The sequence below is a fragment of the Pinus tabuliformis genome, chromosome 1_1 (assembly GCF_031772625.1).
Source record: "Pinus tabuliformis cultivar Carrire ecotype Pingquan chromosome 1_1, CPIR1, whole genome shotgun sequence".
Classification (NCBI taxonomy): domain Eukaryota; kingdom Viridiplantae; phylum Streptophyta; class Pinopsida; order Pinales; family Pinaceae; genus Pinus; species Pinus tabuliformis.
This window is the reverse complement of record NC_142297.1, coordinates 172,488,698-172,560,786: the sequence shown is the minus strand read 5'-3', so window position 1 is coordinate 172,560,786 and position 72,089 is coordinate 172,488,698.

Sequence of the window (72,089 nt, the reverse complement as noted above, 5' to 3'; positions counted from 1 at the left end):
TCCTAACAACCACACTCGCTGGTTCTAAACACGTCGACGCGAATTTTTCTTATGTGATTTTTGCTGAAAGATGATAGTACAATTATTATGGATCACAAAAGTCTTAATTCAAAAATTATATATATAATTTTCCCTCTCTAGTCAAATATAGTCATTTTCATCTAATAGTTAGGTTGAACTATATTCTTATTTATCCTTCCTCTAAGATCGGTCTCTTCATCTTGTCCTGAAGATGAACCACACTGGCTGGTTCGAAACGGGTAGACCAAATATTCTCTATGTGATTTTTTCCAAAAATTTTCATGAATTAAAAAATATTAATTAATTCTTTTTATATAATTTATATTTGATAATTAATTTTAATTTTCAAAATTCTAATTTCAAATTTAAAATAATATTTTGAGATTCATTTTCCTATTTATTTTTATTTTTTTAGTGTTAATGTTTCTAACCATATTTTTGTTATGATGAATAATCATATTTGATGGTTCAAAACATTGGCACATAAATTTCTAAATATGATAGATTTGCAAGATGAAACTTAGACTAATTCTCATCATAGAAGTATCAATTCTGAAATTAAAATAATATTTTTTAAAAATTTTAATTACTTTTCTTAATTATGTTATTTATTTCAATAATATATTTTTATGATCAACATATTTATTTTGGAATAGGATTTTAAATATTTTAATTTAATTATCAATAATTAGTAGGTGGATGATAGGGATTCAATCTCCACAAAATATTCTAGAATATTCTTAGTAGTCTCAAAAGCAGTTATGTACCTTTTACCCTTGTAATGAAATGAATTAATTAAAAAAGTGTTACATATGAACATATTTCATATAAACATGAATTATGGTTTTTTGGCCATGTGTTATTAGCAAACTATGGCATTGTATGAAAAAATATTTACCAATTAAATATCTTCATCAAAAATAGTGTGAATCTTCGTGATTAGAATTGGGAATATATATATATATATAAAGAGAGAGAGAGAGAGAGAGTGTGTGTGTGTCTGTGGGGTATATTATGGAACAAATAATTTTATATTTATTAAAATTTATGGACAATTGAATTATATAACTATATTTTTTTGTGTAAGTTTGGTAGTACTTCCTTTTTCTATTAATTATCTATAAGGAGGTGATCAAGTGCCCAAGTTTATGCTTGAAAATCAAAGTGTCAGAATTTTGTCAAACTGACTTGAGATCGAATAGCTCGTCATTATGAATCCAATGGTGTGAACGACACTCCAATATGAGCTCATATGCAGAAGTTAGAACAAATCAAAGTCCACGTTTGACTTGTCACATGGCAGGATTGGATGACATGGCAAAGGTCCCAGCAAATAGGGAAGTGCCAAGTGGCAGGTTACCACTGGGTCCTGCATGTTGCATATTGGGGAAAAAAAGAGGACGTGGGTTAAGAATCAGCCGCTGGAAGGTTGGGTTGCGATTTTCCATAATCACAATCGCATATCGCACCAAAACCTTGTGAATATTTATGTTAGCCCCAGTACTCTTACGAAAGGTCTCCAGACGCGATATGTTATACACTATATTTCATAGCCCGATGGGTCCGCTGATATCGTAGTTATATGGACTTTAATATCTGCCGACAGAGAACACCGATTGCGATTTGCAATGGGGTTCTGGATTCAATATTTTATGGACTAGGTTTGATAATCCCAGTGGGTCCAGAGTGGTATGGGTTTTGGTATTTGCAGATGGAAAACATCGATTGCAATTTGCGATATGTCTGACACGTTATGGCTTGCGGCATGGCCAAATTATCGCTCATTTAGTGGATTTTGGAACGAATTTGTGGGATTATGTCGGTTTTAGAGCATTTTGTGGAACAAATAGTGGGAGAACTAGGAGAACTCATAACTTCTTCAATTCTTATCCAAATTGGATGAAAAAAGGGGCTAGATAGCAATTTTTGAGGTTTCTGAACTCATTGAGACAAGTTTCAGAGGCATATGAATATTGAAAACACACTTTTATTGTAATTTGAGCATAATAGATAGGCCTAAGTCATTGGAAGCTGGACCAAGGAGACATAGCCTAGAAGGGGTGAACTCCTTTATCATGTGTTTGTTGTGTGTTGTATTTTGATGTTCCTTGCTATTATTTTGCTGATGTTCAACATATGCTTTATGTTAAATTGTTTCTAACATTTACATAAGAAACTTTCATGGGAATCAGTTAATTAAGAAAAAAATATTGAATCCTTAAGCACTTGATAAGAAAATGATAAGCATCTTGGGTTTTATTCTGAATGGGGAATTAGCACAACATTATTAATATGCTCCATTTCAGATCAAGTTGGTATCAGAGCACTGGTTTCTTCTTACTAGATTTTCTTTGTGAGAGAAGGATTTAATTGTTTGCAAGTTTATGTCATGCTTACAAGGTTAAAGCTCAAAAGAGGAGAAGGAAATTTGGTTGGAAGCCCTGAAGTTGGGTCAAGTGGAAGAAGAGAAGGGTTGCCAAAGTCTTCTACACTAGTACATCCTCAAGTTACAGAAGGTCCAGTTGAGTCTTCATAGATTATGTCTCATGAAAGAGAACCTACCATGATAGAAGATGAGAAGACCTTCAGAAAGGATTTCTTTGATATGACAAAGATGGTGAAGGTCCTTTATGAAGAGAGGAATATAAGATTGCAAGGAGAAAGTTCCAAAACTCCCAAAGGAGTGGATCTTTAGGAAGAGGTGATGGAAAATGGGGTAATGGGAATGGAGACAAGCCTCCACCATCTCCACCATCTTCTTCATCTTCTACTTCACAAGCATCTTTACACTCTTGCACTAATACAACCCTTACTAATACTCATCATCATTCTTCAAAAGGAACTGGTAAATCACCTTTTCTAAAAGTTGATGTTAAATTTGAGTTGCCTATGTACAATGGTGAAGTGAATGCAGAGAAGCTGGATAACTGGATTCATCAGTTAGAGGTGTATTGTAGAATTTAGAACCTTCAAGAGGATGATATAAAGATTCAGTTGGCTTCCTTAAGAATGGAGGGTACAACACTTGTATGGTGGGAATCAAGGATGCAAGACGAGGTCAAAAAACATGGTAACATCTCTATTACTTGGTCTGATTTCATTACTGTTATAAAAAGGAAATTATACCTTTAGCCCATATAAAAAAACTATCATGAATTGGAAAAATTTCAAACAGTTAAAAGGTCAAAATGTGTAAGAGTATACTCAAGAGTTTAGGAGAAGAGCTCTTATGCTAGAAGTAGACTTACAATCAGAAGATACTTTGTTGAAATATATAGGAGGTTTGCATAGCTCTCTTCGACATACCATTCTTATGTTTAATCCCATGAAGAGGGTAAAATGTACAAGAAGAAGGTAAGAAGAAGTCATTCTAGAGTGGTGCAAAAGGAAAGACTTTCAAAGGAAAGTAAAAGAAAAATTATTTTGTTAAGAGAGAAGGGGAGAAACGTGTGTGGAAGAATTGTTCCAAAGAGGGCCATGATGAAGCGCATTGCTGGAAGCTTCATCCCAAATTAAGATCGAAGAAATCTAACAATAAAGGGAAAAAGAAGACAAACATCATTGTACAACAAGACTTCGGTTCTGACTTAGGTGATGAATCAAACATTGTAGCCACAGTCATTAAGGCAAAAGCCGTGTCAAAAGAAAGTATAGAGGAATTCATGGCAAGTGCCAGCATAGAAAATAACCCCAATAACGCTTCAAATGAGGAAAACAGAATTGAGATGTTCCATATCCAAGTTGTTTCCAAACACACCAATATTGATATGTTGTTTGATAGTGGATCTCAGGAAAATTTAATTTCTACAGAATTGGTCAAGAAATTGAATTTGGAAACCATGCCTCATCATAGACTGTATCCTTTGGGTTGGATAACCAAGGATGAAAATATTCATGTCACAAGGAAATGCGTTTTCAAGTTTGCAATTACTGTCAATCACGTTGATGAAGTCGAATTAGATGTAGTGCCACTGGATATTTCTAGAATTGTGTTGGGAAGCCCTTATCTATATGACAGGAAAGTTGTTTTCCATAGATTTGAGAATAATTATCATTTGTTCATAGATGGAGTGGAGTATATTGTGAGAGCTCATTGTAGGAATCTTAATATGTCTTTGGAAAGTGCATGGAAAATGAAATGACTAATTAATTTGAGCAAGGGTCTTGTGCTCCTTATGATCAAGCAGAAGAATGACACAGAGCATGAGTCCTTTGCAGGATGTGACTTGAAGTTGAAAGATGAATTGGTTGATGTGGTGAATCAATATGGATATATGTTTCAAGAACTAAATGGATTGCCACTAAAAAGGGGAAATCAACATGAAATTCAGCTACATCAAGACTTTCCACTCCCAAACATCAGTATGTATCGAATTTCAATTCTAGAAAGTTTAGAAATTAAGAAACAATTCCAGGAATTGTTAGATAAAGGTGTAATTCATTCCTCTACTCTGCCATGTGGTTCACCAATTGTTTTGGTACCAAAGAAATATGGAACCTCTCGCATGTGTGTATATTATCGAGCTATGAATAAAATTACCATAAAGAATCGATATCCACTTCCCAGAAATGATGATTTTTTAAATCAGTTGAAGAATGAAAAATATTTCACTAAATTACACTTGAGAAGTGTATATCATCAAGTTAGAATAGCTGAGGAGGATATTTGGAAAATTGCTTTTAAAACCAAATAGGGATTTTTTGAGTGGTTGGTTATGCATATCGGTCTTTACAACGCTCTAGCTACATTCATGAGAGTTATGAATTATGTTTTAAGATCCTTTATTGATGAGTTTATAATTGTCTATTTAGATGATATTTTGATATTTAGAAAATCACCAGAAGAGCATGTCAAACATGTGAGGAAAGTGTTGGATGTCTTGAGAAAAAAACAGTTATTTTTGAAGATGTCTAAATGTGAATTTAGGAAAACTTCCTTAGTGTATTTGGGCCATATAGTTGGAGGAGGTGAGTTGAAGATTGACCCATCTAAAGTTTCAGTCATTGTGAATTGGTCAATACCCAAATCAATCATAGAAGTAAGGAGTTTTATGGGAGAAGTGGAGTACTAGAGGAAGATTATTTCCAATTTCTCTTCCATAGAAGCTACACTACATGCTTTGACCAGCGTGAAGGTTTCCTTCCAATGGGGAGGAAAACAACTAAAACCATTTGATGTTTTAAAACAAAAGATCAGTTCAGCTGCAGTTTTAGCATTGTTGGATTTGAAACAACCATTTGAAATACAAATATATGCAAGCAACTACGCCACGGGTGCAGTTCTTTTACAACATAGTAAGCCCATTTCATTTCATTCAGAGATTTTTAATGGTGTTGTTATTAACTATCCTACATATGATAAAGAGATTTACGCATTGGTGCAAAGTGTGAAGAATGGAAGCATTACTTGATGGGTAAAGAAACCATTATTCACACCAATCATCAGCCTTTGCAATATCTACAATCTCAAACAAAATTGCAGTAATCAAGACACTTTCGTTGGATGGGATTTTTACAACAATTCCACTTGGTAATTAGGTACAAGAAAGGTATTTATAACATAGTTGATGATATGCTTTCTAGACCGGTTGTTAATGTATCCATTTTACTCAAGAATAATTTTGTTTTTCCTAAAAGTTATGTTGAACAATACGCACATGATGTTGACTTTCAAGAGGTATATTCAAACTTGAGTCAAGGCCACCAAGTTGAGGAATTAGACTACCATGTACATGATAATTTGTTGTATGATTTGGGAAAACTTTGTTGTCCATAGGGAAAGAGAGTAAAAATCACAAAGGAAGCACACACTTCTCTTATTGCTGGACATTTCGGTGTAAGTAAAACAATGGCAAATCTTTAGAGGTATTTTTACTGGCCTCATATGCTTGAAAGTGTGTCACGTTTTATCAAAGGTTGTTCATTGTGTGTAGTCAGTAAGCCTAGTAATAGGAAACTAGGATTGTACACACCACTTCTAGTCTCTTGACGTCCATGGGAAAGTGTTTCTATGGATTTGGTAGGAGGTATTCCTTTATCAAGAAAAGGTCATGATTATGTATGTAGTTGTGGATAGGTTCAAAAAGATGTGCATATTAATGCCTTGTAAAAACAAATTACAACTGAAAAAACAACTCAACTTTTCTTTCAAAATGTATGGGTTCATTTTGGATTACCTACTTCTATTGTAAGTGATCGTGATTCCCGATTTGTTGGGTATTTTTGGTCAAGTTTATAGAACTTAATGGACACCCAGTTGAAGAAAAGTATAGCCTTCCATCCGCAAATAGATGGTCAAACTGAAGTGGTAAATAGGAAAGTTATTCATTTGTTAAGAGGATATTGCAGCAAAAATCCTAAGTTGTGGGATGAAGAATTGCATTATATTTAGCATGCTTACAAATGAGCAAAACACTCTTCTACTCTAACTTCACCCTTTGAGGCCTATCTTGGTTTTTTACCTAAACCGCCTTTGGATTTAATCTTTGATAAAGATGTAGTTGTATATGGACATAGCAACATAGATAGAGCAAAAGAATTCATTGAGAAAATTTAGTTGATTCACCAAATAGTTCAAGAACTATAAAAGAGTCAAGGCAAGTATAAGGCAAGACATGATAAGCATCATGTGGATCATCAGTTTCAAGTAGGTGATGAAGTTTGGCTTTACATTAGCAAGGAATAGCTTCAAGGTGAAGGTAAAAAGATGAAACCAATCCGTTATGGTGCATTTAAAATTCTCGAAAAGATTGGTAATAATGCTTTTAAGCTAGATTTTCCTTCACATATGCAAATTTATTCCATTGTTAATGTTGAAAATTTTAGATTGTATGAGCCTCCTTTGATAAAATATCAAGGAGAAAGTTTACAGATTCCATTAATTGAAGATTATTCTCCAAAATCTCTTGATGAGGTTCAACAAGACACCATACTTGATAGAAGAATGAGGTCATCAAAGAGGGGAAATTTTGATTACCTTTGAGTGGGTCTCAAAGATACAAATCCATCAGAGGCCAAATGGATTGAAGAGGTGAAGGTGAGGGAACAATACCCTCATCTGTTCAATAACTGAATATAATCTTTTGGGGTCCAAAATGCTTCCAGTGGGGAGGAGTGATCAGGTGCTCAAGTTTATGCTCAAAAGCTAAAGTGTCAATTTCTTTTCAACCTCAGCTTCAGATTGAAGAGCTTGTCATTCTGAATCCAATGGTGCAAATGTCACTCAAATCTGAGCTCATATGCAGACGTTAGAACAAGTCAAAGTTTAGGTGTGACTTAGAGACATGGCAGGATTGGATGACATGGAAAATGTCCCAATGAATGGAGAAGCGCAAAGGGGCAGGTTGTCACTGGGTCCTGGATGTCACATATTGGGGAAAAACAGAGGACGCAGGTTAAGAATCGGCCCCTGGCAAGTTGGGTCGCGATTTTTGATAATCGCAATCGCATATCTCACCAAAACCCTATTGATATTTATGTTACCCTTGGTACTCCGCTGATTGCGAAAGGTCCCCAGACACGATATGTTATACACTATATTTGATAGCTTGATGGGTCCACTGATATCGCAGTTGTATGGACTTTAATATTTGCTGAGGGAAAACACTCACTGCAATTTGCGATGGGGTTCCGGACCCGATATTTTATGGACTAGGCTTGATAATCCCGGTGGGTCTGCAGTGGTATGAGTTTTTGTATCCACTGATAGAAAACGCCAACTATGATTTTTGATATGGATGACAGGTTATGGCACGCAGCGTGGCCAAATTCTTGCTCAGTTAGCAGATTTTGGAGTGAATTTGTGGGATTATGTCGGTTTTGGAGCATTTTGTGGAAAAATAGTGGGAGAATGAAGAGAATCATAAATTCTTACGTTCTTATCAATATTGGATGAAAAAATAGGCTAGATAGCCATTTTTGAGGTTTTGAATTCATTGAGACAGGTTTTAGAGGCTTATAAGCATTGAAAACACACTTTTATTGTAATTTTAGCATAGTAGAGAGGTCAAAGCCATTCGAAGCTAGACCAAGGAGACATAGCCCAGGAGGGGTGAACTCCTTTATCATGTGCTTGTTGTGTGTTGTATTTTGGTGTTATTTGATGTTATTTTGTTGTTGTTTATCATATGTTTTATGTTAAATTGTTTCTAACATTTATATAAGAAACTCTCATGTGAAACAATTAATTAAGCCAAAATATTGAATCCTTAAACACTTGATAACAAAATGATAAGCATCTTGGGTTTTATTTTGAATGGGGAATTAGCACAGAATTACTAAATTTCTCCATTTGAAATGAACAGGTAACAGAGATATCTCTTGTGGCCTCAAGCTGCCTGAGGGAAACAAAGTCTGTTGGCCACCGATCAGCATCATAAGTTGTCTAAAATTTAAACAATCTGATCATTATCATCCATGCTAAGTTTTCTACTGTATATACTATATTCTTAATCCTTCGACATGTAAAGTAAATTCTATCTGTCATAAAAACAAAATTTACTTTCTACTACTCTAGATCAGTCATCAGATGACTCAATAGGTGTCGAGTCCTTAGCACTTGAACCAGGCACTTCGTTTTGCAACAACATTTGGATTTGTTTTTCCATTCACCCAAAATGAAGGTTCGGGTGATATTGTTGTACCTACACCACCTAGATTTCCTTTTGAATGTCCTTTAGACTTAGTTCTTCCTGACATGCTTGCATTAGTTCTTCTCTTTCCCTCTATCTTGCCATGGCTATGGCCATCACGTTCTTCATGACCCAGTACTACTGGATTGTCAGTCCAAACAGTGTTTGAGGGCCTTTAGTATGCCCCGAGTCGATGATCAATGGCTCCCAGTCCTCCATTGGAAGTTCTTCATTTACAACCTTAGCATTTAATTCTACCTCCCAGGTTGATATTACATCTTTTACCTATGTTGGTGTTCCTACATGGTATGCATGCATTAGGTTCTGCATGCTTTCCTCCCCTATTTTCCTTCCCCTTTTTCACTAGGTTTCGCTCGCTAAAGCCACCGAATCCTTCATTTTATTTTCTTCTTTTTTACCTGCCCGTTGACCTCCTTTTCTTACCTTCATCGCTTCTACCTTCACCATATTTTCCTTCTTCAATTATTTCAGTCCCCACCCCTCTCATGTTCTTTCCTTCTCCTGATGACGGAGTGTAGGAGTCTAAATGGTAGAGGAGTTAAATAAGCTTGTAATGTTAACATAAGTGCAAACATTAAAACTGATTTGAATTTCATTCATGGCTTTCTACCTTTCCTTATAATTCTTATTTACAAAAGACTAACTACGAATTTCCTCTCGGCAACCCAGTTGCCCCCAATTCCCTTCCCATCTTTCCTTGGTCCTTGTTGTGCACAATAGTAAGGGTATCGCTTCCTCTTGCACTCAAATCCCCCCTTAGAGTCCTCAAACTGAGATCCACGATGTGGTCCAGCTCCACCCCTAGGAGCTGGAAGACAAGGTTTTGAGTGAACGATGTAAGGAATGCAAGGTGTTGGCTCTATTTCCGCCACAAGGGCAGACCCACTAGACTTGAGATGCCCTGACACCTCCCTCTTATCATTACAAGTTCTATCTTACCCCTCTATTCCATCTCGACTTAGGATGACAAAGAATTGATTTAGGTGCCTACGCGTTATTCCCCCCCCCACCGGCCATACATTTTTCTCTCAACCCACTCATGCCCCAATTTCCTCCAGGTAATTCTTACCTTGGAGGCCCTAGATGCATTGGGGTTCCATGCCCTCTCCTCCCTACTGATATTCAGCTGCCCCTCAAGATTAATCAGATGCCATGCTGAGACTTGTTGATTAAGCTTCCCCTGATTACTATTCCACGGTATTTATTTCCTTCCCCTTGGGGTTTGAATGCCCCCCATTAATCGATTAGCCAAGCTGGGCCTATCTGTAGGTTTTAACCTCGTATAGAAATTATCTGCATACGAATTATAAAACATAGAAAATAAACAATGTGAGAGCATAACACATAAAACACATATACATAGAGATTTTCCCTTGGAGCCCAAAATCGGGACTACTAGCTTGATTTATACATGCCGAAGCATCCAATACCATGGACCAAAAACCATCGCATCCAAAACCATGGACCGAAAACCATCGCATCCAAAAACATGTGCAAAAATCATGCACAAAACCATAGGTGGGTCCGCCCCATTGTAACCCCCCCACTGTGCAATCAACGCAATGAAGGGGGGTTTTGCCCCCACTCTAACCCCCTGGTTAACTACGTGGGATAGTCGTGGAAAGAATATAACACAACCCAACACTATTTTCCATTTCCCATTCCCCCTTCGCTCCCCACACTAGTTTTGGAAGCTACTAGACCCCCGCAGGCTACTAGAGGAGCCATGGCCTCTTCGCAATCCCGGGCTACTGATTTTCACTATAGAAATTGCCAATTTCTTTCCCAAAGATCCGAGAGTCCCTCCTAACCATCCACAGATTCCTTCTTCCCCCCAACCTTCCATAAAATGAAGCCAATACATATCCATACATTAACAATAGACGACTGAGCCAAAATTTTCATATTCTTTCATTTATTATAGTAATTAAGAAACCAGACATCAACAACTCAAGACAGGACCAACATTTTCTGAAAACTTTCGACACCACCCTCATTCTATGCTAGACTCTCTTCTAGTTTTGCAGCATTGATGCCAAATCTAGACTTAGGAGAGCTCGATTTACATACCAGTCTCTTTCCAGGTTAATGAAGGTAGAATCCAAGTGTCGGCGACAACCCCTTCTCCTATTGGTCTTGTTCTCCTCTAGACTACCAACCTTGTATCCTAGCTCCCATTCTCTTTTCCCACCTTGCATGCATTCACTAATATCTCTCACCACCTTTCTGCCTTGAATGTTCACCCACCTACCCATTTGGTTTCTCGAGGCTTCCTCAAGTTGCCTCATTCTCCCTGTTCCTTCTACCTCATTTGTGTGGGATCCTTGGATGGGCTGCCCACGTACCCTCCTCCTTCATCCTTCAATCATGAGATTGATCCCCGTCTGGATCCAGGCTCCCTTCCCACCACGATCGGGGGTAATTATATAACTATATTAGTTAAAATGTAATTAAGAGAAAAAACTTATAAAAGACTTTTTTTAAGTTTTTTTGTTTTCTTTTAATTGCATTTTAACTAATATAACTAGCCTAGATCCATCTTACCCCCAATCTGTCAAGAGCCGAAGGGGGATCAAATCTCTCAAAGTGCAAACCTCTTTTTGATTGCAAAACTTGAGGAAAGGTTTGCACCAAGAAAGTTTTGATCCCCTCGGTGCTTGATAGATTTGATGTTAAGATGGATCTAGTATCGTTATATAATACTATATAATATCTATATTTGTATCTATGTGTCTCTTTCTTATTCCCTCTCTCTATCTTACACACCAAAACTACAAACACTCTCTCCATATCTATCTATCTCTCTCTCCCTCCCTTTCCCTCTCCCTCTCTCTCTCATCCCATTCTCTCTCTCTCTTCCACTTCTCTCACCCACCTCTCTCTCCCCTTCTCCCTCTCTTCCCTCCCTCTCTCCTCTCTCCCTCACTCTCTCTCTATCTCTCCCTCGTCACTCCCTCTCTCTCTCTCCACCTATATCTCTATATGTATTTATTCTCCCCTCCCCATCTCTCCCCCTCCAAATCCATCTCTCTCTCCTTCTCTCTCTTTAGTCCTCTCTTTCTTTCTTCCATTCTCTTCCTTTCTCTCCCAGCTCCCTCTGTCTCTGCCCCCATCACTGTCTCTCCTCCTCTTACCTCTAACTTTTTCACTATATCCCTTCCTCTCTCATTGTCTCTCTCCCCTCCATCCTTGTGTCTCCCTCTCTCTCCCTTCCCCTTCTCTCACTATCTCTCTCCTCTCCTATTCTCTCTCTTCCCTCATCACTCTCTCTCTATCTCCCTCACTGTCTCTCATCTCTCCCTTGTCATTCCCTATATGTCCACCTTTATCTTCCTATGTATTTCTTCTTCCCTGCCTCTCTCCCCCTCCAAATCCCTCTCTCTCTCTCTCCCTCTATCCTCCTCTCTCTCTGCTCTTATCTCTTCATTCTTCTCTCTCCCACCTCCCTCTCTCTCTCTGCCCATCACTCTCTCTCTCTCTATCTCCCTCCCTCTCCCTCTCCCCCGACTCACCTCCATCCCTTTTCCTCTCCCTTAAATTTGATCCCATTGCATTCTGTGTAAGAAATTATCTAAATTAAAAATGCTCAATCATTTGTAAAATATTAAAACTATATTTTGGACCAATCATGTCAACGAAAACACAATAATGAAAAACTTAAAAGAATCATGCATTATCTTTCCTCTATTAGTGTTAGACACTTTGTTTTATATAAATTTCACATCTTTATATATAAAAGTATTCTCATTTTTAATTTTATTTAAATCTTGACTTAATTTCTATGGGAATATTTAGTAATTATGAGGATAGACGATAGATATTGATATATCTCGGAAGTAATAATAACATTTACCTCCTAGATTAATTAAAATAAAATAAAATATTTTTATGGTGGAATATGTTATGGGTTTTGGGCATATGGTATTGATAAGCCATGGTATTGGCCCATGGTATTATAACAAAGCATATTTACAAGTCAATCATATCCATGGTAAAGTGGGGGTGGATATCTATTGTTAAGAATCTTTTCATATTGTTATACAATATTCTGATTGTGAAATAAGTTATGATTTTTGGGCATGTGGTATTGGCCCATGGTATTGTAACAAAGTCTATTCACAAGTTCATAATATCAATGACAACATGGGGCTGAATATCCATGGCTAAAAATCTTGTCATATTGTTATAAAATATTTTGATTGTCAAATATGTTATGTTTTTTGAGCATGTGGTATTGATAAGACATGGTATTGGCCCATGCTATTGTCACAAAGCCTATTTATAAGTAATATCCATGGTAAGGTGGGGGTGAATATCCATGATTAATAATCTTGCCATATTGTCATAAAATATTTTGATTGTGAAATAGGTTAATCTTTTTGGCATGTGGTATTATTAAGCCATGGTATATGCCCATGATATTGTAACAAAGCATATTCACGAGTTAATAACAAAATCAAAATATAACAAATTGAATTTTATTTTTTTATTACTTAAACTTTTTATTATGAATTCAGCCAACTTTTAAATGTTTACATTCATTCTAGGTTGATATTACTTTTAACTTTTAATTTATAGCTTTTAGTTTTTTTATTATTTTAACTTTTTATTATTTTTTAATTGAGTCGACATTTATAATTGTTTACACCTACACATCTACACTATATTAGGTTGTAAAGTGGACAATTATGTAAATTAAATTTTCCATAAATATTAATAAATATAAAACAATTTGTTCCATAATACAACACACATTATTTCATTGCACTGAGAGGTGCTCTACACCCGAGTACATACTTGAGGGAGATGTTGTCACGTAAGGTTGCATTAAATATGTGTGTGTGTGTGTGCGCTTTAACATATGTATATGCAACAGATGGTGTGTGTAACCTTACTTTAAATATCTTTAATAAGGTTACTTTAAAAACTTTATTAAAAGGTAAAACTTTTTTATGGATATGTTGGCACTAGGCTGCAGATGTTCAACAAATTTTGTATGACCGCAGCCTAGATGCATATTAACACGGGATCTATCAAGAAACGAGAGGGATCAAAACTCTCAAGGTGAAAACCTATTTTTTGAGTGCAAAACTTGAGGAAAGGTTTGCACCTTGATCTATCAAGCACCGAGAGGGATCAAATCTCTCAAGGTGCAAACCAATTTTTGAGTGAAAAACCTAAGGAAAGGTTTGCACCTCAAGAGATTTGATCCCTCTTAGTGCTTGATAAATCTAGTGTTAAAATGTCAATAAATGCCTCTTTGCCTTTGCCAACTTCCATAGCCATTAATTAATCACCAGTGATCCCCATTACTATCTTTTTCCCAACATTCAACTTGGAATACGTGTCCCATCACCTTGGTCTTATTTTTGTCTTTATTAACTTTGTTACATGGATTTTTAACTGGGATTGATACAGAACCCTACTCCTTAGGGAAACATCGTCCTCGCTGTTTAATGACACTTATAAACTAGAAAAACACATGTTGCCCATGGAGATTTATAACATAGCTTGATGTAACATTTACATCATATCATAGTGTTGAAAAAAAAACCACAATATCAAAACATACACCCAAATACATCCGCTCAACCAGTGAATAGATAAGGATCCATAACCCAGATCTAATTAGTTATCTCCCATGTAGTCTCATCGGGCCTAAAGTGTTGCCACTACACTTTAACTTGTTCGATTGCTCGATTCCGGAGCATCAACATATTTCGTGGCAAAATGAATTGAGGTTCTGGATGGAATTCTCCTTTTGGCTCCACCTACAATACAAACCATTCAATCACATGATCAACATATTTCACATACTTCTTAAGCGATGACACATGGAGAACATCATGGACTTTCATTGTCGAAGGGATTGCAAGTCGATAGGCTATTGGTCCAATCCTTTCAAGAATCTTTGAAGGTTTGCAATAATGAGCTGCCATCTTGGCACATGGTACAATCCTCAAGGAGCTCTTCTTGGGATTGATGCGCAAGTATACATGTTCTCTAACATGAAACTCCTTAAATTCCCTCTGATGATATGCATAACTCTTTTGTCAGTCCTGTGCTACCTTTAGACTCTTCTTGATAACCTGCATTTCTTCTTCCATCTCTACCAACACTTATGGTCCAATCAATACCATGTTAACTAGATCACTCTAACTAATAAGAGTATTAAAACTTTGCCCATACAGTGTCACAGGTAAACTCATCCTCGCTGACTCTTGATACCCATTATTGTACAAAAACTCCACCAGTGGAAGATACTCTTCCCACTTCCACTGCTGATGCATGGCATATATCCTCAACCTGTCCTCCAAGATCATGTTGACCCTCTCTATCTTTCCAAATGTATGAATATGATAAGTTGTACTAAAGGCCAACTCTTTACCCAACCAGACAAATAACTCTTTCCAGAACCTGGAAGTGAACTTGGCATCTCTGTCGAATATAATATTCTTTGGAACACCATGCAACCTCACTATATCTCTAATGAGGACCTATTCTACCTCACTAGATGAATTCATAGACTTTATTGGAATGAAGTGAGCTACCTTAGTCAACCTATCAACCACCAACATAATAGAATCATGTTGTCTAGATGTCCTCAACAACCCTATAATAAAGTCCATGGAGATGACCTCCCATCTCAACTCTGGAATTAGAATCAAATGTAACAAACCACCTGGATGCTTACACTCTGATTTTACGTGTTGACAATATAAACATCTTTCCATAAACTCTACCAACTCTTTCTTCAAGTGCGGCCAATGGTAGAAATCCTTAACCACTGTCAATGCCGTCTGATATCCTGGGTGACTTGAATACAACTTCGCATGAAATTCCATCTATATAAGCTTATTGAGCTCACTATTGTCTAGCACATAGATCTTGTCCCTAAATCTGATCAAACCATCTGTCGTGTGATGATAGTCGACATCTTGTTCACCTATACCCTATTGTTGTAACCCGTGCTTAAGCTACTGGTACATGTCATCCTATTGTCCTTCCTAAAAGATCCAATCCTATCAATATATCCCATATGAACTCATAACTACTATGTGACTTACATTTACTCTTCTTCTAAGATCATATGCAACCATGTTCTCTTTACCCTTATTATATTTGATCTCAAAGTCAAATTCGCAAATCATAGCGCGCCACCTAGATGTCCTAGCATTCAGATTAGGTTGGTCAAAAAAATATCTCAATCCACTGTGATCACTCATTAGGATGAGCCTCCTACCAATAAGATAGTGCCTCCACATCTTCAATGCATGGATGATTGTTGACAACTCAAGATCATTCGTCACATAGTTCTGCTCATTCTCATTTAATTTCCTTGACTCATAACATACTGCATGTCCTTCCTGCATCGAAACTTCACCAAGTCCTCTCTTACAAGGATTTGTACATACGAGATACTTGGGTATTTGTAAGTAATTGTTTCAATTGTTCAACACTTGTTGTGCATTCCTTTGTTCATTCAAATTTATTTCCTTTGCTATGCAACGATGTAATAGGATAGTCAATCTATGAAAAGTTTATGATGAACTGCCTATAATAACATGTTAACCGCATGAATGACCTTACCTCGTCCACATTCCTAGGAGTTTCCCATTCCATGATAGATCTTATCTTTTTCGGATCCACTGTTATACCTTCCTTGGAAACCACATGCCCCAAATAATGGACATTTGTCTGAAAGAAGTTGCATTTACTAATATTTGCATACAACCGATCTCTTTGAGCAATCTTAACACTACTGTTAAGTGTTCGACATGCTCTTCCTCATTCTTAAAATATATCAATATATCATCAATGAATATAATCACAAACTTGTCCAGATAAGGACGCAACACACTATTCATTAAGCACATGAAAGTAGCTTGAGAATTAGTTAAACCAAAATGAACTACAACAAACTCATAATTCCAATACCTGGTCTGGAAATAAGTCTAATAGATGTCCTCTCCTTTGAGGTGTATCTAATGATATCCTACTCTTAGATCAATCTTGAGAACACTGTTTCTCCTTTCAACTGGTCAAACAAATCATCAATCCTCGGATCAGATACTTGTTCTTAATCATCACCTTATTTATTTGCATGTAATCAATACATAACTTGAGAGTACCATCCTTCTTCTTCACAAACAATACTGGTTCACCCCAAGGTGAGACACTTGGTCTAAGGTATCCCTTGTCAAGCATTTCCTTCAACTCCAGCTTCAATTCCACTAACTTTGGAGTGCTCATCCTGTGTGGTGCCTTTGATTCTACGTTGCTCCTAGTAACAACTCCATAGAAAATTCCACTTCTGTGTGAAGGGAAAAATCTGAAATATCTACTGGAAACACATCATCAAACTTTTATAAAATTGGATACCTCTTCAAGACCTCAAAATCCTCGACATCCTTACCTTTATCAATGGAAATATGAACTGCAAATAATACACACCCTTTTATGTGACTACGCATTGGTTGCATAGTTGTGACCATTATAACTAATGTAGCCTTATTCTTACCCTGCAAGATTCTTTGTTTTTCCATTCTCATCCAAGAACTCAATTTCCTTTTCATAACAATCCACCTTAGTCCTTTGAAGATACAACGAATCCATACCCAACAACATATTGTATGATCCCAAGGGAAGAACATTTAAATGTGCTAACATAGACATACCATTCAACTCAAATGCACAATATCTTACCCAATGATGAAATCTCTTCTTAGTACCTATAGCCAAATGTACTAACCAAGACTCTGCATGCACTTATTTATTCAAACCACACTTATCAGCCAGGTTAGGATTAACATAACTATAATTAGATCCAAGGTGAATCACAATAGAAACAACTTGATTAGAAAGCTTACCATCCATCGTGATAATGGATTCCTGTTGATCCTCCCGCCTACTATCTAATGTTGCATAGATCCAAGGAATGCTTTTCCCAACATCCCCAACTGTTTATGCCTACTAAGCACTGTAGATCTACCGTTTGACACCCTAATGCTAAGGGAAATCTCACCTGTGATGGTCCTTGCGACAAGTCCATCATTGTAAAATTTTCCTACCAGCACTCACGTTCTTCTCCTTCAACTGAAATTCATGTCCTTTGTTAGTTGTATTGAACTTCTTGTGCGGCTGCATTCTCTTTATTACCTGTGTCCTGTAATCTACCCCATTTCTTATCGCATTGTCGTTTAGTCTTGTCATAGCCTTTCCAATCCTGTTTAGATTTAGACCTGTGCTTCGATTGCTCATAACAATTCTTCAACTTTCTCCTCAAACAACCAAGGCTCATGAAACTCCATCTTGTCCCTAAATTCTACGAGAAACCCACTGATGAATCTGTAAATATTTGATTTGTCCTCCTTCAGAAAAAGGCACATCTAATTTTTGAGATATCTATGAGAGATTCGACTTCCATGATGCACTTACGGAAGATGGGGTCCACATGTCCATAATTGACTCCAAATAATCAGTGACACATTATCACATTGTTATCATCCTAACTTGACCCAACACTATTCTTTTCAATTTTGTTTCCTTAAAATTAACACAAGTTTATATTTTTGGTAGTTTTTGAGGTTCTAAGATTTCGAGGTCATTTTGAGGGCCTAAACGAAGTTTTCAATTTAAGAGTGAGGTTTTTTTTGTTTTTTTTTGTTTTGTTTTGTTTTTTTGTTTTGTTTTGTTTTGTTTTGTTTTTTTTTGTTTTTGTTTTGTTTTGTTTTTTTTTTGTTTTGTTTTTTTTTTTTTGTTTGTTTTTTGTTTTTTGTTTGTTTGTTTGTTTGTTTGTTTTTTTGTTTGTTTGTTTGTTTCTTTGTTTCTTTGTTTTTGTTTTTGTTTTTGTTTTGTTTTGTTTTGTTTTTGTTGTTGTTGTTGTTGTTGTTTTTTTTTTTTTTTTTTTTTCAGTCTCCTTATGGAGATCTTCTAAATGAGGTATTATGATAGTCAAATAGAGATCTTATGCCAAATTTATGACCCCGAGAAGTTGGAGGTCCAAATTACTCATTTATACAAACACTTTGTGTACATAGTACTTTACATGTCATAAATGCATATCTAAACATAGGGGTTTAAACCTTATCTTAAAATAATCAGGAAGGTCTAATGCCCTCTCATAATAGTTGTCATAACATTTATTAGATCATGTATGTCAATGTGTCAACCACCACCATAACAGAATCACGTTGTCTAGATGTCCTCGACAAATCTTTAATGAAGTCCTTGGCGATGAACTCCCATCTCCACTTTGGAATCAAAATCATAGGTAACAAACCACCTGGATGCTTACACTCTGCTTTTACATGTTGACAATATAAAAATCTTGCCACAAAATCTACCACCTCTTTCTTCAAGTGCGGCCAATGGTAGAACTTCTTAACCACTACCAATGTCATCTAAAATCCTGGGTGACCTAAACACAACTTGTCATTAAATTCCATCTACATAAGATTCTTGATCTCACTGCTGTCTACCACATAGATCTTGTCCCTAAATTTGATCAAACCATCTGTCGTGAGATGATAGTCCACATCTTGTTCACCTATACCCTATTGTTGTAACCTATGCTTAAGCTACTGGTTCATGTCATCCTATTGTCCTTCCTAAAAGATCTGATCCTATCAATATATCCCATATGAACTCATAACTACTATGTGACTTATGTTTACTCTTCTGCTAAGATAATATGCAACCATGTTCTATTTACCCTTAATATATTTGATCTCGAAGTCAAATTCACAAATCGTAGCCAACCACCTAGCTTTCCTAGAATTCAGATTAGGTTGGTCAAACAAATATCTCAATCCAATGTGATCACTCATTAGGATGAACCTCCTACCAATAATATAGTGTCTCCACATCTTTAATGTATGGATGATTGCTGCCAACTCAAGAACATTTTGTCACGTAGTTCTGCTCATGCTCATTTAGTTTCCTTGACTCATAACATACTACATGTCCTTCCTGTGTCAAAACTCCACCAAGTCCTCTCTTTCTATCATTTGTACATACTACAAAATATTTATCTTGATCTGTAATCTTTATAACTTGAGTATTTGTAAGTAATTGTTTCAATTGTTCAAAACTTGTTGTGCATTCCTCTATTCATTCAAATTTATTTCCTTTTCTTTGCAATGATGTAATAGGATAGGCAATATATGAAAATTTTATGATGAACTACCTATAATAACATGCTAACCCCATGAATGACCTTACCTCATCCACATTCCTAGGAGTTTCTCATTCCATGATAGCTCTTATCTTTTTCAGATCCACTGCTATACCTTCCTTGGAAACCACATACCCCAAATAATGGACCTCTCTCTTAAATAAGTTGCATTTACTAAGCTTTTCATACAACCGATCTCTCTGAGTAGTCTTAACACTACTGGTAAGTGTTTGACATGATCTTCCTCATTCATAAAATATATCAATATATCATTAATGAATACAATCACAAACTTGTCCACATAAGGACGTAACGCATTATTCATTAAGCACATGAAAGTAGCTTGAGCATTAGTTAAACCAAAACAAACTACAACAAACTCATAATTCCAATACCTGGTCTAGAAAGAAGTCTCATAGATGTCCTCTCCTTTGAGGTGTACCTAATGATATCCTACTCTTAGATCAATCTTTGAGAACATTGTTTCTCCCTTCAACTGGTCAAACAGATCATCAATCCTCAATAACAGATACTTGTTCTTAATTGTCACCTTATTTAGTTTCTTGTAATCAATACATAACCTGAGAGTACCATCCTTCTTCTTCACAAAAAATATTGGTGCACCCCAAGGTGACACACTTGGTCTAATGTATCCCTTGTCAAGCATTTCCTTCAACTCCAACTTCAATTCCACTAACTTTGGAGTGCTCATCTTGTGTGGTGCCTTTGATTCTATGTTGCTCCTAGTACCAACTCCATAGAAAAGTCCACTTCCCTGTGAAGGAAAAAATATGGAATATCTGTTGGAAACACATAATGAAACTTCTGTAAAATTGGATACCTCTTCAAGACCTCAGCATCCTCGATAGCCTTACCTTTATCACTAGAAATATGAACTGTAAATAATAGACACCCTTTCATGTAACTAACATTTGTTGCATAGTTGTGACCATTATAACTAATGTAGCCTTCTTCTTACCCTACAAGATTCTTTGTTCTCCATTCTCATTCAAGAACTCAATTTCCTTTTCATGACAACCCACCTTTGTCCTGTGAAGATACAACCAATCGATACCCAACAACATATTGTATGATCCCAAGGGAAGCACATTTAAATGCACTGATGTAGACAAACCATTCAACTCAAATGCACAAGATCTTACCCAATGATGAAATCTCTTCTTAGTACCTATAGCCAAATGTACTAACCAAGACTCTGCATGCACTTCTTTATTCAAACCACACTTATCCACTAGGTCAGGATTAACGTAAATATAATTAGATCAAAGGTGAGTAAAAATAGAAACAACTTGATTAGGAAGCTTACCATCCTTCGCGATAATGGATTCATGGTAATCCTCCTGCCTGCTATCCAATGCTGCATAGAACCAAGGAATGCTTTTACCAAAATCCCCAACAAGGAAAATTTTAAGGATGAAAATTTGTCTTGAAGTTTAGAAACCTTGGCGAATCTTAATAGTCCCCAAATTGCAAATTATAAAATGTTTGTTGATATCTTTGTAAAAACATGAAAATTTCTAATTGTTTTATATATAGTATATATACAATTTTGGCAATTTTTGAGTTAAAATAATTTTATATTATAAAATTTGAACGAATAATTTTTAGAAAAAAATGGAAATTGGATCGTCTTTGTTTTGGAAAAACCACGGAAAATTATCCCACTTGCGAATATTAGCCCCTAAAATTTTCCATGATCCCCCACTATCTATGCCTCCTGAGAACTGTAGATGTATGGTTCGACACCCTAATTCTGAGGAAAATCTCTCTTGTGATGGTCCTGCCAGAAGTGTTATAGCTCCAAATCTCACTCTTGATGTTTGTGATCCTACACTCATGGCCTAGGGCAACCCCTCCTTCCAGACCTAGTCCAAATACTTAAAAAATAGTGTTTTACTCCCTATACGCAACATTTCCCTAAGCTAAATGCGTGTGTACGCAGGTCTATGTATACCCAACCCGCGTATATTAGTTAAAACACTTAAAAAAATTAAATCTCCTTAATTTCGGGCGGAGATCACAAGTTTTACCTATTGATTACCTATTAGTGCCCGTGGTCCAATTGTTCCCAACGAATTCCAAACTAAGAAACTACTTTGGGAGAAGTATAAAAAGGCTTCAATGGGAAGGACTAAGGGAGGAGAGAAGAGAGAGAAAAATCACTTTGCTGAGATTATCTCTAATCAGGTCTGAAGATGCTTGTGCTTCCAGCACTTCCCCCTTTACAGAAAACCCTTGTTTCCTTGAGTTATGATGTCTTCCATTAGTTGAGATATCCTTGAGTGAGTCATGGAAGGAGTTTGTTGAAGGCTTAAGATTGGATGAATCCGGAGGACGGTTCCGCTTGGACACTGCGAAAAGAAGACTCAGGTGAAATCATTCCTTACTGTATTTTAGTTATCTATAATAAAAGAAACACTTGTCTTGTTCCTGATATTAATCTTCTTCATGCTTATGATATCAATGTTATGATTTACATATGAATGGTTGTTTCAATTGTATAACTAACTACCTTTCAATATGCTATGAATTTGATTTCTTTATGATGCCTGGTCCATATACTTCTATGCTTCCTTGAATTGATTTCTTTGTAGGTTGAAGGATTGAAAGGAACTCCAACAGGGTTTGGACCCTGGCTGGATCTACCCAAACGAAGGACCCCCAGGTGCACCTCTCTTCACGTAGTTTGCTTATATTAGTATCATGGTTGTATGGAATGCTTGTTTTTCTTTGTAGATAACCCCCGCTCTGCTAGGGTATTGACCCAAGACCCTAGGGGACTTTGTCCCTCAACAGAATTGGCGACTCCGCTGGGGACAACAGTATTGTTGTTCCTAGTTTGGGTTAATTTAAGCCAATCAGGGCTCAGCCTTTGATTTTCTTGCTGTGACTGAGTTGTCTGTTCCTATAGGAACTCAGACTTTAAGTCTGAACATTTTCTTTAGACCACTTTTTTGCTTTTTCTTGTGAACTGTTATATACACAATTTTGCCAATTTATAGAGGTGTATGTATGCAAGTTTCCTCAAGTGAACCCGCATATACGCAGGTTTCCTTCGGTTGAATAGCGTATACACGTAGCTGTGCATTGACACAGTCGCGTATACCCTAATTTTCCAAGATTTTTGCAAATATTTCTTGTTCAATGAATTTGTTTGCTGGTCTAAGTGCTTCCTCAGCAGTCAAGTTTGGTTGTCAGTCTCTGTTTTTATAGCAAGTTTCTTGTTTCGAATTCTCTTCGTTTGTGGAAAGTTTTGGTCTTGTTTTGTTTGGTTGCAAGTGTCATCATTTGTGTTTGAGCACACGAGATTTCTCTCTGAGAATATTGGCAGTTTTAGTCTTCTAGAGTAGAAAGATTGTTTTCAATCTTTGTGGCAAACTTTATCTTTGTGATCTTCTTTCTTTCTGTCAAAACTACACTTTGTGGCCATTTAGTTTTCTTGCTTTTTGAAAGTTCTTGTGTGACAATTTTGAGAGTTGTCTTTCTTCATCTCTTGATCTTTGTCATCAAGCTCTTTTTTGCTACTTTTTGATTGTTGAGAGCATCTTGAAACACCTATTTTGTTGAGTTTTCACCCATTTTGAGTTGATAACTTGCAAAGTGTTTTTGTTGCTTATTCTATGGTCTCAAAGTTTTCAATAGTATTTGAAGCACTTTTGAAAAGCCATTTTTGTTTTTTCTTTTGAAGAAAACTTCTTGAAAACTTAGTTTTTGCTTTCTTTGGCTTTGTTTGATTTGGTTTCCTTTTTGCGAGTGAAAGTGCATTTTTGTTTGTGTTGAAATTTTCTTTTAGTTTTTGGATGAAAATGAGCATTAGAAACTTATATTCTATCTAAACATCTTAAGTGGCTAATTAAAATTGATAAACAAGTTACTTTCATTCTTTGATTTAGAGTAGTCTTAAGTTTTGCATCAGCATGTACTCATTGCATTAGGATAAATTTGTGCATCTTTTAGGGCATCCATAGTTTTGTTAATTTTTGTGAATGTGAAGCTTGAGTAAAAGAAAAGAAAAGAAAAATGTGTTGCTTTCTTAGAAGTTCCTCAGAACCTAGTAGAAATTTCTTTCATCGAAGAACAAAACAAGTGCATTTGCATATAGTTTGGTTTTTATTAATTTCTTTTGCATCAAAACACCACAAGTTTCATTTCCGCTTATCCCTTGACTTAAAAACAACCCATTTAAAGCAAGTGCTAATTAAAATACACTAGAACTTTTTTATAATTGTCAATTTAGACACACCAACAAGTTTTAGGATATTTTAGGGCCTTGGATTAGGCGTGTGGAAAGACAACTCTCCAAGGCCATTTAAACTATCAAGCATAGGAGTTTGAATAGTGACTACAAATCCAATAGTGTTAGGAAGATCGAGAAAGCTCCGGATCTGGGAGTTAAGCATGAGGGTTTTTGAAGATAAGGAAGAGAGATAACCCCTCTCCTACTTGTCGGATCTTACCTCAAGACTGTTCCGCCTGGCTTCTGACACGAGTTGGTAACCTTAGTTGCTTCTCCTAGGGATCTACATAGGTGGCTACGGAGGGGAATCCCGTGGCACCTGAGGTCAAGATTGTATCACTCTCAACAGTACTACTAGAGGGCACCTTTGCGAAGCATGGGGGCTTGCACCGGCGTAGGCTGTTGTTAGGAGGTCAGTGTAACTTCCTCCGTTACCTTCGTTGGTAGGACTGGGCCATCATTATCCCAAACTATCTTTGGAAGGCCCCTTACTTCACTTTCTTGTATTTTGGTGTCCGATCCTCATCACCCGGAGCGGAAATACTTGAATGTTGTTTGACTAGCTGACATCTTTTAGGGACTTTTTTAGTGTGTGCTCTGTGCTCTTAGTTGGCCTAGATTTCATTTTTTCTTGAGTCTTTAATTAGATCTTAATAAAAAATTCAAAGTGGCTGACCGATCGCCTAGATGGTCTCGAAGACTTCGTTGTCTTTCACCACCAAGTTTAGAGCCTTCTCCTAGAAGGCGCAGAGGTAATACTGCTGGTGGGTTTCATTTCATGGCAGATGATCCATCAAGGATTGATCCTCCCCTAGGTAGCACTAGTGTTCAAGATAGGCCTGGTATTTCCACAGAACTATAGAGGAACACTCTAGTTCTTTCTCGAGTTCTCTTTCAATCGAAAGATAACATAGAGGTAGAAGAACTCCCAAAGTCGTTAGCGGCTCTGAATTCTCCTCTACCTTCTAACCATCCAGATGTATTACAATACGTTGGGACTCCAACGCGTAGACCGTCAAGTCTAGGTCATATTACACACTTACCTTCGATGACCACCATTGGAAGCATGGCTTCCACCACAAGTGCTACAACCATGCAGACTCCAACATCAGTACAAGGGGGAGGAACTATTTCCATCCCCTCTGCATCTTTATTTGGGTATTTTTATAGCACATCCTTAGTTGGGTCTACCTCCATTCCTTCTACGAGTGGAAATTCCCAAGCCAATGCTTCTAGTTTTGGATTCTTCCCATTTGGCACCCATTCGTAAGGTATTCCATCAGTTCCATTTAGTGCCTCCACATCCATGATGGGTGGTTCGGCTTCATTTCAGGTTTTCCCTTTTGGAGGTGGTCATATACCACATTCTAACTTGACGATAGGATCTATGCCTTTTTCTTCTATAGGACAAGGCAGTAATCCCTTTCAAGGTTGGACTAACCCTGCGGTTAGTGGCATAGGAACTGGGAATCCATTTTTCGGCCAACAAGGGAATAGGTCGTACTCCATAGTTAGTTCATTTCGAAGTATTCCTCCCTTAGCTTCTGCTTGGAATCCTTATCAGGGGTTATCAACTCCTTATAATCCTTTAGGAGGGAGCTTCACTGGTTATGGAGGCTTTTTAGTCAGAGTTGGTCAGACTCCAAGTTTTGCTAAATCACAAGGTTCACCTTTTGGTTCAGCTGGTTTTGTTGGTTACTTCGTGTAGCTTGGTGCCTTCCAAAATCCAGGCTAATCTTTTCATAACTTTGGGAGCTCCGCCCAATCTGGGTGGAATCCCCAAGGTCCTCCTAGGCTTCCTTTTTGGCAACGTTAAATTTGTCAGATCTCATGAAATTAACAAATGATCCAATCAAATACAATCTGGCTTGGCCTCTAGTCACAACCAAACTCCCTTCAGACAATCCAAAGTTTGAGGGGAAGGGCAGTGAAGACCCAGGTGACCATCTAACCACATTCCATTTGTGGTGCTCATCAAACTCCCTTATCGATGACTTGGTTAGGTTGAGACTTTTTCAATGCACCTTGACTGGCAATGTGGCCAAGTGGTATATAGAGTTGCCAAGGGGAAGCCTTACATCTTTCACCGATTTAGCTAATATTTTCGTAAATCATTTCCATTTGCCCATCCGTTATGATGTTGGAACTGAAATTCTGGCCAATTTTCGTCAGGACACGACAACTCACATTTGTAATCATATTCAGAAATGGAGACGGAAAAAGAGGCTCATTAAATTCGAAATTCCTCTGGAATACCATCTCGAATGGTTTTTGAAATCATTACAACCTGAAATCTCTAAGGATGTCTCTCTGTCCGAAGTCTATTATGAGGAGCAAGCTATTTTTAGAGCCCAGCAGCTAGAATTGATTTACTCTCAGTCTGGGATTCTACAAAAAAAAATTCCTGATGCTCCTGGGACTAAGGTTGATCTAGCCAAATCGAAGCCAGGTCCCCATGTGAATGGTATCATTGGATCCATAGACACAAATGCAGTGAACCTGTTGAGCCAATTGCAATAGTTGTCTTTACAAATTGCTCCTAACAATCAGGTCACACCTTCTAACCCTCGTCTTCTCAACCCTCTTCTGTTAATGCCGTCCAATCTTCCAACCCCAAAGGAAATCAAAATTCCAATGGGAAAAAGAAAGGATGAGGTAAGGAAAAGAGTCAATATGGGAATACTAACACAAATAATCTTGGCAATAATAATGGTGGTGGAAATGAGTTTAGAAAGAAATTCAGGTTTCCATGCAAGCTATGCAGTGGAGACCATTTAACTCATCTCTGCCCAAAAATTCAAGACGCTTAGTGCCTGTTAGGGCAGCAAGGGACTTCTAGCTCTCAAGTTGTGTTAACCAACACTTTTCCCCAAGGGCAACAGATGCTGGCTGACACAAATTCAAATCCTGGTACCTCTGTAGCGGGCAACTGGGAAGGGGATAAATCATCAAATGTTTTCATGATGGGTTCCCACGCTAATGTGGCCACACGGTCACGTGATTATGGTGAAGGCAAAACTTCCAAGGATAAATTAGTTCCCAAAACTACCAACCCACTTCATATTGAGTGACCCTCTATCGAGACTATACCTTGGATACCGAAAGGTTCTGCTAAATGCGCGACTATCAACCCTAACGCTAGGGCAACCCAGAATTACTCCATTGTTGAGGATTTGGCTCAGAGTCCATGTGTTATGTCTGCTTTAAAGGTTCTCGAGTCGTGTCCTACTCAAAGAAGTGCCTTGCTTTCAGTGATGGGGGCAGTGTATCCAAACAATTCCTTAGCTCATACTTTTGATATGCATAATGTCAAAAAGAGACTTCCTCATCATATGGCTTTCCAGATAAAGTATACTTACCGGAAAACTAATATTTTTTGGACGGTTATAGATCAGGGAGTTTCCACATGTGTCATTTCTATGTCATGTTGGAAGGCCATTGGATTGCCTTCAGTTGTCCCTTCACCTACCCTCTTGACAATGTTTGATGGTCATTCTCATAGGGCATACGGGATTATCCCAGCCTTTCCTATATGTGTTGGAGGAAAGGTCATTAATATCGAAATAGAAATCATCGACGCTAACATATATTACAATCTCCTCTTAGGAAGGAACTGGATATATGCAATGTATGTCATTGTTTCGACTCTGTTTCGTGTCATTTGCTTTCATCATGAAGGGAAAATTGTTAAGGTTGATCAACTGGATTATTCTCCAGTCGATCCTCGAGCAACTTCGGACTCTACTGTTCCCTTGGTGGATAACCCCCATCTACCTACTGAGAATCTAGGAGTCAGAATGTACTCTTTATTTATGGGTACTTTTGATCTTCCCCCTCCTATAGCTAGAATAGATACAATTTCATCCTCCAAGGAGCCTTTACGGAAAGAGTTTGTTCGAAATCACTATTTTTCGGATCCTGGGACCTTTCCTTTATCTGCGACCACATCAGATGAAGGGAAAGTGGGTGGAATAGAATCTCCTATGGCCATAGCAGAGCTTGGTTATGAATTTTCCAATAACTCTACAGAAGACCATCTCGCTCCTTCTTCGAAAAAAGAGTTAGATGGTGATGTGGCTCATTCTCAAACCCTTGATTCCATTTCTGCGTTGGATTGCTTGGATATTGTTTATCCATCTGACGAAGTGATATTCGAAGCAACGACGGCTGTAGATCGACCCTTGCAAGATTTACATCATCGTTTATATGTCCGTCCTCCTTTGCATGAAGTTAAGTCGAGGTCGTCCAATTTGCCTACTAGAGATGTTTGTACGATTCCTTTGGCTCCAACACAATTTTTTGCCGAAGTTAACATATTGGTTCAATGACTGTACCTATAAACATCCTTAGGAGAAAGTTGGCAGAGCCTGCTGATCAGCGCTACTTCAAGAAGTACTTTGCTTAGGTTTTGGCCAAGCAATGGCTTCTTTGTATATTTTGTATATTTTGTGCATACTTCATCAAGAGTTTTTTTGATATCAACACTTTTTGATCTGTTGTGGCAGATGTTGATGGGTGATTTGGTCTATTTTGGGTTTCTGGTTAGAAATTCATGTTTATATAACCAATATTTAAGGGTGAGGTTGTTGCAAAGATCATTTACTTATATTAATTATTTGCACATTGCAAGATCTCATAATTAATTATTCATTCATCACAATAAAATCAAGCATTAAAAAGTCGAAACCGTATATATATATATATATATATATATATATATATATATATATATATATATATATATATATATATATATTATATATATATATATATATATATATATATATATATATATATATATATATATATATATATATATATATATATATATATATATATATATATATATATCATAAAATATCTCGAGTGCACATAAGTGTGTCCAAAATAATATACAGAAATTGGTACTCAAATGCCCATAATCATGTCCAGTACATCTAATGCCCCGGCTCAGGATGAGCGGCTAAGTATGCGACTACTACTTTGGCCACATGCCTAAGAGTGCAAACCGAGTCTCGTGGCATGCCAACCACATGACGTTGCATGTCTATAGGGAGATCCTCTACAGCCTCCATCGGTACTCGGTAAGTTAGCCTCACCAAGTGCCGTTGAGCTGTGTGTAAGAGTCGCTCTGTATATGTAGCTGCCTCTTCGGCACCTCCACAACGTCCATGCCGTAGGAACCCATCTGGTCGTACTGGCCCAATATCTGGAACATGATCATCATATTAGTCATTTGAATCCTATCAAAAATATTTTTCAAAATTCATTATTATATTTGAAAAATCATAAAAAAATCATAAAAATCATAAAATCAAAAACATTTGTTACCTATATCTCCCCATGCTGCGGTTGGTGGTAAAGCTAGATCAAGATCTCCTCGGAAGTCCAACCCAACATAGGGGTAGTTGTCTATGGCGATGATCTGCTGCTCCCACCAGGAGAAGAAGTCATTGTCGAAAGCAGTCTGTGGAACGTCCCCACCTCCTAGTTGTTTCATCAAGTCAGTCCACCTGCCCATTCGTGGATCTTGTGGGGTGCTGATTGAAATTGATAATCTAGGACGGAGTGCTGGGACACTCTCAAAGAATAAAGAGCACAAAATAGTTCCATACCCGAAGTTTTTGGTCTGCCCCTTCTTGATAGAAGTAAGATGGCTCTTCAGGTTGGTGAGAAGAGGAGTACACTAATCAAATACTGTCGTGAGACAGTCTACCACCAAGCTCACGGCTAGCCGTGAAGCCTGGTGTAAGGAAGCTGATCCATTCACTCTGGCTATAGTGAACAAGATGATCCTCAATGATAAACTCTCCACATGCTTGATTGGAAATTGACTTCCAACCTTTTCTGGATGATCCTGGAAATATATATGCACGTAGTCCTCGATAGAGAGACTGCCTCGTGATCTGCCCATGGAATGTACTCCCTCTCCCCTTTGGAAAAGGCCTGCGATGAAATGAATATCCTCAACCTCTATCTTGAGTGGCATTTGATCAATCATAAATGAGTCATCCTTGATGCTCCAGTAGTGAATGAGCATTTCGAGCAGGCAAGTGTTTGCTTTCATGTTTGGCATTCTAAAGAACTTTAGAAAACCACATCCTCTCAAGGCATCCAGGGCATTAAGATCATTCATAACCTCATCATCCACTAAGGCATGCTCTCTTTCCCTCCAAGTGACTGGCATTCTAAAGAAAAAACAAATTTGGACTGTTAGATTTTTGTTTTGACGTTTTCGCGGCATATACGTGGGTATGTTTCATACATAGTCGCATCTAGGGCCTGCCTATACACGGGTTGCACATAGCTAACCCGCGTATACGCCGCAAATTTTTTTTGACAATAATTCAACAGTGAAACTTGAATTAAAATTTTTAAAACCAATCACAATTGAATGCAAGATAAGTTTAAGGGTTAGCTGGTTATTTGTGAATATTCGAATGGTCGAATTTGGCGAATGGCAATGCTTGATCCTTTTGCTTCACTCCTTTGCTCTCAAATCAAATGGTGATAATGGTGAGTCGAGAAACTATTTTATAAGCTTTGAAAATGTCAAATTTTTTCAAAACTTGATTTTTTTTTGTCTCATGTAACTTTTAACTTAGGAGCTTGGAATGTTGAGAATGGCTTGATTTTCAGAACATTTTGGACGCTTTTTCCACAGTTTCAAGACAGTTCCATGACTGCTGACCCGTCATGGAAGGTATCGTTTTCTCATTGGCATATAGGTCAGGGAAGCCATTTTTTCCATTGCATTATGCATACTAGCCTCCATTTGTCAATACACTTGCCATAGGGTCGATCCCATCATGTTATGGTTCGTAAACCATCTTCACTCGCCGATTTTCAAATCATGACCCGATGGTAGAGCCATCCTTTTCATGGGCATTGCGGTTAGCACCTCAATGACATTTGTTGCCCATGCTGCATCGATTTGAGTAGGCTCGGGAGTCCTCTGTAGTCGCGCCATGACTTATGCGATGAAGACTCATTCCTCTTTACTTCTTCGCTTCTTTTTGGTCTTATACCCTAGAGGCTCCTTTCTATTGAGTTGTACTACTACATTGCATTTTGACCATTTGCACCTTTTGGCCTTGAACCGGCTTCACTTGGACTCGTGTTTAGCCAATTATTGACCATGAAAACTGTAAAGTCAAACTTGCATTCCCTTGACTTTTGCAACTTGACACACCTTGACCCGTGGAAGGAACACACCTTTGAGTGTCTTTGACCAGTTTTCACCTCCCTGCATTGAGCATAGGATTGTTCCAATCCCAGGAACTAGATCATCTATTTCACTGACACTCGTTCTTTCCACTGTACTATAACATTATTTTATTCTTTTTCCAACTTAAAGAAAAAGACAAAAAAAAAATTATATATTCCAAAAAAGAGCGGGAACGGGACAATATTTCCACTTATTGTTGGCAACTAGAGTCAGTCGTGTCGCCCTTGAACAAAGCACTCAAAACAAAGTCTCCTCCGCTTGGGCGGGATTTAGTTTGACTTAGGTACACCTTAACCTTGTTATTAAGTTAGTCCTCCCCCGATTGGTTATCTCTTCCATTCATATGGAGGGTTCGTTCATGCCTCCTGCATGACGAACTTATACAGAGTCATCATATGCTGCCACATAGTCACATTGAGTTGTGCTTTTTTTTAAGGGAAGTTAGCCTGAGTCGGCCTCTCTATGGTGTCTCTTGACTCATTTTTCAGTCGGCCATCCCTGATTGTCAGTGTCTTGTCTATCATCACATCGGTTATATTGGTCCTTTACTTGTGCTAGTTTGTAAAGGTCTCCATTGACTTTTTGTTGGTGGGTCTTATCCTTGTCGACGAAGACATCTTGCTCTGAGGATAGGCCTAGAGCCGCACCATGGCCCTATTTTCATTATTGATAGGTCACCTTATGCTCAACATCGATCAGTATCATGGGTCTTTGACTGAGTGGTTTCCCTTGTGTTCGACATCAGCTTACACTATCACACATTGGGATTCGTGTAGTACCTTAGTTTCCATTTGACCTTATTGGTGGATACCTCACCTCTATGTCAGCTTTCATTATTGGTTGGTTTAGAGAGTTTCTGTCGTTCACTAGCCACATCTTGTGTATGCCAGAAACATGCTTCAGTCAGGTTACTACATCTTTTTCGTCTGTTTTCTTCCACACTATTGGCCTACGGGTTACACTCGCGCTAGATTGATGAAGGATGCCTTAATGCCTTCCTTCTAGCAGATCTTTCCCTATCGACTATGACTTATTGCTCTGGGGAAAAGATATAGAGTCGATTTGGCAGTACCTTGGGGTTTGCAGTCATTAGTGGCAGATCCTTTGCTATCAAAAGTGGGAAACCATCATTGTCTCCTCATTGATAGATTCTTATAGGTGTTCGAGTCTAGCTCATCTATTCACACTTGTTAGCTTGTACTGGGTACCTTGACGCTCATTATCATTATCGGTGAGTAGTCTCGCGTTTGTTAATGGTATACATCAATCACCAGTAATCAAACGATTTCTCACATGGTCGACTTTAGATCATTTATTCCCATGGTGTAGAAATGTACCGCGGTGGTCGGTGAAGACCTCAAGTTGCATCAGCATTCATTGGTTCACTTGACAGTTGCTCCTATTGCTGCTAGTTGATACCACTCCACCTTATATGTTGCAGTCATTCATGGCGACATTCTATATGATGGCACTTGAGTTTGCAGTGTAGTACCATCTTACTCCATCATGTTCATTTGGTACTTTTGGGGATCAATATTTGATATCAGTGATCCACTTCATCCTTCAGAATCATTGACATTCTTATATGCGATATTCAGACATGTACTTGTTCGATCGTGACATGTACATGTATATGTATATGCGATATTCAGACATGTACATGTTCGATCAGACATGTACATGTACATTCTTATATTTTCCAGTCTTTTATACTTGTATATTTAGTGGATCCACTTGTACTTGATATGCAAACATGCTTTACTTTCTCTGAGCATAGGTATTCCTGCCTCAGACAGTGTTTCTTTCTGATCTCCTTTTGTGGCTTGGCAGGCTGAACTCTTGTGAAGTCCTTCTTAGTTTTTGACAAGTTTCCTTTCCATGCACTTACTTAATACATTTCAGCCATCATGTACCCCTTCTGACCTCATATATTAGGGGGCATCTGTTATAGCTCCAAATCTCACTCTTGTTGTTTGTGATGCTGCACTCATGGCCTAGGGCAACACCTCCTTCCAGACCTGGTCCAAACACTTAAAAAACAGTGTTTTACTCCCTATGCGTGACATTGCCCTAAGCTAAATGCGTGTGTACATGGGTCTGTGTATACCCAACCCACGTATATGTCTTAAAACACTTAAAAAAATAAATCTCCTTAATTTCAGGTGGAGATCACGGGTTTTACTTGTTGATTACCTATTAGTGCCCGTGGCCAAACTATCCCCAATGAATTCCCAACTAAAAAACTACTTTGGGAGAAGTATAAAAAGGCTTCAATGGGAAGGCCTAATGGAGGAGAGAAGAGAAAGAAAAATCACTCTGTTGAGATTATCCCTGATCAGGTCTGAAGGTCCTTGTGCTTCCAGCACTTCCCCCATTACAGGAAACCCTTGTTTCCTTCAGTTATGATGTCTTTCCATTAGTTGAGATATCCTTGAGTGAGTCATGGAAGGTGTTTTTTGAAGGGTTGAGATTGGATGAATCCAGAGGACGGTTCCACTTGGAGCCTGCGAAAAGAATACTAAGGTGAAATCATTCTTTACTATATTTTAGTTATCTATAATAAAAGAACCACTTGTCTTGTTCCTAATATTAATCTTCTTCATGCTTATGATATCAATGTTATGATTTACATATGAATGGTTGTTTCAATTCTATAAATAACTACCTTTCAATATGTTATGAAGTTGATTTCCTTATGATTCTTGGTCCATATACTGCTATGCTTCCTTGAATTGATTGCTTGAGTAGGTTGAAGAATCGAAAGGAACTCTAAGAGGGTTTGGACCGTGGCTGGATCTACCCAAACAAAGGACCCCTAGGTGCACATCTCTTCACATAGTTTTCTTATATTAGTATCATGGTTGTATGGAATGCTTGTTTTTCTTTGTAGATAACCCCCACTCTACTAGGGTATTAACCCAAGACCCTAGGGGACTTTGTCCCTCAACAGCAAGTCCAGCACTGTAAAATTTTCCTGCAATCACCCATGATCTTCTCCTTTAACTAAAATTCATGTCCTCTGTCAATTGTATTGAACTTCATGTATGACACTCCATTCTGTTTATTACCCATGTCATGTAATCTACCTTGTTGCTTATCCCATTGTCCTTTAGTCTTGTCATAACCTTTCCAATCTTGTTTAGATTTAGACATGTGCTTTGATTGCTCATAACAATGCTTCAATTTTCTGATGGATTCCTCAAATAACCTAGGCTCATCAAACTCGATCATGTCCGTGAATTCTACCGGCAACCCACTGTTGAATCTCAGAATATTTGATTTCTCCTCCTTTAGAAAAGGCACATCCGATTTCTGAGAGTTACTATGCAAGATTCGACTTCCACAATGCACTTATGGAAGATGGGGTCCACTTGTCCATAATTGACTCCAAACACTCAGTGACACATTATCACATTGTTATCATCCTAACTTGACCCAACACTATTCTTTTCAATTTCGTTTCCTTAAAATTAACACAACTTTCTATTTTGGCAGTTTTTTGGGTTAGAAGATTTCGAGGTCATTTTGACGGCCTAAACGATGCTTTAAGGGAAAATGAAGAGACCTGAAAGGTGAGAAACTATTTTAAGAGTTTTCTTTTGGCCTCCTTATGGAGATCTTCTAAATGAAGTATTACGATAGTCAAACAAAGATCATATGCAAAATTTATGAGCCCGAGAAGTTGGAGGTCTCAATTAATCATTTATAAAAACACTTTGTGTATATAGTACTATATAGGTCATAAATGCATATCTAAACATAGGGGTTTTATGCTGATCTAAAAATAATCAAGAAGGTCTAATTCCCTCTCATAATAGTTTTCATAACATTTATTAGATCATGCATTCAATATCCAACCATTTACCTATCAAAACATGATAAGATCCATAACTAGAATATATCATGGAACCATGCTTATAACCAACATATAATGAGAACAATAGCAATGATATAACAACCATAAAATCCACATAAGTACATTTACTCATAGAATACACAAGGAAATATGTCTTATTAACATATACAAAATCCAATCAAGTCAGGGAATTCCACATACAACCCGACCATATATTGGGCTAAACAAAATCTTTTTTTTAGCTAGTCACCCCCATGACATATTCCAATCATGAATGTAGAATCTCATGGAATAAACCAAGAAAAAACAAACAGGGCTTCCAGGGGCCAAGCCACCTCAACCCTAAACCAATGATTCCACCTCATGGTCAGACATCACTATCATCAAGAGATTAGTCTCTATTCAAGTTGTCTAGGACTCTAGAGAGTTTGTTCCAACCTAGCTCCAATACAAGTAACTCAAACCATAGTTGCCGTAGGGCTCTATAGATTTTGTCCAACCAAGGCTCCAGTACTAGTAACTTAACCCGCCAAGGGCTCCAGCTCGTTTTTCCTACCAAGGCTTCTAGGACTAGTAACTCAACCCAATTTTTTCCAAGGCTTTGAGAGCATTTGACCAACCAAGGCTCTAGGAACTAATAACTTGACACACAACCATAAGGAACATGATCACCAATCAAAAAACAAATGGGAAAACCCACAACACCATGGCTATCTAGGAAATGGAAAGGCTACGAAAAACCACTGTCAATCTAGGCATTGCTCCATTCCAATGATAGATGATAACCAAATAACCACATGCATACACCATGCATGCCAAGAGTAGAAAGTAAATAATACATGTGACTCAATACCTGTAAGTAATCTAGCTACAATTGTTGATCCCATTGTCTCCTTAAGATTTCTTGCTTTCCTTTCCCTTCTTTCTCCAAATCCAATGTGCTCCAAGAATGCTCAAAGATTTCTTTAAGTGTGCAAGAGTGAGAGAGAGAGAGAATATAAGAGAGTTCCAAGCTAAAACTGACAAAAATCCATGAAATGATCCTCAAAAGCCTTTTTATCATTGAGGCCTCTATTTTCTTCACTTTCCTCTATTTTCCATTCAATTTTCTTCACATGCAAATCTGTGACCTTTCATCTCCCTTTTCTCTTATTTTCCTTTCTTTCATAAATAAAATGCCAATAAATGCCTCTTTACCTTTGCCAATGCCTTTTCCAACTTCCATAGCGATTAATTAATCACCAGTGATCGCCATTACTATGTTGTTTCCCAACATTCAGCTTGGAATATGTGTCCCATGACCTTGGTCTTATTTGTTCCTTTATTAACTTTATTACATGGATTTTTCACTGGGGTTGTTACAAAGAAGATGTCCAAGAATCCTAATCGTACAAAAAGAGTTGATATCACTTCTTTTGATAAATGATACTATGGAATTTACCATTGAAGAAACTAGATTACCCAAATGAAAATGGATGAACTACATGGCACCCTCACAACATATGGAATGAGAATAGATACAGAAGATGGAAAACCAAATAGAGAATCCTTTAAATCATTGAAGAAGACAAGGAACATAGAACATAGGGTAGAAGGAAGACCAAACAATGAATTAGATGAACAAAAATAAAATTTCACAATGAAGCTCTAAAGGGGAACCAAAATATATAACGTTAAGTTGCCCCTTAAATGTTTCAATTGTGGTAAAATAGGACACTATGCTAAGAGATGTCATTTTGAAGAAAAGAAAATATTATACAAGCAAAAGAGTCTTTACTCCAAAGAGGATAGTAGTTCTTCAGATGAAAGTGATGGAGAAGAAGGCAATATAAGGGAAATTCTCTTCATAACTCAACAAACCTAGAATGGCAACCATAAACATTCTAAAACAAATGATATGGATGTTGAAGAAGAGTTCATAAACAATACAATTAAGTTTGACGTAGAAGAAAAAAATACGGAACTAAACACATTTTAGGGAATCAAAGATGATACACAAACCAATATGGAATATGAAGAGAATATTGAAGAAAAATTGAAGTATGTTGAAGAAGAAAATATCAAGCTCAGAAACAAAAATAGAGAACTAATAGGCCAAAATACAAGGTGTGAAGAAGAGATTCATGAGGTTGAAAACATAATAATAGTTTGAACGAGTAGTCAAATAAAGCCAAAGACTATGAGGAATTGAAAGCATAATTGGATCACACTGGTGAGCACTAGTATTGCAGCAATAATGTTGCAACTCCTGGGCTGCCTTCTTTACTCTTATCAACCTGGTAGTTCGTAACAAACTTGGAAGCATCAGTGTTGTATGCACAAGTACTAGTTCTTACTGCAGGTTGTCACTTGGTCAGTCGGCACAAGATCACTAGGAGCTCAAGCCAACTTCTATGGATTCTAGAAGAAGCTCTATATGTGATGAAAGGAGAGAAAGATTACTCTACATACGCTACTCTAACTGCAGAAAAGAGAAATACTGAAATGTAAAGCAAACCTAGTAAACCTTAATTAACCCACTAATCCTACTTTTGTAGAAAGCACTGTGAAAAACATGAAAGGAATTCCACTACATACTCAAGGAAGCAAACAACATCTACCTAAGATATTTCTAGAAGTAAATAAGCAAAAGACATCTTTTTGGATTTTTATGTTTTTTTATGTGAATTCGACATGCATATAACTTATTGTGTGTGAATGTGGCAGCGAATAGGTGGTGTTGGAGGGTGGCTTTAGGACTTGAGAGGATGTAGGATGGTGTGGATGGGTCCTAGGAGGTCTCAGGTTGCCTTTTGGAGGCTTCTCCCACACTCGGCCCTCAAAAGGAAGCCTACAGGAAAATCTATAGGAGGACACAGGAAATCTACAGGAGGAAAAACAACGTTCTACAAGAGGCCTACAGGAGGAGGCCGAGAACAGTTTCCACTATTTTGAGGGTGTGAGAGTGGGTGGAAAATGTGGATGAAAGTTGGAATGAGGTGTTAGGGTGCCTAAGGTCCACCATGAATCACCGGGAGAGAGGAAGATGATTGGGTTTGCTCAAGGAGAGAGGAAGAAGTTCTATGGAAAATGCAGGAAACTAATGCAGAATTGAGGTGAGGTTTGGGCGACTTGTAGGGCATGGATCAGATGGAGTATGTGATGGAAGACAATCTAGCTTACTACAAGAAGAGATCTTCTGTAAAGGAATTGACAATGAACCAATAAGATCAAGCAAGCAATGAAATAAGTGCATCTAGAAAAACAGAGTTTTGCATTAAACTAGTCTAAACTATGATCTATGAAAGGAAATGCTGAGAAATGTTGCAAGAAAGGAAAATAACGAAAAAATACTATTGCAAATAAAGAATTGAGTATGATGAAGAATATCTAAAGAAAAGAAAAGCTGGACAACTAACCTACTAAAAGCTGCAAACACTAGAAGTCCTATGAATGAGGAAAATATGTGTTTTGGGGGCAGCAAGAGGGTCTTTGCCTCAAATCATGGTCCCAAATGGAGGAAGATAGTCCAAGGCATTGTTGCTAGCCTTTTGAATCTTCTCTTTATCACTACCTCACTTTCTATAGAAAGCACAAATGGAAATAAACTATTGAATCATCAAAAGCAATCTATTCTTAACCATCAAAGAAATACATTTAACAGCAACCTCATCTACAAACTGAAATACAACACACAAATATAAGTAAAGAGGAGCTTGGCTGCTTGGACTGGGCCCTAACCCAAGAGCTTCAACCCTTTGAGGTAACTCAGTGCTACCTCAAAAAGGATTCCATCTTTATTATCAAAACAATAACAATATTACATGAAACTGTCTCAAAAATAATGAACTCGAAGTTGGAGTCGAGTTTACATAAGGAAAAATTAAACAAAAATCCGAAAAAAACTTTGACCCTAGTGAGGCCCTAGGCCTCTCTACTTATACCAATGAGGCTACCAACAACTTCCTTAAAATAAGTGAGGCTTGGCTCCTAAAACACGAGATAATCATCAGTCATCCTCCACTTGCTCGGTTGCCTTCTAGTGCATGATTTGGCTGCTTGTACTCCGAGCTAAATGAAGGGGAATTCGAAGTGAGGAGTAATAAATGTGAGGAATTCGCTCCTATAAGTCCTCTCCTTTGTCCACTTCGAGTTATTGCTACCGTTTGTCCACTGGATCCTTGACTTTGACTTCAAAATTCATCAATAATCTACATTAAACAAATGTTAGACCACATGGCATCATAACTTACTCAACTCACTCCATAAGCATAAATATAATCAAAAAATCATACAATAAGCTAAGAGAATGGTTGATTTGACTAGGTTAGGAGGTAAAATGAGCCCATATAATTACCCATTTATGAGGCTCATCATCACCCCACTACTGAAGGTGTTGCTCATCCTCTGAGCAACTTAGTCCATCTCCTTGTCTTTTATGTCCCTAGTGGCCTCCCTAGCATCCCAAGCTTCTGATGGGGTCTCCTCTTCCTTGTCATATAATCCTGCCTTCCTTTCTATCTCTTCCCACTACTCCTCCTCTTCTTCTTCTCTTATACCTTCCAGCATGCCTAACAACAATGGGGGACTCAGTTTGAGGCCAATCCAGTTGACCTTTAGCCTCTGCATGGAGTGCTTGTACAATGGCACTCTTCTTAATGCCTCCTTCATCCTCATGGGGGAATGATATTCCCTAATCTGCAGACTGTGTGGTAAGGTGTTCCATCTCCTCATGCATACATGCACATAGTCATCCCCAAGTATCCTTTGCATATCCTCAAAGTGTGCAATGGCTTGTGCCTGGTCACTTATATATCTAGGGGAAATCTGAGGATTATTGGCAAGCAGGTTGTGTGTGTTGATTAGTGCCATGGGATCTGATGGCTCAGCTCTTATCATTAATGGCTCATTCTGCTCTTTTATCATCAATCTTCTTATTTCTGTAGTCCTCAACTCTTCATGGTTCATCCATGAGGCCATGGCCATTAGTTTCAGGTCCCCTAGCTTGGCATTGGGGTCCCACACATTCATGTCTGTGAGGGCCATGTTATGTAGGTAGAATTATGCCATCTTTGCCTTATCCTCTGATGTGCTTTGGTCACATAGATCCATAAACTGCATGTAATCTTGGAAAGGCATTGTGCCTCTTTGTGCCAAAGTCTTTATATGAAATTGTAACCATTGGTCCTTGAGGTATAGGCCATATGATTTTGTTGGTGTTCTACATTGCAATGCCTCCATGGATAAGCTGGCCATGCATGCCAGTTGGGTCTCTTTCTCTTGCAGTTGCCTCCTTAGCAATTCATTTTCATTTTCAAGGTGGCTTCTTGTAGTTTCTTCCCTCTGTCTGATAGCACTCAACTCTCTGCCATTTCTTTGAGTTTGTTTTCCATATGGCCAATATCCCCAAATCCTTTAGATTTGGCTATTTGCATCCACCTATGTGTTCTTATTCTCTCTTTTTCTAATTCAAAGAATAGTGGAATTGCAAATTTTTGTGGAATTATCCTTCCTCCCTCAAGTAGATTGTAGTAGAAGGCAAGACTAGGTTGGGGATCAAGTTCTTGTAGCTTTGTTTCTTCCTCCTTTACTTTTGTCTGTCCTTCCATCCTTTCCTCAAGCTTTTGGGTCTCTTATAGTTTTGATAGTGTCTCCTCTAGAACTATCTGAGCCTCCTATAGAACTATTTTTGGGTCCTGTAGTTCTATATTTTATTTCCGTGTGGGAGATCTAGGAGTCCCTCTTTCATATGTGATAGGTTCCTTGGAAGGGGATTCTTTTCCTCGGACAGAGGGTGAATCTTCAATTGCAATTAGAACTTTTGAAGAGGGCTGAGGTTTACCTGTTTTGATTCTTGTGCTCTTCCTAGCCCTGAAATACATGGAGGCCTACCTTTTCCTATTTTTCTTTGGCTTGATTGGTGTACTGAGGGTAGTGAGGGCAGCTGCTACCTCCCTTTCTAGTGTCTCAGGGACCCTTCTCCTTTTTCTGCCTTTTTTGCCTCTTTTTCTCCTCCTTTTGTCTCTTTTTCTGTCTTTGTTTGCTCTGTTTCTTCATGCTCTATTTCTTCATCTTTCTCCTCCTTTATCTTAGTTTCTTCCTACTTCCTTCCTTGTTCTGCTAAGTCACTATTGGTTTCACCTTCTCCCCCTTGTTGCTCTTCCTCCTCACTTCTAGTAGGACTGATATCATAGGTTAGGGCCTTTATGTCATCCTCAGCTGTCATGTTTCAGAAGACTTCCCATGCTATAGGGAGTGTAAATGTATGGAGGGCTTCTTCCATTAGGATTTTGATTAACCCATGGTGAACTAGTTGCTCTAAATTCCCTGCTTGAACTTTAGTGCTAGAGTCAATGAGGGACTGCAAGAGGAAGTAGGGGATGTTGAACTTCTGAAGGGCTAGAGTGTCCATGCCATACCTTAATTCATGAAGGATTCTAAAGTGATAGCCATAGACAATGTTGTACCTCCCCTCATAGGAAATTTATTTGATTATTTGGTAGCTAACCTCATCCCAAGGATATGGTATGCTAGCCCTTCTAATGCCATTTTTATCCTCTACAGGGGTTTCATTGTTTTGGAAAAAAATTCTTGGCAGCCTGGCCAATTGGTTTCGCATCCTTACTCCAAGGTAGCCTAAGAGGAAGGGTAGTGACTCTACTGATAAATTCAGGGGTTATCTCCATGGAAAGACCTCTAAAGGTGACAGTGGCATGTGTTCTTGAGTGAGGGACCAAAGAGTGGGCAAATTCTTGGGCAATCTCCTCATCAAACCCTCGGAATTTCTCAAAAAGTTCATCCAATTTTCTCTTGTGAAGATGTCCACCACTTGTGGATGTGCATGGAGCCTGGTGGAGTTGGTGGGCTCTTTTCTCATAAATCCTCCTATCATTTTGTTTATACTCTTTTTGGAACTCAAATGTGGAGATGGAGACAAAAAAATTTTGAGAAAAAAAGAGAAACATAGGAGATTGTGATTTAAAAAAGAAGAAGAAAATAAGCAGAATTTTTTTAATGTATTTCCTCCTCCTAAAGGCTTTATTCCCTCCTCAAATTGAAACCACTACTTTCATATATTGATTTTCAATGGGGGCATGCATGGAACCTACCTCCTCAGACCGAAAATCGTGCTAAAACCCGTGTTTTATCCCTTCAAAACAACTCACTTCCCCTCTTGTAGAAACCTGTTGTCCCTCTTGTAGAATTCTTGTAGGTGCTCCTGTAGAACCTATTAGTGTTCCTGTAGAGAACACTGAGAGCAGGAATACGAGGCTATGGGGGCACAAGGAGACTGTTGTGGCTGAGTTACGAGGAGAGAATGGAGAAAAATGTGGTGAGAGTGCTCGGGGAGGAGTACTTATTACCCTTTATGGATATTTCCAGTGATGGGGGGTGAGCTGGAAAAGTATACGTTGGCTATATTTGGACCATTGGTCCCCACCTACCTTGTAATCATGGCCCCTCCTCGTAATCATCCCTCATGATTGCATCGGAGTTCAAACTTCCTCCACTACCTGTCCTTGACATCTTTCTTGAGTTGACTGTGTGCATGTGTGGGTGACATCTCGGATGAGTGGAGTCAACTAGATAAAGGTGGCCAAGTTAACTGGCCACCTTTCCCTCGTTCACCCTCAAACAGAGTAGTGGGTTAGTTACTTACCTGTGATCCGAATGTGTTTGCTGTGAGGTACTGTGGCTCTCTCTCTACTGCATGCCTTTATTTCTTTCGATGTTGTCTACTTCCTGATGTGTGGTTTTGTCTTGTTCAGGTTCTTCTCTAGCTGGATCTGAGCTTCAGGTGTCTTCTCACTCTTCATGTTTGCACTCTCTTGCTGCTGGTGCTGGATTTTAATGGGATTAGCTGCTATAGGAATTCCTACAAGAGCTCCTATAGCTGCTTCTCCCTTTGAAAATTCAACTTCTTTCTGTGCTTGGAGCTTCGAGGAGGATGCCAAAGATGTAGATAGAGATGGATAGGTAATAGGTAGGCTTCAAGTGAGGTGGATGGTGCTACTTCCTCTCTTGTTTTTTTGTTTTTTCTTTTCCTGAAAAACTATTTTTTTCTGTGTTTTTCTTGGACAGGAAGAAGAATGATTCTTGGGGTTGTGATGCAGGCTTGGAAATGATGGCAAGGAGGTTTGAAGACTGTAGGAGGGTTTATAGGTTATTCATGAAGCTTCCCTATCCCTCAAACTACTTTTCAATTCATTTTTGGCTCTCTGTAATTCCTACAAGAGCCTCCTGTAGAAAACAAAGAGCCTCCTGTAGAAAACACAGTTTTTGAAAAAGAAGCATAGTGGGGTGAAAGAAATGCCACAAATGATGGACAAAAGTGTGGGAAGGTAGGATAGGTACTGGTGTAGATGTCAGGATTCCCTTGGCACCTTCTTCTACTTCATGTAGTCCTCCTGCAAACCTGCAATGCAAATGAAAATTCATTTTCTTTTTTTTGTTGTTGAAAACAACTAGGGCCCTCAGGGACGTTTTCACCCTAATTTCCTGCCTTGGGTGCCTCCAAGAGAGGTTTTCACCCAGGGATCTTATTTTTCCTCTTTTTTTTTGACATCTCTGGGCCACCTCAGAAGAGGTTTTCAACCCAATGATGGGACTCAAGTGCCTTATGGAGGTTTTCACTTGAGTCCTTTTTTTTTTCTTTTTTCTTTTCTTTAGTGAGTGGGTGAAGTGGAGGTTAAGACATGCTCCACTACCATCACTGTCTTATTCAGATCTTCAATGAACTCTCGCTTGGAGAGGGGTTTCTTGTATACTTTCAACCGGTGTCCATTGACAAGCATGGGGATGGCTTCATCATCAATGGTTCTGATCAGAACTGAACCATTGTCATTGCATTTCTCCACAGTGTAGGGTCCCAGCCATCTTGTCCTCAGCTTGCCTTTGAAATCTTTGTATCTTGAATCATAGAGTAGTGCCCAATCTCCCTCTTGGAATTGCTTCTCCTTGATATTTTTGTCATGCCATATCTTTCTCTAAAGCTGAACTACCTCTGTATGGATAAGGGCCTGCAATTTGTGTTCATCCAATCCATTGATCTGAAGTAATATTTCTTTATGTGCATGCCTGAGGTCTAGGTCTAGCTGCGTTTCCATCCTTAGGGTATTGAATTCAAATTCTATTGAGAGCAAAGCTTTCTTCCCATAGACCAGCTCATAGGGTGTGAACCCTGTGGTGGTCTTCCATGTTTTGTTGTAGACCCAAGTGGCCTCAACTAATCTGTTTGCCCAGTCTTTTCTGTTGCTGCTCACTACCTTGGTCAGGATCCCTTCCAATGCTCTATTAGTGACCTCCACCTACCCACTGGCTTGTGGATGGTAAGGGGTCGAAGTCCCGTGCTTGATTCTATGATGTGTGAGCAGGTCTTCAATCAAATTGGAAGTGAACTGACTACCTTGATTTGTGACCAACTCTCTTGGATACCTGAACTTGTAGAATATGTTCTCTCTCAAAAACTCAGCTACTTTTTCCTCTGTCATTGCTTTGATTGCTTTTGTCTCTGCCCACTTTGTCAGGGTATTTGTGCACACAATGATCTATTGTTTCTTCTTTGAAGGAGGGCTGATAGGACCCACAAAGTCCATGCCCCACTTCTCAAATGGCTCAAAGGTCACTTGAGGTTGCATGGGCATCTCATCCTTTGGAGTAGGTTTCCCCATCCTTTGACACTGATCACACTGGCTGGTATATCTCCTCACATCCTGATGAAGAGTGGGCCAGTAGTAGCATGCTTGCAATATCTTAAAGGCAGTTCTTTTTACTGCAAAATGACCTCCACAAGGCCCGTCGTGAAAGGTCAGGAGGATGTCAAAGACTTCCTCCTCCCTAACACATCTTCTCAAGATCTGATCTGGGCCAAGTTTGAAGAGATTGCCCCCAATCCAGGTGAAAGGGGTGTTTTTCCTTACTATCTTTCTCTTCTCCTTTGAGGACAAGTGTGGTGGGAACTGTGCCGAAACCATGTAGTTTACTCTATCAACAAACCATGGGGAGAGTACTGAGATAGAAAACCGTTGTTAATTTGGAATTTGGTCATCCACCATTCCTTCTCCACCTACAGGAAAATTTACTCTAGACAAAAAGTTAGCAACAACATTTTATTTACCAGGCTTATCAATAAAGGTCAAATCAAACTGCTGCAGTAAGAGCAACCATTTGATAAAGTGAGCATTTACATATGGTTTGTTCATTAAATATCTAATTCCAACATGATCATTGTGCACAAAGGTTTGATAGCTTGTGATATAATGTCTGAATTTGTTTAAGGAATGCACGACAGCTAGGAGTTCCTTCTCGGTCACTGTATAGTTTAACTCTTCCTTTGACAAGTTTTTTCTTATGAAGTATGTGGCATAAGGTAACTTTTCATCAATTTGTCCTAAATCTGCTCCTATTGCTTTGTTCGAGACATCTGTGTGAATGTGGAAAGGTAGGTCCCAGTTTGGGCCTCTCAGAATTGGGGCCATCACGAGCTTGCTCATCAAGGTATCTAGGGCTTCCTGATAGTTTTCCGACCATATGAACTTGACATCTTTTCCTAATAGGCCAAACAAAGGAGAGGCTAGCTTGCTGAAATCTTTAATGAATCTCTTGTAATACCCAAGTAAACCTAGGAAACTTCTGACATCTCTCACCTTTTGAGGAGGTGGGACCCTTTGGATGATGGCAACTTTGTTGGGGTCCACCTGCAGTCCTTGCTGAGATATTGCATGACCTAGCATGGTCCCTTCAGTCATCAAAAATTCACATGTTTCTGGACTAAGGGATAGGTTCATCTCAATACACTTATCTAGAACTTTTCCTAAGTTAGCCAAAGCTTCCTGAAAGTCAGACCCATAAGGAGTAAAATCATCCATGTATATTTCTACTGCATCATGAACCAGTTCATAAAATATACTCAATACCTCTCTTTGGAAAGTGGTTGGAGCAATGCACAAGCCAAAAGGAAGGACCCAATATGAAAAGGTACCCCAAGAACAAGTGAAAGTGGTCGTATCCTAGTCTTTCGGGCTGATTTGAATCTGATTGTACTCACTAAACCCATCTAGGAAAGAGAAAACTTTTTCCCTACCAGACCGTCTAACACTTGATCTATGAAAGGTAAAGGAAAATGGTCCTTTTTAGTGTCTTTGTTCAATTCCCGATAGTTGACATTGATTCTCCACTTACCATTTTTCTTGGGCACTAGCACCAAAGGAGAGACCCATTCACTGTCAGAGATGGGATAGATGAATCTTGCATCAAGCAATTTCTGCAGCTCTTCCTTAAAAATATATTTAAGTGCTGGACTCATCCTCATTTGAGGCTGCCTGACTGGCTTGCAATCCTCCTTGATGTATATATGATGAGTGCATATTAAAGGGTGCACTCACTTCATCTCCTTATAACTCCAGGCGAAGGCATCTAGGTGTTTTCTCAACAGGCTACACAGTTCCTTCTTCTAGGAAGTGGATAGGGATGGATTGATTTTCAACATTCTTTCTGGGCCGAACTCTATATTCTGAACATGGAGAGGAGTGGAGTCGGTCGCACAGAGATCAGTTGAGGGGTTGTTTTTGGTTTCTCTTACTATGTCCTCTAATGATGATGCACTGGGAAGTGGATTCTGAATCAGATTTTCAACCATATCATCCTTACATTGTGGTTTTCATCCCATGGCGATTTCTAATGCACAAAACGGTGTTGAATAGACTTCATCCTCATCTTCCTCCTCCAACCAAAGAGGTAGATCATGTTCTAGTAAGGGTTGGGCAGGAGGATATAAGATTAACTTTTTGGACATGTGTCCGTTCTTTATGGTCATGTTCCCAGCTCGACAACTGATGTAGGCATTGGTGGTAGCCAACCAAGGTCTTCCCAGAATAAGAGGATGCCTAGTGAGCTTTGCCTTTGGCTGGAGAACTAAGAAATCAACAAGGAACTCCCAAGAATCAATGGAGACCATCACATCTTCCACAATCCCCTCACGGGTCATGGTGGAGCGGTTTGCAAGCTGTAGCACAGTCGTGGTCTTCCTCAAGGAGCCCTGGAGGTTGAGCTTGAGCATTGTTTCCTTTTTCATCACATTAATGGTAGCTCCCAGATTAATCAAGGTGTGTGGGATCATGGTGTCATTGATGTGGACATCAACTACTGGTCTTCCAGGGTCCAGATATTTTGGACAGATTACCTACCCTAACATCAGGTCAGAAAGTTTCCCTATGACATTGATGGTTGGGGCATCTCTCTTGTGCCTTCTTGGATGCCTAAATAACTTCTCTTTGATCAACCTATTGTGGATAGGCACATATTTTATGGCTTGGAGAAGTGGTATCTTCACACATAAATGTTTCAATTCCCCCAGGAGTTCAGTTTCTTCTAGGGTGGGTTGGACTGTCGCGGCTAGCTATCTAGGATAAATTTCCCAGATCGCAAGTTAATTTCCTAAATCTCCACAACATAAGTCAGGCATGACAGTTCCCCACTATACACTTGATGAGCCTATCTGTTGTTCGAGTTCAGATTTGGCTGGGCAAGCATTTGGGGTTGCTTTGGTGGAGCAGGAGGTAATGGTTGTGGTTGGGCAGGTGGTGGAGGCAAAAGAGTGGGAGGAGAGTTGTATTGGGGCCTCCACCCCTAATGATATGCATTCCACTGAGGCTGCGGCTAAGCATAGGATTGAAATTAATGGGCAGATGGTTGGGCATGATATGGGGATGTGAAGGACCAAGGAGGAGGTGTGGACCGGGAAGGATGAGCAGGGGGGCCCCAAGAAGGTATGGAAGTGACTTGGTTGGGGTTGTAGTATGCCTGAGATGTCCCTTGCATCCCCCGTTGGTATGGTCTAGGTCCATGCAGCCTCCTTTGGTTTATGTCATAGAGCTTTTCAGTGACTCCCTCAACCCCTTGATATACAGCTTTTAAGTCCAGGCAAGGAAGGGCACTTATCTGTAGAATGATTCTCTTCACAGACTAAACAAACATCTAGAGAGTTCAATGGGCATTCAGTCCTAGGATGCCTCCTGGTGCATCTAGGGCAAAAAATGGCCAAAGCCTTCTCTGCTTCCTCTTGTTTCCTTTTGATATGTAAGGTATCCATTTAAATGGCAAGAGTCTGCAGCATCTCACTCTTTAAGTCTTCCAGTGTGTTTCCAATTTCTCTTTTAATGGATGAGTTAGAGGAAGAGATACTGGCTATGGGTTGACTCCCCCTACCTTTCTTTTTGGATGCGCTAGAATGGTTTCGAAAAACAGTCTTTATGTCCTCATAGGATAGTTGGTAGATGTCTCCCCTGGCCAGTAGATGGAGGGTGTCTAAAAGATCTTCCTGAATTCATCTAAGCAGGACCAGCTTTAGAGACTCAGGGTCAAGTGTACACCCGACCCTTTTGTAAGTTAGCTGGAACCTCTCTTCATAGTCTTTTAGGGACTCATCACTTCCTATAGTCATTCAGAACATCTCTTCTTTAGTATCTTTTGACCTACAATAGTCTTGATACTTGTTGTTAAAGGCTTGTTGCATCTGAGCCCAAGTTGTGATGCTATTTCCAAGTAATCCCATGAACCAGCGTAGTGTTGCATCCTTGAGAGTGGAAGGGAACAGTTTCAAATTTTTCTCATCTTCTGCATAGTCATAGGTTCGACAAATAACAAAAAACTCGAACAAAAAGGTGTCAGGATCTTCTGTAGTTAGACCATGGAAATGAGATAGGGCAGAAGGGCTTATTTTCTTCATTTTGGTGTCCCCATTGGTCTCTCGAATGGGAAAGGTACCTTCTATTCTCTCTCCATTCCCCCTAGCATTTATGTGTTCATCCATTAGCTCCAAAGGAATGTTTTGGGAAAGGTACCTTCTATTCTCTCTCCATTCCCCCTAGCATTTATGTGTTCATCCATTAGCTCCAAAGGAATGTTTTCTTCTTCTTTTTCCCTTATAGGTTATTCAAATATGTCTTGTTGTTCACCTAAGGGTTCTTCTTGATCGCAGCTGCTGAAGAAGAGAGAAAGCTGGTTGTGTGAAGTAGTGGGGGTGTTGGGCAAAAATTTTCCTGAGTTATCTCTATTCCTACGAGGCATGAAAGGAAATATTTTTGGTTGGTTTTTGTTTCTTTTTTCCCCACACTGATAGTACCTACAAAACTGAAATTTATTGAACAAAACAAATTGCAACTAACTGAAATGAACTTGTTGAAATGAAATTTGTAGAATTTGAAAAGGAAAGCAAGGAAATGCAAAACTTGAAAGGAAAGGAAATGACTAGTCTACTCTTGCTGAAATGAAATTTTCAGAATTGAAAAGGAAAGCAAGGAAATGTAGAACATGAAAGGAAAGGAAATGACTAGTCTACTCTTGCTGAAATAAACTATTAGCAAAATGTTGCAATAGAAAATATAAGAAAGTAGTAATCACAGAATACTTTGATGCTTCCCTGGCAACGGTGCCAAAAATATGGTGAGCACCAGTATTGCAGCAATAATGTTGCAACTCCTAGACTGCCTTCTTTACTCTTATCAACCCGGTAGTTCGTAACAAACTTGGAAGCGTCGGTGTTGTATGCACAATTACTAGTTCCAACTTCAAGTTGTCACTTGGTCAGTCGGTGCATGATCACTAGGAGCTCAATCCAACTTCTATGGATTCCAGAAGAAGCTCTATATGTGATGAAAGGAGAGAAAGATTACTCTATAGATACTACTCTAACTAAAGAAAGGAGAAAGATTGAAATGTAAAGCAAACCTAGTAAACCTTAATTAACCCACTAATCCTACTTTTGAAGAAAGCACTATGAAAACCATGAAAGGAATGCCACTACCTACTCAAGGAAGTAAACAACATCTACCTAAGCTATTTCTGGAAGTAAATAAACAAAAAACATCTTTTTGGATTTTTATGTAAATTCGACATGCACATAACATATTGTGTGTGAATGTGACAGCGAATAGGTGGCGTTGGAGGGTGGCTTTGGGACTTGAGAGGATGTAGGATGGTGTGGATGGGTCCTAGGAGGTCTCAGGTGGCCTTCTAGAGGCTTTTCCCACACTTGGCCCTCAAAAGGAAGCCTACAGGAAAATCTACAGGAGGACACAGGAAATCTACAGGAGGAAAAACAACGTTCTACAGGAGGCCTACAGGAGGAGGCCGAAAGCAGTTTCCACTGTTTTGAGGGTGTGAGAGTGGGTGGAAAAGGTGGATGAAGGTTGGAATGAGTTGTTAGGGTGCCTAAGGTCTACCATGAATCACTGGGAGAGAGGAAGATGATTGGGTTTGCTCAAGGAGAGAGGAAGAAGTTCTATGGAAAATGCAGGAAACTAATGAAGAATTGAGGTGAGGTTTGGGTGACCTATAGGGCATGGATCAGATGGAGGATGTGATGGCTGACAAGTTGGCATATTGCAAGAAGATATCTACTGCAAAGGAATTGATAGTGAACCAATAAGATCAAACAAGCAATGAAATAAGTGCATCTAGAAAAACAGAGTTTTGCATCAAACTAGTCTAAACTATGATCTATGAAAGGAAATGCTAAGAAATGTTGCAAGAAAGGAAAAGAATGAAAGAATACTATTGAAAATAAATAAGTGAACATGATGAAGAAGATCTGAAGCAAAGCAAAGCTGAACTATTAACCTACTAAAAGTTGTAAACACTAGAAGTCCTATGAATGAGGAAAATCTGTGTTTTTGGGGCAGCAAGAGGGTCTTTGCCTCAAATCATGGTCTGAAAGGGAGGAAAAGAGGCCAAGGCACTATTTCTAGCCTTCTGAATCTTCTCTTTATCACTGCCTAACCTGCTATAGAAAGCACAAATGGAAGCAAACTACTGAATCATCAAAATAAACCTATTCGTAACCATCAAAGAAATACATTTAACAGCAACCTAATCTACAAACTAAAATACAACATAAAAATACAAGTAAAGAGGATCCTGGCTACTTGGACTGGACCCTAATCCAAGAGCTTCAGCCGTCTAAGGTAACTCAGTGCTAGCTCAAAAAGGATTCCATCTTTATTATCAAAACAATAACAAGATTACATGAAACTGTCTCAAAAATAATGAGCTCGAAGTTGGAGCTGATTTTACTTAAGCAAAAATTCAACAAAAATCCAAAAAAAACTTCGACCCTAGTGAGGCCCTAGGCCTCTCTACTTATACCAATTAAGATACCAACATCTTCCTTAAAATTAGGGAGGCTTGGCTTCCAAAACTCGAGATAATCATCAGTCATCCTCCACTTGCTCGGCTGCCTTCTAGTGCATGATTTGGCTGCTTGTACTCCGAGCTAAATGAAGGGGAATTCGAAGTGAGGAGTAATAAGTGAGTGGGATTCCATCCTATAATTCCTCTCCTTTGTCCACTTCAATTTATTGCTGCCATTTGTCCACTGGATCCTTGACTTTGACTTCAAAGTTCATCAATAATCTGCATTAAACACATGCTAGACCACATGGCATCATAACTAACTAAACTCACTCCATAAGCATAAATATAATCATAAAATAATCTAAGAGAATGGTTGATTTGACTAGGTTAGGAGGTAAAATTAGCCCATATAATTACCCATTTATGAGGTTCATCACACACAAGAAAAGGAGTTGATGTTGAAAACAACAAACTTGAATGATTACATGAAATTTGAAATAAGTACTGAAAGATTAGATGAAATGATCAAAAAATAGATACCACCTATTGATAAGATAGTCCTTGGTTATGGTAGCAGTTTAAAAATAGCAAATCATGCATAAAGCAGATACAAAACTACCAACAACGAGGGATGAAGTAAAGTCTCGAAGTTATGCCAATGCTTTAAGAGGTTAAAACAACAAACAGAAAGGAGTTGAAGAATAATAGGAACATGCCACCACTAGCAGGAATTGAAAAATGGAATTTATGGAAATTGAGCCACCAAGAAGGTCCATTCCTACTAGGTATATTTTCTTGGTCAATTTTATTCTAGTAGAAACTTTGGAAATAAATAAATTCATTGTAAAATCAAGGAAAGAAACAACTATACAAGAAACATAAATGATTATGGATATACAAAGGACAACTATAGACCTATAAATACTCATGGATTTGTTAAAATAAAATAAAATCTATTTGATCCATTGATGGATCAAAACATTGTATGCTACAAATGCAATGATCTTGGTCATAAGGCACAAGATTGCAAAAATATAGAAGAAGTGACTCATGTTGGCATTGTTTTCATTGATGGCAAAGGAACAACACAAGAGCAGCAAGGCAAGGAGTAGCACAAGGAGAAACAAGCAAAAGAGAAACACAATACCAACAAGGCAAGGAGTAGCAACAAGGCAAAAGAGAAAAAGAGAAGCAAGGCAAAGGAAGGAGAAACAACAAGGCAAAGAAAGAAAAGGAGCAGCACAAGAGCAGCAAACAAGGGAGCAGCACAAAGGAATTGTGATATGTTTGAATAATGTTGCAGAGATTGTCATATTAAATAATTTTTTGTAATGTGAAATTGTTAATTGAGTTGAATTGTTGTGATGCAAAGGCAAGACTCCAAGGAAAAGACAAAGATTGTTGTGATGCATTAATGATAAATATTGGTATTTGATGTTGGCATTAGGTTGATGCATTTAATGATTGCATGTGGCTGAAATTAATATTGGATGGATTATTTTATTTTATTTTTCTAATGTTCAAGATATGAAGACTTGGGAAAAGAATGAGTGGAAGGAAAAAAGTCAAGCCTATTCACTTCATATTCTTATGTGGGATGCAAACAACCAACAAGCTATCTTGATAAAAGGTGTGACTTTAGAATGCATTGAAGAGGTTAGAGAATGGGAGAAGGTGAGGGAGTTGATTGAGCTATTATGCATTAGTTACCTAACACTTATGAAGCTGATATGAAGTAGATTTGAAGTGAAGAAGATGCAGAAATGAAGATGGAGATATGAAAAATTTATGAGCAGGTAAACCAACACATTGTTATTTCTTATTTGCATCAGGAGATGGTACTATCCTTTCAATTTGTGGCTTGATAAATATTTTTTTGGAGTTGGTTGAGGTAGGAGCCTCCTGTGGGTTGTAGCCTACAAAAAACATATGGGAGTTGGAGCTTCCTTGCATGTTGCAACTTGCAGAAAATTGATGTAGAAGCCTTCTGTAGGTTGGAGACTACAAAAAATTAGATGTAATAAGGAGTAGGAGCTTGCCTTTGCATCACAACAATAATAAAATCACGGTTTTATACCTTTGTGGGTTTCCACATATATATGGTGTCAATATGTGTTGTTATCATGTGTTGATGTGATGTCTTGATTAACTTATTGCTTCTTGTTCACATATTCAATATGTTGGCCATTATTTGTTATGTTTCTCATGCAATGTTTCAGGTAATGAGATTAAGGAAAATAAATTTAATTTCCATGAATATATTAAACTGATTCATCCCCCCTCAATTTAGTCAAGTTTTCATTAATTGGTATTAGAGAAAGGTTCCTTCGGTGCATGCCTAACGAATTGAAGGTAGTTTTCGTTGAGTCATGGACTCTCAAATTGTACATGTGATTAGTACATCAAACTTTCATGAATGGAGAGATAAGGTAAAATCTGAACTCATATCTTATGGACCTGGTGTGTGGAAACTGGTGTGTGATGACTACTATAAAGACTCTCCCTCTATGCAAGAACAACAATGGAATACTAAGGCGAAATGTGTTATGTTTAATAATACTCATAATAAGGATATTGATACAGTAATAGACTTAAAATCTTCAAAAGAAATCTGGGATAGATTGCATCTCATGCATAAAGGAGACGCTAGTAGCTGCACTATCAAGAAGGAGAAGATAAAGAGGAAAAAGAAAAATTGTTGTTAAAAGGAAAGAATTCAGTCAAATGAGGTCTTTTCTAGTGCGAATGGATCTGATTTTCATGAATAAAAGATAGTTGAAGAACAATCCAAGCTTGACAAAGCCCTGACTAAAATAGAAAGATTGAAAAATGAAAACAAAGATATAAAGAAACTGGTGATGAGAGAGAGAATAAGTACAAGGAAGAAATTGTGATTTTGAATACACAAGTTGAAGGAGCAAGGACAAGAGAAAGTATGATGAATAACCAGCTAAAGGATGAAAAGATACAATGTGAAAGATTAGAGTCTGAGATTATTTCAGTTAGAAGTGATTTGGATGAAAAGAAAACTCTGTGTAGAAATCTTGAATAGGAGATTGTATCCATGAAGGACTCACAATATGAGATCAGTACGTCAAAGGCAACCTTAAAGGATAATGATGTTTCAAAAAGACCTATAGGAGAAGAAGACAACAACAACATGATTGGAAAAGAAATAAACAAATACAAGCAGCATAATCAAAATGAAAAGTATGAAGTGAAGAAAATGCAATCTACTCCTAGATATGAGGTTAAGAAGCTTGCAAGAATTCAAAGGAGAGAACATATCTCATGCTTCCATTTCCATGAACCTCGACACGTAGGAGCAGACTATAAGAACAAGAATATAAAGACTATTCAATAAAACATGCAACAAACAAGAATTTATTATCTAGCAAGCAATCAAAGGATAACATCAACCACCATGTACATGAACTCTTTCTATGGTATTGTTATATGTGTTATGAATTTGGACATAAGGCATTTGAATGCAAAGTCTATATGAAGAAAAACATGAATGCAAAAAGAAACACATCATTTTCTCTATTTCTTGGCCACACAAGATGTTTTGTGTGTAATAATATTGGCCACAAAGCAAAGGATTGTAAGCTGCCATATATTCTAATGAACACTAAACAGAAGATGGAAGCAATTCCAAGCAGATCAAACAATGAAAGAAATGAAAATAAGAGAATACAACCTACTAAAGTGTGGAAGAGAAAGAATAAAGAACAATCAGCCACCTAGCTTGGTCTCAGGGGGAGTTACTTAGGAACAAAAGGAAGAATCTATCAGTGTTAGATCAATAGCACCTGAGGGGGATAGAAAACCCAATATTGAAAATAAAGCCTTGAATATGAAGGTGTGAAATACATCCATACACTAGAAAATATGTTGGACGATTTATTGGATGGCATTGCCACTATATTATATCCAAATTACAGACAAATAAAAGGAACATAAAAGAAGATGCTAGAAGTGTTGGATTAAAAGAAGGTCAAGGGACTTTGCAGAGCCTTGAAATAAATACAACATCTAACCACAACCTCAATCGTAATAATGGACCAAGCAACAAAGAAATTGATCTTCAATACTTATAAAACTCCTTGCATGCTTGCACTAATTACTAATGTTTCAAAGAAGATGTAAATTGTAACAAACATTAATATTTTGAGGATATTTTCTCATGAGATCAATAAAGAACCACGTTAATGAAAGCGTTAGAGAAGAAACATCTCAAGGGGAGAGAAGCACCATAATCTTTAAATAAAATATAAGTGAATCCAAAGCCATCAAAGGAAGTTTAAATCAAAGTTAAGACATCTGCAAAAACATGGAAAACAAGGTCAAATTGAAAGTGAAGTACAACCTCCATCAATAATATTACCTTCTATGCAAAGAAATTATGTGTAGGCAGAAGAGGTTTCTATCACAATCTAGAATGAGATGCATTGCATAAATTTAAGAGATCAACCATTTACATGTATGTAGGAGTGTGTTTCAATCTAGTTAGCAATTTGCAGTTTACATTTTTTTTGTATCACATGATTGAAGATCATTGAGAGTACTTGAAGAGGAAATTAAATGGTGTCATAATCCCATTAGATGGATATTTCATAACTCAATTCAATTTTCTAAAGATATATAGTTTCATAATTGTTCTAAGGCCAATTGTGTGCATTTGGTATATGCAATTTATGGCAATAGATATAATTGTGTTTTTTTTCAAATCATGAAATCAATGTGGATAAGGTAATTGAGAGATGGGTAGTGCCTAAAGGGGAAGAGCTCTGGTTCTGATATTAACTCTAAAATAATTTCATGCATTGATTCCATGGATCTAATATAATGATCAACCAAAAATAAAAAACTCTTACACCTACAACCAAGAGTTTTTGTTGCGCCATCATTCTTGGAGGAGAATTTTGGTCCTTAACGATCCTATGCCAAAAATAAGGTAGATGTCAATGAAACAAAACAAAAATGGGGGAGGAGGATGAAAAGAATAAGAAAGAAAGAAAAGACCAGCATGAAGTATCATTCTTGTCTAGTATGTAGGCATTGTGAGATGTGAAATTCCAGAACATATTCAAAGGGAGTAACACATGCATAGGAGATAGATAGAGGTGACAGATATAAAATGCTAAATAAAATTATCAACATATTAATATGAAATAAAACAGATGTTGATAGAGATCCCTGCCAGGAAGTGTTAGATAATTAGGTTAAAAAAAAATCATCCAAAGGACATTTTGTGTTAATACCATGCAACTATGGTTAATATCCTAGGTTATGTTGATATTATATGGAGGGGTTGGTGATGATATGATGACATTGATATATATCTGGAAAATGCATTATTGATACAGTTTGAAGAACTTAGGCATATTGGTAGGCACTAGAATTATTGATGGATAAAATATGTTAATGCATAGTTCTCATTATATTGGCATTGGCAGCATTAAATTACTGGAAAATGCAGGGAATACAGGATGTTTTGATATGTGCCATCATGTGTTACACTCAAATTTTTTTGAAGAATTGACCTGGGTTTGATCAGTTACAGAGAAGGTTGGCACAAAATTGAGTGGCAAAGGAGGTTTCCAAAGCCAAGGAGAAATTGAGGCTGGAATTCAGATTTACTGTGAAAGTGAGATGTCAGGAAAGTGTGTTACTTCTCAATCCGTTACATATATAATTTAGGTTTTTTTTTGTTGTGTTGGCGTTAATAAATCAAAGACTTTGCATCATATAAGAAGTTATTTACTGTGCATTGGTGGCAACAATGTTCACATATATTGTGCAGTGGTTATATTATGGTGCGACAATGGGTTATTTTGGTTGGCATATTGTAGCACATGATGTATGGTTTACCTTGGCTTATATATATTCATTGTTGAGATTATGTATGAGCATACAATTTTTTTCATTATGGGATATATCATATAGAGCATTATACATCTATCATGGCTGACAAGTTTTGATAGAACTTGATAGCAGCAACATTGCTACACATAGCTATGGTTTTGACATCATGTTATGTTGGAAAAGGCATTCTCCACAATTGTTGAGAGTTGATGAATATTATATTGGTGAATGGATTGGAAAATTTATTACAATGACATCGTTATGGTTCAATGTTCTTTTCTCATATGATAATATCCTATACATTACATTGTAGCATTCTTTATTATATTGATAGTGTTCAGTTGCAACCTTATGAATCTCCCATCCAAACTACGTTGAGAAAAAATTACAATACACTCATTGCTAATATATTGCAAATATGTTGATATTACTGTTGCGAGACATGATAAATTTGGATGATTTTATTAGAATGGAGCTTACATATTGACATAATGATATATGTATTGTTATTTTCATTCATATGCTATCAATATTGGAACAATGTGGCAAAAACGTTATGCACAAATACATGCGAGAATTGGAGAAATAATATATTATTACTTTTAAGAGGCATAAGAATTATGGTTGGTTTTTGTACATTTTCTCAATCAGCCTGCAACTAATCCATGTTAGCCTTGGCCCCATGACGAGAAGCCTGTTCATATTCAATTATATATGCAATTGGAGGCTAAGGTATTCAATTATTAATCTATACATTACCATAGTGACAACAAGCTCTATTGTTTTATCTGTCAAGGATGTGGTCTTTGAACAAAAGGTTTTGGTCTTGGAAACATTCTCCAAATCTATTTGACTTAATCAATTTCAAAAAGATTGTACTATATTATAAGCCTTCATTTTGGGCGACGCTAATAATGTCTTGAAAGGCTTATCACTTGATAAATTATTGTGCATGCTTATCTTCAATGCAAAGGAAATGCATGACACATTTACCCTCCAAAATTCCCCCACGCAAAAGAAGAGCTAAACCTGTGCCTATGCCATTAAGTCTAGTTTGTTTGGTGCCAAATGTTTAGTGTATATCATGTTAAATGGACAACATATATCAACATATATGTGGTTTTAAATATCATCAATAACTTTATCATATGGGTGGACAATGTTATGTTAATAAAGATGAACAACATTACATGTATGGATGGCCTCCTTAACGAGGAGTGTTAATGGTATCGACTCTAAACAACAGTCGGATTATATGCAGAATTGATAGTCCCATCTCCCCATCTAACTATGGATTCATTCATTCTAATGCCAAAATCAAGAAGGAATGAACTGATGGATCGATTAAAGTTTTCCACCATTTCCTAGAATTGGAATAAGACAGAGTGTCACTAGTCTGTGACAGATGATGTGTTGCAGGCAAACCTGAAGCCTTGTAATAGCCACTGCAACCTGTGCATTTCTAGTAAAGAGGAATAAGAAGAAACGATGAGTAGCTAATTTTTTATGGTGATTAGAATAGGAGAGAGATGTCTCGAGTATGGAAATCACATGGATCTCGAAGCCCATAGTGAAACATGTTGTGGTATTCTATGGTGGGAGATAGATCAATTTGGAGATGATGTTTTGATGTTTCTTATGTAATGTGTCAAGGAGCTTTCACACAAGATTCCCTCCCATGCTACACTGGTGGGCTTATTGAATCTAGAAGATGAAGCTTTTTGTAGGAAGGTTGTAGAAGAAACTCATACCAAGTTACAGGATCATTTGGATACAGAAAATTGCAATAAACTATGCATATTGATGCGTTTTCTCACTATGTGATGTGCAGAAATGTCATTCTTCCTAGAGCTTTGATGGATCGATTAAATAATCAATCGTGATGGTAAGAGTCAAATACTTGAATTTGGTCTCTACGTTGAGGATTGACTAAAGGTTCAAGCTCTTTGAGTGGAATAAGTGCAGAAACACTCAACGATGAGAAGGAATTACTTCCAAGAATTTCCTGAGTTAATGTGTGTACCCTAGATTTGGGAAGGAGTCACATTATAGGATCAAATCGAAAGAATAAGAATATATGGGCAATGCCTAGGGCATGTTGAGGATATTATGAAGAATGTCAAGGATGAACTTGTGAAAATGTGTTCTGGAAGGCATTATACATTGCATGGTGAGTCATCGGTGTGTTGATCGTAGATAGTGTGCTGAAACCAACATGAAACAAACACTCATTGTGCTTCATTGTTGTAAATACCTTATTAAGTTACAACTCTCAAAAATATGGCGTTGCATTGGGAATTATTATGACATTGAAATGTGGCATTCTATTAGGCTATATATATCATTGAATTATGGTGCGAAGGTCCTATCGGGATGTTGAAGACAACAACCATGTTGACATTGGGGTTGTTTGATAATTTACCAAATATTATGAACAAGAAAATATTTCAAAGTTAAATACAACCAATGAGATGAGTTAGGGTTTTGAGCCCTACCTCCTGAGTAGCCTTGTTGAAGTTGACTATGAGATAATTTAGTTGTATGGTGCATTGCATTGATATGGGTTTGATGCTTGGAGCCGAATTATAGTTGTCCAAAGCTTGGATGCCACCCACTTTATACAATGGCTATGGATACCAGGCTCCTGGGACATATGGGCTCATGCAATATCCTTTGCCTACTTTTCCAAATCAGTCTTCTTTACATAATATGGTGGTTGCTATCAAGGGGGGAGTGATGAGTCCAACCACATTGCGTGTTGGACATGGTTATGTTGGACCAACAATGGTAAATGCAAACTCATCAGTTGGAAATGTGAAAACAAGCTCTGAGGCACAAGTTGAGGGCTCACCTAGAGAAAATTTATTCATTTATAACATTACGCAAGAGTTTGATGATCAAGAACTATCTAATACTTTTTCATCCTTTGGAAAAGTCATAAGTGCAAAGGTTTTGTTGACAAGGCTACCAGTGTCAACAAATGCGTTGGATTTGCGAGTTATGACAACACTGCAGCTGCACAAGATGCTATCAATGTGATGAATGGGTTTCAGTTAAGTGGAAAGAAACTGAAGGTTCAACATAACCCAGACAACAAACAAAACAAACCATATTGAACTTATATTAATCAACATACGAAGAGGAGCTTGAGGATGTTGTTAATTTTCAAACTATGACTGTTGCATTTAAGGATGTAACGGTTTTGTGAACCATTTATCTTTAGGGTTAAAATGGCATGGTATATGATATTGGAAAGGGAAATTGAAGATTATGCATGCATATATAGGTGCTCCAAATCCATCTTGTGACAAAGAGTCTACCTGTGCATTAATTAGTATTTGAAACCTCAAATTTATATTGAAGGATTAATTCAAAGACACATGGAAGGGTTTTCTGTTGGAAGATTGAAAATGCTCTAAGAGGATCTACTCAAATACACAATTAGTTTGAGCTTATAATCTATCAATATTGGAGGAGGAGCATGATTTAGGATGGTTGAGATTTCTGCATGAATGTAATTGGAGTATGATCATTTTGTAAGAGAATGGTGCCTTGTAAAATCTGCTCTAAAGAGGTTGCTTTAAGGGAAAAGGCTTGCATCTAACAATGGTCATCGATATGTTGCATTATGATCTGGATTTAAATGGGAATGCAAAAAATTACAGAGATAACCATAAACACAGAGATGCAATAGAAATAATACTTCATTTCATTAATGTAAAATACTAAAACATGCTTACAAACAGAAATGGAAATAAACAAGCTAGGGCAATGGTAGCTTATCTCTGAGAAGAGATGTGGCGGCTACATGCCTCTGAAATTCCTTGCAATGAGGCTCAAGGGCCTTTTTATTATTGAAAAATAAGAGAAAACCCTAAACAACCAAAACCCTAACCTGAGGATATGTAACACCAAGAGTTTATGGGGCCCGTTGGGGTGAGTTGGACAGCCAACTTCTCAGAGTCGTGACTTGGTCATATTATCTCCGTTTGATGCGCATGATAACCGGTTGGAAAGATCTCTCTGAGGAATATGACGGAAAAGATGATTTTAGAAAAAAAATCGCTAGTGGTAGATTTCCAAAAAAAAACATCATTTAGGGCCTCAAAACGGCTCCGGAAGTTTAGGACCCAAAAAAATGCTAAAAATAGTAAATTGCGGTACAATTAAGGAAACTGAAATAAGCAATGGCAGGGGTCCAAGTGGAATTGGCGGGTGGCCACCAATATCCACTTGGATCATTCCTCCCCCCTTAGGACGCAATGGTCCCCATTGCATTGAGTTCCTCCATGGGATGAGGAAACGTTTGTTGAACTGGGTCCCTAGTGAGCCACTTGCCCTGGTGAAGGAGTTCGCCTACTTTGACAACTAGATACAGTTGGATATTCTGCTTGTGAGTGTGCTTGATCTATGTGTCCATGATCTAATCAGTTGCATCTTATTTGATGTAATATGGATTTAACTCTATGGATGTGAGTTGTTCTGAAATGTCGGATGTGTCTAGTAATGGTGGAAAGAATGGCCGAAGGCGGTCCACATTGAACACTGAGTGCAGGCCAAGGAATGGGGGAATGCTGAGCTAAAATGCATTGTCTCCCACATCCTTGGTAATGGTGTAAGGACCATATCAAAGTGGTTTGAGTTTCCGATAGGCTCCGGTAAGACATTCCTTTTGCAAATGCAACCAGACTTTGTCGCCCACTTGAAACTTGTGTGGCACCCAACGTTGATCATGTCGCTGCCTGTACTTTGCATTTGATTTCTCTAAAATGTCATGGACCTACTGGCGAACATGTTGGATGTGCTCAATGAAGTTGTTTGCCTTATCTATTTCGGACTGGACATGATCCAAATCTGCATGAGTAGCTGCAAATGGCATGGCCACATCAATGGGACATAGTGGCTGGAATCTCAAGCCCACCTGAAAAGGGTTGTGGTCGGTCAAGCTGTGGAGAGCTCGGTTGTAGCTGTGCTAAACATAAGGGAGGCTCTCATCCCATGTGCATGGATGATTTAAGTTGTAAATGCGCAGAATGCATATGATCATCCTGTTGACAACCTCTGTCTAGCCATCAGTTTGAGGATGGAAGGCTGTGGACTTAGTGAGTTTGGTGTCTAGCATCGACCAGAGAGTGGACCAAAATGTACTGAGGAACCTGCTGTCCCGATATGAGATGATAGACTGTGGGATCCCAAAGTGTACTAACACTCGTTCAAAGAAGAGTTTAGTAGTGGCTTCTGCTATGATATTCTTCTTGCAGGCCGCCATAATGGCCATCTTTGAGAACCTGTCGACGACCACAAAAACACAATCGTTTCCATGCTTAGTGGAAGGAAGGCTTGACATGTAATCCATGGAGATGGATTCCCAAGGTCGACTAGGGGTAGGTAGTGGGATATAGAGGCCTTGCTTCTTGATGGTAGGTTTGGAAATGACGCAAGCAGTGCATGATTTGATGTACTTCCCGACATCATGTCGAAGATTCGGCCAATAGAAATACTTTTGTAGTACTACCATTGTTTTCTCGACCCCAAAATGCCCAGCAACCCAACTGTAGTGTGCTTCCCAAATCATCTTGGCACGCTCCCTTGAAGGAACACAAAGGTGACCCGGGTGGCATAATAGGGCATCTTGGAGGTGAAAATCTGGAACATGTTGACCCTCCAAGAGTATCTGGTATGTGTAGCCGAATTCTAGGTCACTTTTATATAGAAGTGTCCAATCAGAAGTCTCATGCCCACAAGAGTTGAGCACAGTGGTTAACCCCATGATCGGTGGTTGACTAAGGCAATTTGCAACATTATTGGTGCTGCCCTTCTTATAATTGATATTCGAATGGAAGTATTGCAGGTATGTGGACGACTTATCATGGCTATCATTCTGCAATTTCCCTTGGGTTTGTATGAACTGCAGGTGTTGGCTACGTGGGGCCTGACCCAGGTTCAGTAGTGAGTTTAGCCAAGAAAATCCTGGTACTACTGGCCCTTTCAGCAACAGTCCGCGGAGCGCGAACTAAGGTCTCACCCAAAGTAGTATGAGAGGGTGATGCAACCAGGTTTCCACACTCGAGGATGTCTTGATGAGGATTCTGGAAGTACACAATCCTAACCCGCGCGTTGCGCTGCCCGCGCAGCTCTTTATCCTTTGCAACCCGTGCACACTTGTGTGAATGCAGTATTATCCTAATCCCAATCTTTATTGTGCTAATATATTAGTGCTTTAACTTAGTTTGTGCGAACCCAATGTTCTTATTACTTATTTGCTTTCAAATAAGTGCTTGTACCCATAACACATATAAATGCATAAAGATAAACAGCCCATAGAAATCCAGATTTACAAACAGATTCACAATATTCTGAATCAACTTATCTTTATTAATCACTCTTTTCAAGTTCAGTACAATTCAGACCCGAATCCGCCCTGTGCACTCAGCTGCAGGGGTCCACGCACTCACCTGCGGACTCTACTAGGCCTCTGTGCACTCAGCTGCAGGGGTCTGTGCACTCAGCTGCAGAGCCTTTACCTACCACTACAACCCAATACCTTCATATCCACTTCTATCTTCCAACCATGCCTTCACATCTATCTATTAGTTTCCTTGCCAAAAGCTATCTTTACGCTTAGAGCCTCGCTCTATTTATACAATCCTGTGGTCCTCAAACGATGGGTAGGCCGACACACATTTACATTAAATTACATTATTTTAGGGTGGACCACCCTATGACTCATCCTAGACTCTCGTGCTTCGCGCCCACATTTCGCTGGGTCTTTACATTATGTCAACCAAAACTCAGGCTTTAAGCCCTAAAAACATGTTTTGGGGGGATCTGCTACCCAACAGGCCCCCAGCACAATCATCTTGACTCATCCTGAGTCACTGTGTGGGTGTGGCGATCCTTGCACAAAACTCCTCCAACTGTGCCTGTGTTGCGTGAAGGTCTGCAACACACTACTCTGTCATCTATTGGATCTGCTCTACTCACTTGGTTGAATGCTCGCTATCAGAGGCAAATCCTTGTCGTAAAGATTGCATCACTTTCATTTGCATGAACTTTTCTTCAATGTCCGTAGTGATAGTGAAGGCCTCATCAATCCAAGGTTGGACACATGCTTTAAGTACTTCCTCCTTTTGGCGTGCAACATCCACTTGTTCCTTCAAAACCTTTGCATGTTGTAGCTTCACTAGCCACTGAGTTAGGATCACTGTCTGCGTCATCCCGCACATATTATCATATTGCATTTGAATCTCTCGCACTTCTATTTCCAACCACTGTATGGTGGGGTCCTCCTATAAGGCTGTGAGGACCCCGAAGGATTCTTCCAACAAAGTGATATAACTCTGCACTGCCTGTTCAATTTCTTCCAGCCCTTTTTGGACATCGTTAGCATGCTGTTCGTGAACTTCTGGAGGCGTGGATGACTGTGTCTTTAATCGCAGTTCAGCAATCTGCACGTTGAGGTCCAGCTGGATCCTTGTAGCTTCCACCTTTGCCTCGCGGAATCCACTGGCCAATTTGTGGATCCGCATTCCTATTGGTAGGTCTGTCGCAATTTCCAGCTCTGGGGTGCGGTGACATGCTTCCTCTACGATCTGCTCCAACTGTTGGTTCTGCGCCACCACTTCATCGTGTTGTAGGTTAAGCTGCTCAACATTGATTCATTGTTCACTTATAATTTGCACTACACGTCCTTCCCTAGCGCGGAGTTTTGTTGTCGCTCCGTCTTGCAGTTGGTATAAAATATCCCGCGGAAGGGTAGCCAAGTTTAGGCCAAGTCCCTTGATCCATCCTACTTTGGCTCTATCCTCCATGTTGCCCGCTATCAATACTCATTCCAGTAGTGCGATGGTGTTGGCCATTTTGGCCCGCAACAATTGCTCTGTTTTCGATGTTCCCGCGGCACCTTAGGTGGCTATCGTTCCTTCGTGTGGGAGCCGCACCTGAAGTCCCTGCAGTTGTGCCCTGAGGACCCCCAACACATTTTTCTACTCCGTCATTGCTTCCTGGAGCACTTCCTTGGTGACCTCGCGAACTATGTCACCGATGTCATATAGGTCACCCTCTGTTAGTGTAATAGGTTCCCCATCCAGCTTGGAAGCTTTGGTCTTCTTCCCTGACCCTGTTCGTTCCATACCACGCGGCCGTTTCAGTGGTGTAGATGTCATGCTTGGGTCCGTGCCTTCCGCCTTGTCGTCTGTTCACTATCATGTGGTCTGGTTCGGGCCTCTTTCTTCCTGTGTCGTGGTGGCCCTGGCTACTGCTACTTTTTCGGAGGTCTTGATCTGCCCTGCGGTGGCCTTCGTTGCCTTGCAGGAAGCCCTTACCTCCTTGGTGAACTGCTCATTCCACTTCTATTGCGCCAGCAGCTTGGTGGTCTCCTTCTGTCTTTGTATCGCTATCTCATCATGCACTGCCAAACCCAGGGCGTGCCATTCAGGTGGCCATGAGTCGAGCACCGCGAAAACAATGTCATCAATTGTGATGAAAGGGAGTTTGGTCCAGTTTTTCTCTGGATCCTTCCGCGCCTTGATATACACATTATTCATATCCGCCTTAAAGTCTGAAAAGCTCCGCAGTCGGTCGTACACCATGGGGGATAGGCATGGCCTTTTGTTGATCCACATCCGGACTCTCGCCTCCATGAGTATCCAAAAGATCTTGATCTCCCAGATTCACTTGGCATCCTTTTTCGCTCAGAGCGACACATACTTTGCTGCCTCTAGAAAATCCTTTTCAAGAGGAGGAAACTGAATGTCCTCAGGAAATTCCCCTACAACCAACAAGATGGATAAGAGCAACCACGCATAGTGGAAGGTCTTACATTGCTCCTGGGCCTCCTTGCAGTTCGTCAGAAATTCCTCGCAGAGGAACTCCACCCAGTCAAACTGTACCCGCTCTACGCATTATTCAGCCAACACGATGACTGTTGTTGGTACCTCATTGTCGTGACATTTTATCATCACTTTTCCTGCCAGTAGCTAGGTAGCTACGTGCACCCCTTTGTCTTGAATGCTAGTAATGACGTAGCCCCTCTACTTTTTCTCCAACTTGTATTTCTTTTTCATGGCCTCTGTGAGCACCAAGTCTCCACTTTTGCCAGCTATTTCTGTGGGGTCCATTTCCGTACAGGGAAGCCGAGAAATCATATGAATAAGCTTCGTCGTGATGGGAATAGGCTCCTCCAGCCACAAGTACCCATCGTGCACTAGGAAAAACAATTTTCAGATAACAAAAATCCTAATTAGTGCTCGGTGAAAGTGTCGAATCCATAGTAGGTGGAGTAGCCAGGCCTCCTCCACCCTACGCAACCATTTCCATCACTGTAGCGTTGTAAATGACCCCTCCTTGCTTTGTTTCATGAGATGGATAGTCTCCAAATGTGGGAACTTTTCACTGTCTACGAGGTCCCAATCTTCAAATTTCATCATGGGCAAGCAGCCCAGCACTGATCCCTCAAACAGAATTCCATTTGGGAGGAGTGGGGTTTCAAGTGCATTCTTAACAACATCCAAATCCTTGGGTACTTTTGCTTTCCCTCTCCGTGGGGAGACATATTTGGGTAGTTTCGCTATAGCGCGCACTGGCTGAATTTCTTCCTCCATTTCTTCATCTAGTTCAATCTCTTCTACAAAGACTTGGAGATTCTCCTCCTCATCTTCTGTCTCAAGATTAACCGTCTTGCCCCTGTCTTCCATAGACAGTTTACCAAACCGCAGATTTCTCTGGGACACGCGAATTGGTCCTGCTCCCTATGTATTCGTCTTGGGCCTCGACGTCTGGGGCGATTTTGAAATTTCTAGTGCATCCCCCACCTACACTGTAGGGCTCTACGCGGTTTCCTCAGTGGTACTTTTGACAAAACCCACACCTCTCCTATTTGAGCTGTTTGTAGTTGTTTGCAACTTTGGAGGCTCAAGCACTGCTTGGCCCTCAACATTGTGTGTTCTTTGTAACAGCTCAAATCTTAAACAAACAAGTGTTGTCTTGTGGCTATCCTTGGTAGTTTTATAACATATTTTGAATTTGAATTTGACTGTTCCCCCCATTTCTGAGTCATTAATGCATTCTTGGTGGTAAATCGTCCCAAATCTAGTTCTGACTGTGTATCTTAATTGCTCACCGCCCGCTTCTTTTTGTCTTAAATTGGGCATCTTGTCATGAATAGTGACACCAACAGTCACCTCCCAGCCTACCCGCATAGCAGCACAGCCTGCTATGTGCAAGCGCGAACCCTATGACATACTGACCATGCGCGCAACCTCCATATCACGAAGCTCCAATACATACCTTTTATAGTCACTGACTCTCTTTCAACTGCTTGGAGCGCTGAGACTATGCTCTCTACAGATAGTCAGGTGGTTGCACCACTTGTGTGAGGCTTCAATTTACCTTCCAGCCCAGTCCGCAGTAACCCCTCAATTACCCTCGCATCCATCAGTGCGTCACGTTCTTCCCTGTATGGTGCGCTCCCCTGTTTACTTTGTCTAGTCAGGTGCGGTCACAACCATGGTAGCAGGGCCACCAATTCTTCTAATGCAATAGTATGGCGGGCTATATTCTGTCCTATCGTGCTTAGCTTCTCGACGCAGCATGCTTGCGTGATTTTGATTTCTAGTTTGTTGATTTATGCATTCAATAATATGCTTTTATTTCCTAGCCATACCCGTTCTTCTTCGAGTTCGGAAGTTTCAAGATCCCTCACCGAATGGCTTCCTATAACTGCATAATTCATTTACCGGGGTCCTTGCATACTATCCCAACTGTGGGAGCTATTGTATGGGGATTCTTCTATTCTCTTATCGTCTCATCTCTACTCTTCCGTGTTGGAGTAATTTCCGCGCTCAATTTTTTTCTCATGGACCTATAGGCCCATCGAACCGTTGGTACATGCAGGTCCCAATCAGTTTGTCTCACCTGGTAAACTCTATTCATAATCCCACATACCTTTTGAATGCTTCGATGTGGAATATTTATGGTGTGCGTCTCTTTTCTTGCGGCTACATCTGGTTCTGATTTTTTATCCTTAGTCTAGGGTGTGCTTGCACAGCACACGTCTGCACCCACCGACACAGATGGTCATACAAGTTGCTTCGTCTTAGCTGTGTAGCTCTCATTTGATGCTGGGGGCTTCCAAATCGTAAGCACATCCACCTTCTACATTCATGCCAGTTTACAATGGTCTCTTAGTGTGTACTCCACCATCATGCGGGTGTTGCGCCCAGTGCCCATTCCAGCGTACCTTACCACTGTTTTTCCAGTACTGCGCTTTCAAATTTGTCCAGGAATTCATCCATCACTATCACTCCATCATATGTTGGCAGTTAACTTGCCTTTGTTGTTACGAAACGTAGTGATCTAATCATCATGTTGCAATTCAGCATTGTCACTTCGTGCAACCGGTTCTGCCATCATTCTACTTCTTCATTTGAATCCAAAGTGCAGGAGCTGTCGCACTCCCACGAGATTCTCCCATCTGCAGTCAGATTCACCCAATCCTAGCCTCACGCCGTTATCTAGTAAATACAATTCAGCTCATCGTTGCTTTCATCGCTACGCACTGGTTCAGTGTAACACGCTCCTTTGGCTAGATCTAGCGAGACTACTACGCATAGTGACTTTTTCTCAAATATAATTTTCTGCTTCTTCAGGTTGATTACTCTGTTCATATCAGTGGCCCAGTCTATTCATAACAATGAGGGATAGGGATTCCTGTCATTGACAATCTCTATCACTTCAAAGTCTGTCTATGTGCTCGCGCCTTTAATATCAACTGTTACCCCTTGCAACCTCCCCATGAGCAAAATCTTTTGTTTGTTCTCCATTCGTAATTGAATAGGGGACCACTGCAACGCAGGCCTGCCCATGCATTCCCATGTTTGCTTCGGTAGCACATTCAAATCCGATCCCAGATCTAGGATTACCTAATCCATTTCATACTCACCAATCTACACAGTCAATCTCATCACTCTTCCAGTACGCAAGGCATGCTTTCCCATTTTTCGGACTATGCGTCGTTCCCCCGACCCCACGCACCTAGTGATCAGCTCCTGTAGTCCCTTAACTACCTTGTTGTCATGTAGTAGTTTCATGCATGTCTCTATAGAGGTAGTAAGCATAGAAGGATCCATCCCTGGCTCTGGTTGATCCTTACTACTTGAAGCGGAGGCCTCCGTGAAGCTCTTCTTAGCTTCCATGAATGTCTCCTTTGTGCATTCTAAGTCAAACTTAGGTTCCTTTGTAGGTGCCTTACGAAACCATGTATCTTCCTCGGTGTAGGTTTTAACCCTGTACAGAAATTACCTGCATACGAATTCTTAAACAAAGAAAATAAACAATGCGAGAGCATAACCAATAAAACACATATGCACAGAGATTTTTCCCTGGATCCCAAAACCGGGACTACCAGCTTGATTTTTCATTATGTTCCTTTCAATGTTACAATACATATTTATACATGCCGAAGCATCCAATACCATGGACCGAAAACCATCGCGTCCAAAAAACATGTGCGAAAATCATGCACAAAACCATAGGTGGGTCCGCCCAACCTAACATATGGTCCAAAACCAAAATTTTCCGGGGCGCTGCCCCGGACCCCATAAAGTGGGGTTACGGGTGCCCTTCAAACCCCCTATTAACTACGTGGAAAGAATATAACACAACCCAACAATCTCCCACTTGTTGTTTTCTTTCCACAGGGAGCCACAGGAAAGCTTAGTCATTTTTTCAGCCCTGAGATTCCCATTGCTTCTCTACACCAAGAGAACTTCTCAGAGCTCACAGATTTTGTCAATGCATCTACAGTATTCTTCAAAGTGTCCACCTTTACCAGCAACACCTTTCTGTCTTCTATCATATCCCTCACAAAGTGATACTGAACATCAATGTGCTTTGTCTTTGAATGATAAGCAGGGTTCTTTGCCAAGAAAATTGCACTTTGGCTGTCACAGTCTATTCTTATAGCTCCGTGTACTAACCCCATACTTGAACACAATCTCTGCAACCAAACTGCTTCCTTGCTTGCATGAGTGGCTGCCATGTATTCTGCCTCTGTAGTTGATAGTGCCACTACATATTGTTTCTTACTCATCCAATTGACTGCACCTCCAAATAGGTTAAACACATACACACTTGTAGATCTTCTCTGATCTAGATCTCCAGCCCAGTCTGCATCAACAAAGCCATGAATATCCAACACTCTGTCCAATCCTAGTCTTCCTTGGTAGCACAAACCATAATCACTAGTGCCACGCAAATACCTGAAAACCCGCTTCACTGTTGTCCAGTGCTCCTTCCCAGGTTTTGAAATAAACCTGCTCAATACTCCCACTGCATGTGCAATGTCTGGTCTAGTACAGACCATTGCATACATACGGCTACCCACTGCACTTGCATATGGAACACGGGACATGTCCTCTTCCTCTTCTTGTGTCTTGGGACACTGTTCAGCAGATAACCTCACACCTACAGGAATAGGAACCTTCACCGGTTTACTATCCTGCATATTAAACCTCTGGAGTATTGTCTCGACATACTTCCTCTGGTTTAACCAGAGCTTCCTCTTTGACCGATCTCTTTTAATTTCCATGCCCAAAATATAGTTTGCAGCACCAAGATCTTTCATGTCGAATTTGGAGGACAATTGGGTCTTTAAATCCTGGATAATTTCTTTGTCATTTCCAACCAGCAACATATCATCCACATACAAGACCAGATAAATAATACGGTCACCAATTAATTGAAAATACACACAATGATCTACTTTGCTTCTGGTGAAGCCAAGTCCCCGTATAAATGTATCAAATTTATGATACCACATCCTTGGTGACTGTTTTAACCCATACAGAGACTTCTTTAACTTGCATACCAGTTCTTTCTTACCCTTCACCACAAATCCTTCAGGTTGCTTCATGTAGATTTCCTCTTCCAAATCCCCATGAAGAAATGTTGTCTTCACATCCATCTGTTCTACCTCAAAATCAAAAGTAGCAGCAACAGATAAAATTAATCTAATAGAAATTACCTTGGCAACAGGAGAAAAAATATCACCAAAATCAATTCCCGGCACCTGGGAATAACCTTTTTCTACCAACCGAGCTTTGTATTTCTCCACCTTTCCTTTTGCATTTGTCTTCTTCTTGAACACCCATTTGCTACCAATGGGTTTCCTTCCAGCCGGCAACTCCACCAGATCCCAAGCCTCATTTTTGTGCAAAGATGCCATTTCATCAACCATGGCCTCTTTCTAGAGTTTTCCATCCTCTGAATCCACTGCTTCCTTCACAGTTCTGGGATCATTATCAGTAACAGACAAAGCAAATTTTCAACTGAAAGCAGATGGACTATAACGTTTTGGATGCCTTCTTTCTCGAACTGATCTTCTCATAGCCGGAGTTTGTGGCTCTTCATCTTCTGATTCCTCCTCTGCTGCAGAGTCTGATTCTTCCTCCTTTGGCTCAAACTCTATCTTCTCAGGTTCCTTTGGTTGGACTTCATGTTGAATAACATCTTTTACCTCTCTGAACAACACGTCTCGGTTGTACACAACCTTCCGTGTGACTGGGTTCCAAAGCTTATAACCCTTTAAACCATCCTTATACCCAATAAAGATGCACTTTTCAGATTTACTATCCAACTTGGTTCGTTTCTCCTTTGGAACATGTACATATGCATCACATCCAAATACCCTTAGATGTGAAAGAGAGGGTTTCTTACCAGTCCATACTTCTTGTGGAGTCTTATCCTCCAACGCTGATGAAGGTGATCTGTTGATTAGGTAACATGCAGTATCCACCGCCTCTGCCCAGAATTTCTGTCCTAACCCAACACCATTGAGCATGCTTCTTGCCCTTTCCATCAACGTCTTGTTCATTCTTTCTGCGACTCCATTTTGCTGAGGTGTATACGGAGTAGTCTTCTGC